The 65293-nt window shown below is 44.1% G+C and overlaps 11 protein-coding genes across 20 annotated transcripts; 5 read left to right on the plus strand and 6 right to left on the minus strand.

The window, feature by feature from the left end:
• The first annotated feature begins 10704 nt into the window (after positions 1-10704).
• LOC9662407 (polygalacturonase) lies at positions 10705-12778 on the plus strand. 3 transcript variants are annotated; one of them, XM_024664258.1, is made up of 4 exons: positions 10705-11660; positions 11734-12094; positions 12164-12249; positions 12375-12778. In XM_024664258.1, the coding sequence occupies exons 2-4, from the start codon at positions 11836-11838 to the stop codon at positions 12618-12620; spliced, it is 591 nt and encodes a 196-aa protein (XP_024520026.1). In that variant the 5' UTR covers positions 10705-11660; positions 11734-11835; the 3' UTR covers positions 12621-12778. The 3 variants fall into 3 exon arrangements, with proteins under 3 accessions (XP_024520026.1, XP_024520024.1, XP_024520027.1); XM_024664256.1 differs by having other exon boundaries at positions 10705-12094; XM_024664259.1 differs by having other exon boundaries at positions 10705-12094; positions 12384-12778.
• A 522-nt stretch (positions 12779-13300) lies between these two features.
• LOC9631517 (EPIDERMAL PATTERNING FACTOR-like protein 1) lies at positions 13301-14646 on the plus strand. The gene is made up of 3 exons (XM_024664377.1): positions 13301-13869; positions 13934-14025; positions 14108-14646. Exons 1-3 carry the CDS (start codon positions 13749-13751, stop codon positions 14372-14374), a joined length of 480 nt encoding a protein of 159 aa, XP_024520145.1. The 5' UTR covers positions 13301-13748; the 3' UTR covers positions 14375-14646.
• On the minus strand, positions 14555-17848 carry LOC9631518 (probable E3 ubiquitin-protein ligase ARI7). 4 transcript variants are annotated; one of them, XM_024664369.1, is made up of 16 exons: positions 17399-17848; positions 17213-17337; positions 17028-17136; positions 16848-16941; positions 16624-16796; positions 16412-16516; positions 16262-16350; positions 16102-16209; positions 15954-16044; positions 15810-15899; positions 15706-15753; positions 15563-15634; positions 15399-15498; positions 15169-15295; positions 14721-15053; positions 14555-14676 (listed from the first exon to the last, which is right to left on the minus strand). In XM_024664369.1, exons 1-15 carry the CDS (start codon positions 17579-17581, stop codon positions 14738-14740), a joined length of 1830 nt encoding a protein of 609 aa, XP_024520137.1. In that variant the 5' UTR covers positions 17582-17848; the 3' UTR covers positions 14555-14676; positions 14721-14737. The 4 variants fall into 4 exon arrangements, with proteins under 4 accessions (XP_024520137.1, XP_024520136.1, XP_024520138.1 ...); XM_024664368.1 differs by having other exon boundaries at positions 14555-14682; XM_024664370.1 differs by having other exon boundaries at positions 14555-15053; positions 15957-16044.
• Positions 17849-17943: 95 nt separating this feature from the next.
• On the minus strand, positions 17944-20853 carry LOC112342476 (protein VASCULAR ASSOCIATED DEATH 1, chloroplastic-like). Of its 2 annotated transcripts, none has more exons than XM_024664371.1 (18): positions 20589-20853; positions 20459-20536; positions 20347-20397; positions 20198-20263; positions 20047-20142; positions 19892-19987; positions 19772-19827; positions 19559-19719; positions 19443-19483; positions 19304-19391; positions 19169-19255; positions 19064-19118; positions 18951-19017; positions 18804-18903; positions 18687-18748; positions 18565-18634; positions 18325-18509; positions 17944-18262 (listed from the first exon to the last, which is right to left on the minus strand). In XM_024664371.1, the coding sequence occupies exons 1-18, from the start codon at positions 20706-20708 to the stop codon at positions 18008-18010; spliced, it is 1734 nt and encodes a 577-aa protein (XP_024520139.1). In that variant the 5' UTR covers positions 20709-20853; the 3' UTR covers positions 17944-18007. The 2 variants fall into 2 exon arrangements, with proteins under 2 accessions (XP_024520139.1, XP_024520140.1); XM_024664372.1 differs by having other exon boundaries at positions 18325-18506; positions 20589-20852.
• Positions 20854-21015: 162 nt separating this feature from the next.
• LOC9662408 (phosphatidylinositol/phosphatidylcholine transfer protein SFH2) lies at positions 21016-24360 on the minus strand. Of its 2 annotated transcripts, none has more exons than XM_024664375.1 (11): positions 23670-24360; positions 23022-23050; positions 22581-22664; positions 22472-22525; positions 22313-22390; positions 22182-22235; positions 22050-22109; positions 21864-21959; positions 21710-21811; positions 21575-21655; positions 21016-21501 (listed from the first exon to the last, which is right to left on the minus strand). In XM_024664375.1, exons 3-11 carry the CDS (start codon positions 22659-22661, stop codon positions 21118-21120), a joined length of 990 nt encoding a protein of 329 aa, XP_024520143.1. In that variant the 5' UTR covers positions 22662-22664; positions 23022-23050; positions 23670-24360; the 3' UTR covers positions 21016-21117. The 2 variants fall into 2 exon arrangements, with proteins under 2 accessions (XP_024520143.1, XP_002990533.1); XM_002990487.2 differs by having other exon boundaries at positions 23277-24360.
• Positions 24361-24488: 128 nt separating this feature from the next.
• On the plus strand, positions 24489-27057 carry LOC9662409 (myosin-4). Of its 2 annotated transcripts, XM_024664373.1 has the most exons (10): positions 24489-24786; positions 24835-24884; positions 24939-25055; positions 25135-25560; positions 25677-25760; positions 25832-25972; positions 26070-26294; positions 26366-26416; positions 26489-26701; positions 26762-27057. In XM_024664373.1, exons 2-10 carry the CDS (start codon positions 24837-24839, stop codon positions 27023-27025), a joined length of 1569 nt encoding a protein of 522 aa, XP_024520141.1. In that variant the 5' UTR covers positions 24489-24786; positions 24835-24836; the 3' UTR covers positions 27026-27057. The 2 variants fall into 2 exon arrangements, with proteins under 2 accessions (XP_024520141.1, XP_002990471.1); XM_002990425.2 differs by having other exon boundaries at positions 24489-24884.
• A 107-nt stretch (positions 27058-27164) lies between these two features.
• LOC112342477 (pre-mRNA cleavage factor Im 25 kDa subunit 2-like) lies at positions 27165-28323 on the plus strand. The gene is made up of 7 exons (XM_024664376.1): positions 27165-27336; positions 27410-27455; positions 27521-27614; positions 27664-27737; positions 27802-27888; positions 27955-28065; positions 28167-28323. Exons 1-7 carry the CDS (start codon positions 27218-27220, stop codon positions 28236-28238), a joined length of 603 nt encoding a protein of 200 aa, XP_024520144.1. The 5' UTR covers positions 27165-27217; the 3' UTR covers positions 28239-28323.
• Positions 28259-32311, minus strand: LOC9631519. The gene is made up of 18 exons (XM_002990488.2): positions 31431-32311; positions 31175-31375; positions 31032-31115; positions 30912-30971; positions 30817-30861; positions 30565-30764; positions 30048-30506; positions 29880-29988; positions 29643-29819; positions 29498-29587; positions 29379-29441; positions 29252-29326; positions 29155-29205; positions 29022-29099; positions 28834-28968; positions 28674-28781; positions 28563-28628; positions 28259-28488 (listed from the first exon to the last, which is right to left on the minus strand). The coding sequence occupies exons 1-18, from the start codon at positions 31773-31775 to the stop codon at positions 28429-28431; spliced, it is 2406 nt and encodes an 801-aa protein (XP_002990534.1). The 5' UTR covers positions 31776-32311; the 3' UTR covers positions 28259-28428.
• Positions 32312-32514: 203 nt separating this feature from the next.
• On the minus strand, positions 32515-35265 carry LOC9662410 (serine/threonine-protein kinase D6PKL2). The gene is made up of 3 exons (XM_002990489.2): positions 35063-35265; positions 34219-34967; positions 32515-33822 (listed from the first exon to the last, which is right to left on the minus strand). Exons 2-3 carry the CDS (start codon positions 34881-34883, stop codon positions 32910-32912), a joined length of 1578 nt encoding a protein of 525 aa, XP_002990535.2. The 5' UTR covers positions 34884-34967; positions 35063-35265; the 3' UTR covers positions 32515-32909.
• A 405-nt stretch (positions 35266-35670) lies between these two features.
• Positions 35671-38147, minus strand: LOC9662411 (pyruvate kinase isozyme G, chloroplastic). Its single transcript, XM_024664268.1, has 11 exons — positions 37839-38147; positions 37508-37765; positions 37281-37446; positions 36974-37219; positions 36818-36906; positions 36691-36753; positions 36450-36625; positions 36288-36390; positions 36080-36228; positions 35903-36011; positions 35671-35844 (listed from the first exon to the last, which is right to left on the minus strand). The coding sequence occupies exons 1-11, from the start codon at positions 38127-38129 to the stop codon at positions 35734-35736; spliced, it is 1761 nt and encodes a 586-aa protein (XP_024520036.1). The 5' UTR covers positions 38130-38147; the 3' UTR covers positions 35671-35733.
• A 243-nt stretch (positions 38148-38390) lies between these two features.
• On the plus strand, positions 38391-40101 carry LOC9662412. 2 transcript variants are annotated; one of them, XM_024664269.1, is made up of 3 exons: positions 38391-38546; positions 38617-39717; positions 39795-40101. In XM_024664269.1, exons 2-3 carry the CDS (start codon positions 38813-38815, stop codon positions 39922-39924), a joined length of 1035 nt encoding a protein of 344 aa, XP_024520037.1. In that variant the 5' UTR covers positions 38391-38546; positions 38617-38812; the 3' UTR covers positions 39925-40101. The 2 variants fall into 2 exon arrangements, with proteins under 2 accessions (XP_024520037.1, XP_024520038.1); XM_024664270.1 differs by having other exon boundaries at positions 38391-39717.
• The last annotated feature ends 25192 nt before the right edge of the window (positions 40102-65293 follow it).

Here is a 65293-nt window from a genome sequence, read left to right on the forward strand (position 1 = left end):
AAATTTGTAACTTTTAATTTCTATTTATAAAAGTATAAATTTGTAAGGAATTGTAATGGATTGTAAATAACCAAAGAGAATATATGCTTTAGAATTTACTGTAATTAATGTGGAGGAGGATGCTGCCACAAAAAATTCAATATCTATCAAGTCATATGAAGAAATGCATCCATATTAAAAATATTGGTGGAAGGAAGTGCTTTTCATTATAAAAAATGGCATGAAATTAATCATACATAACTCACAAATATGATAAAAACTTTTTGAGCTAGTTTTGAGTTGATTTTATGTAGATTTTGGAATGTTTTTGGTGAATGAGTCTCTAGAAATGGCCACAAAGAGGGACTGACACATGACAACTTTTGAGTCAATTTTAGTGAGATGAGAAATTTGAAGTATTTTTGAATAGATTTGATATTATTTTTAAGTTTATAAATTTTGATTTTATATATAGGAAATTTTTTATAAAACATCTTTGTAAGTTCAAAGCTTTGAAGAGTATTTTTGTGATTCCTTTAGCTTTTGGAGGTTAAAATATTCCCTATATTCATTTTAAAAATATCAATTAATAATTTTTAATATTTTTATAAATTGAATACTTTATCTATTTAATATTAATAATTTAGTTCTTAATTACATAGACTTCAATAAAACTTCCAAAATAAAACTTCTGAAACCAAAAATAGTTTTATGAAGTAAAAGCATAAAAGTACACTAATAATAGTAGTAGATCACATTGACAATCCCTTTAAAACTAAATCTGATCCATCCATTTTTGTATATAAACAAGGGTTAAAACCTTAATTAATATACCTATTCCTATATCCCAAACACTCACATTGATAGAGATAAGGGGCATTGCAATTTTTCCTTAAAGGGCAAAACTTTTTAATAATACTTTACTTAGTATTTAGGATTATGTTTTTGTTCTTATTCCATCATTATCTCTTAGATCTAGATTTATGTTAGTTTTTGCTAGATTACCTATCAAATTTATTTGTTTATTCAATCTTTATTACATTTTTTTTTCTACTATACTACACCATCATTGATTAAGGAGTATGTCATTTGAGATTGCCAATACTACTCTGTTAAATCGAGCTTTTGGTGTTATGGGGTGTGATCATATTGGTGTTACAATTATCCTTGGTGTCTTGTTGTCGTCAACTTCTATTGGACGTGATTACACAATATCTTTTATTCTTGGTATCTTGCCATCTCCCACTAATGTAGAGCATAATCATAACATCAATTAGGTTATGGATTATGATGTCTGGTTCATGGAGAATGTTATAGCGGACAATATATATAACCTCAAGTGGACTCTTGATATTGATGAAGAATTCAATTGCTTCGGAGATAGGTATAAGGACAAATTAGAGATTTTGCAAGGTGTCAATTTTTAAATTTGCCACATTATCCTTTTTCTTTACCTTTGGCTCCTTCTTGACATTTTTGTATATCCTGACTTAAGCTACCTCCTCATATTTCTTTTCTTTCTTCATCATTTACAACATTTTCTTCTCCTAGCATATCAATCATTTATGACTCGTGTAATTTTTTTGTTTTTGTTTCATTAGCAAAGTCTTTTATCAGTTGAGTTGAGTGACTTTTACTAGAGTTTTAGGTTGCATGTGTTTTCTAATTATGAATGCAACATAAAGTGTTTATTTACTATTACTATTTAGGTTTGTTCTTTCAAGAGTGTGAAATTTTCTTTTGATTTTCCCATCTCAAGTGTTGAATTTGATGTTGAGGAGGTTGAAGAATAAAATAAAATGATGGACATCTATGATAATGATATGTAATATTTAAAAATAGATGATTTTATTTTATTTTTGCTTTTGAATAATTTAGTGTTGATTGTATAGAAATAAGCTTTTTGAAATTTTCAAAATACTAATGAGCTATATAAGTGCTTAATTCTAAATTTTTAAAAATATGCAATTTAAAAATTTAAAATAAACCACTTTTTAAATTTATCTTAAGATCTGGATATTTTAAACATAATATTTATAAAAAAAAATTTTAAAATTCATTTAATATTTGAGATATATCTGAGATATGAAGAATTATTTTAATGGCTTTAGTGGATATGCCAGAAATTATTTTTATATTAAATTTTAAATAATATATATTTTAGTAGGTAAAATATATAAGTAAGTTAATATATTTTTAATATTATATATTTAATATATAGTTTTATTGATTGTGTTTTATTGTTGTCTGTAGATAATAAATAATGTAAACTTGAGAATTGTGGTAAACTTGGTAAATCAAGATCACCAAAACTCATTCTCATATCCATACATTAGACTATCCACATTATATTAATGTGCCACTTAGTTGTATTTGCATGTTGTGTATATGGTTTATATATATACCATATATAGGGACCTTACATTACTCCCCTATCAAGTATTATTGTTAGTAAAAGAGTTGAGCCTAAAAACTTTATGTCATATATTATGAATCCCATTGTTTATCCACTCGGATCAATTGATATACTTGTGAACCAAGTTGAGTTTCCATTTTGTATGGGAAAACTCATCAAGGTAATAGATGGGGTGCATGACCTTATCTTAAGATCTGGATATTGATCTCCAAGACAAGGAAGCATCACCAATACTAAATCACTTTGTTGATATTGTGGTGGGGAGCTATGTGTGCCACACATTATAAGAACATATTTTATACTCTTGTGCCCTTGCTAAAGATTATGAGAATTGTGCATATAATATATTGTATAAATTTTAATTAAAAATATTTTAGTATATTATGAAAAATATGGAGTGATCAACACATTAGAAGTTAAAATAGGCTTAATATGAAATCCAAAGAGGTAAAATAAGCTCTACTCAAATAATGTAATGGAGAAATGTAGTGGACTTGCATATAAGTAAATTACAAATACATTTACCATAAAATCCTAATTCAAATGCCTTCAATTAAGTCATTTTACCAAGCCATCCATCTTAGGATGATAATCTGATGCAAAATATTATGTAATATTAAGCCACTACATCAACACCATAATAACTTCAAAGGTTATGCCATGACTTTGATTTCAAGGTATACATTTCAGATAAACATATTATAAAATTAGCATCTGTATAATGCAATTGAGTTTGTTGTCACATTAAGAATGGCAATCCACCAATACTAAATTAGGTAATTAGATGCAACAATGATGTCTTGGTATCCATAATAAATTTTTGAAAATGCCTCATCAAATTGTATGTGATCAATTTGAACATATAGAAGACTTGAATTAGTTTTAACAATCTAATAAAGGGCACTATGAAAATGTTGAAACACTAACACTCTCCATAAGTTTTGATGTACTAAAATATATCTTAGCACAACCAAGGCTAAAACAATTGATTCCAAATTTTCTCCAAAACTTTATACTATCTTATGTGGCCTGAAGTGCAACCACTAATGGGTATAATATGTAATAACATTACTTTAATAAGAAAGAATGTTGCTTTTATTTATGAGGATTTAGAAGCTGGTGAGGAAAATGATCTGGGAGCTTATGCATACCACAAGTTCTATCATGAGTTAGCCCAAATATTGAATACTATGAAGGAGAAGGAGAAAATCACAACTATGCTTTTTTCATCTTGTATGTAAACAATGAAAAAGTATTATATACTAATGTATCCTTGCATAATATACATAAAAAATTTATAATCATCATGAGACTAATTTGCATCTAAAACATCCCACAATTATCAAATCTCTACTTATTATTCTGAGTAACCACCACTTACTCATAACTAGGCAAGATATTCTTTAGCAACCATCTATATGGGCAATTATCAATAAGTTTTACACTTAAGAATCAATGTCACAGTTGCATGATCCATCTTAAGTAATACATTTAATTTATGAAGATACATATGAAACTTTGAAAGTACTCAAATATAAACTAAACATTCTTTATCTTTAGTTCAGTAAATGGCTAATATAAGTGATAGAATTATGTAAACTCTTAAATTTAAACTTTCTAGAAGGTTATTTAGCCCAATACTATTCAAACCCAAGTATCCTAAAAATTTGAACCAATTAGAAAAAAAAGTGCACTTGTACCTTTCTCTTTATATTTGAACTCTAATAAATTATTTTTCAAGTTGTTCTCTTTGATTGCTTATAGACTACTACATAGAATAAAACTATAAGAAAAATTAAGATAACACAAAACCAATATGGAAGTCAAGAGTTTCTTAAGCTTATTTTTGAAACTAGAAAAATCTCATATCATGCTAAAGAAAGTTGAAGTAATCTGGGAAAACTTTACCACAAATCAAGCCAAATGAGTAGCCTTCCACAAGATTAATCTAGGTCTACAATATTTCAAGAAACAAGAAAGTCATCAATAGCATATACATACATCTTATCAAGATCTAATTGCACTCCATCACTTAAGATCACAAATCACAAGACTTATGCCCAAATTTACAATTAGAGCATTTGAGTATAAGAAAATATTTTTCAAGCCACTAAAGCATTTATTCAACATGTTGTAGATGATCTTGCCATATGCTATTAGTGTGTATCAGTAAATCATCTAGATAGATCCTTTCAAACTTTTTAAATTTCATCTATTATCTATTAAAATATTATAGGTACCTATATTGCTCAAAAAGGCATTATATAAACTTGTATAAACCCTTTAGAGTTCAAAAAACTAACTTTGCCATATTAATAGAATCCATAGGTATTTGTAAATACATTAATGCTGAAGTATTCATTGTTCATAAAAGCATCTATCAAGTTATCAAACAGGAGTTAACCACCATAATATCATTCAAAGAACTATAGTCAATTATAAAATGTATACTTAATCTCATTCAATTTAAAAAAAAGGTTGTAAGATATGTGGTTTTCATCCTTTATCCTATGGTGATTTACCATTAAATAACCACGGAGCAGAATGTAAGCCTTAGCCATGTGGGCTAAGGGCAGTGGAGTAGAACTTGAGTGTCAAATAAACTATTGACAAAGCCAAATTCCTAAGCATACAATTAAAAACTGAAGGAATTGAAGCACAAAACTACTTTTAAATGTATAGCTCAAGGAGTGAAGGGAAGGCATGATAATGAGGGTGTAATACCGATCTTTTATTATCATGATAGTAAAAGAATAATATTTGAAAAGCCTTGCCAACAGATGCAATCATGACCTAAGTCAAGCATCTCTATCATACACTTATTCATATGCTTCTTCTTTTAAGATTATCGACAAAGTCTTTCTTCACATCTAGAGTAGAAATACTATGTTGAGTATGCATTATAGACTTAGTCTGATTAATAGGACCAAATAGCTTTAAGAAATGAGTAAGAAACTTCTTTACATCTTGAGCCTGTTCTGTAGGAGAGGGAAGGAGGAAGATCTTCAATAATAGCCCTGGCAAACACAATGAGTAGCAACAAAGGAATGATGCCTTGGAATAGTGAGGAGGTTCTTCTCAAAGTCACAATAAACCTTAATAGTATGTAGCCAATTAACACCCAAGGTGTTTCTACTGATCATAACTCTTTAGCCCAATTGTTATCTATGGCATATATGCCCTTGTAACTTGGGGAGTATAAACACACTCTTCTATTACATGTGAGCCCAACCAAGTTTATGATATGATCTCACAAATCTAAGAACATGAGACCTCTTGTAATTTTAAACTAGAGACCATGGAATGTTGGACCAAAAGAGATTGCAGAGATGCAATCCCCCAAGACCGTCACCTTAGTATCATGAATAACTCTAGAGAAGACAAATATAAATCGAGAAATAACAAGACACCTCATGTCATCCACAGACGGTTAAGAATAACAAAACACCTCCTATTATCTGTTCATGTTAGAGAAGGATGAGATATGTATATAAACCCTCCAAGACTTTAGACACATCCATTAGTTTTCCAAATGATTTACAAGAAGTATTTTAGCATCACTATTGTTGTTTTGAGAGACAACATCTTGATGACCATTCTCACATTCCTGGCAATCATAACATTGTGTTGCAGTTTGCACTCCTCCCTATAAGAATGGCTCTACCACCCCTGATGATGCCATTTTGATTGCTCATAGTGTGCAAGAAACTTACGGCATTGTGCTTTTTTATTTTCCAATACTCTCTAGTGTACCTTCCTTGGCTGATTCTACAAATATTGATCCCACCTCAACTAGAATAGCTCGAGATTATAGTGGTTGTGGTGGTCATGGGGGTCCTGGATGTGGGCGTAAATGTGAGGCCAAGGTGGCTTGGATGTGGCCACATAATCAAAAGAGAAAAGAAAAATGGGAAAAAGAAGAATTAAACTTACTTGTTTTGCTGGTGTTTCAGCTTGGATGGATGACGTCTGCCAAGGAAGCTACTTTGAGTTACAAAAGAGTTACCGATCGATCGGCGTAACTACTGGGCCGCATTCACTGTGTTGGTTGCCCGCCCCCACGTTTGGGTGGTCACTGGTAAGGTTTTTTACCAGCGGGTACTTAATTATTGCGACCGACACTGCATTTGGACATGTGTATTAGGTCCATTATACGAAGAAAATCAAATCAAACCAGTGTTGGATAATGAGGCTTCATCCCAAATACCAAAACCAATTACTTATGAACATATTACGTATGTATTGCATCTCAGAAGCCATGAAAATTTACTATAGTGGTACTGACGGGGTACGCCATCCAAACAAAGCAGAATCTCAAGCTAGTTCTCCCAGCCGCCGGGCCATCTTCTGCTCCAAATGATCCAGTAACAATTTTCTCAAGAGCAAGTTCCTATACATCCCACTGTTAGTGGGGAAGTTTTGGAAACTCGTAGATTAAGCCCAAACATATGGCAGTCAGCTTCAAGACCTGGTGGTAAAAGCTATATGAGATGCTGATGCAGCTCGTTCTCAAAACCGCTCTGCCGCTGAATGAGACACTAACACAGCATCTTTAAAGAGATTTCTCTTGGCAAACCACACATCAATCTCACTTAAATATGCCAAAACAGGAAGTTTGTGCTATACCAGGGTTCCATTCAATATTTTTTATGGCTACTAGTACTTGACACACTGCCAACTCGACTCATGCCAAGATTTCCGGGTCAACCAAAATACGATCAATCTTCTCCTCAGTTTTCTCAGCGTGTTGGTGAAAGGTTTTAAGTGCGACGTGAGTGGCATTAAACGTAAGATCTCCCAAAACCGAGAGCGTGGGGGGCATTGCGATCGGTTGCAAGAAGAAGCAAATCTCTTTCTCGATCTGTGGATGGGTTCATGGAAAAAGGGCAGAAAAACCATAAACTCGTTTGCCCACTTGGACGGAACCGAGAGACTATCTATCCAAAGAGCCAGCCAGCTAGCAAAGGGTATATAAGCCATTAATAATTATTCAAAACACTTGGAGGACATCTCTTCATGTACTCTCTTCAGAGGAAGCAGAGAGAAGATCATCCCATCAGCATAGTATTCCTAAAGAAAAGAATAAACACTATAAAAGAAAAAGGGCGTACGTAAGAGACACATACGTAACTCCACCGACCAATGCATCAGTAGTGCAGCACAATCAGGTAGTTTCTGCAAGAGAGAATGGATGAATGGATAAAAATCAGAAAACCCAAAATAATAAGAGAAAAAGATAGAAAAAAGAATATGTGTATGTGTATGTATAAATAACGACAGAGAGCGGACAGAGCAGACAAGACCGATTGATTTGAAGGTGGTCGACTGAAGTGTGAAGTGTTTCTTGAGAGCTCTTTCCGTATGGCGTCGTTTTTTTCTTCCTTGTGGTCGCCATGCAAAGCCACTGCAGCATTCAAGTCGTTTTGACAAGGAAGGAATCGTTCGTTCGTCCATCCCTGCAGTGCGGGTTTATAAATTCTCGGCTGCGGCGACAGAGACAAACATGGCAGCTACTATACGAGCTTCTTCCAAACACTGCGTCTGGTGTTGGGCTGCGTCTTGGGTTGTTTTATCGCGCTGGAGAGAGATCTCGCAAGCTTTTGTAGTTGTCCTCCCCAGGAACACGGACGTCGAAGAAAAACCCTTTGCTGTTTTGGAGCCTTCCTCGAGCGATTCCGTGCGATATGTTGATAACTCAGTGGATCCTCCAATGGTTTTGGAATGCCCGCACTGAGGGAAGTTTAGACGGTGATTCGTGGTGCATCACGTAGCGACTTTGCTTAAGCACTGACGCAATTCTTTCTCAGTCGGAGCATCTGAGCGCCAAGCGGCCACGACACGAGACAAAACAAGCGTCCTGAGATTCTTGCAGATTCCTGCTCTTGCATGCATTATTCGTCTCCGAAGAAGCATTTATATTCGTTGCTTTTGTTGTTGGATTGAATGAGTTTCCTGAAGTTAGCTTGATGTTGCCACTGCTGAACATGAAACAGGCCAGAAGATCCCTTTTTTACTAATAATTATGCTAATCTGAAATAGTAACAAAGCCTTTTGTTCTTTTCATTTTCTTCTTTTTCCTTCTTCCTACACGCAAAAAACGCAGAGGACGAGCCACTCTCTTGATGATAGTTCACGTCTTTTCATAGTTATTATTTGGTACGGTCAGCGCAAAATCTCGTGCTTGAGACACTTCAGTACTATTCTAAGGTTAAGGAAATAGGTGGGGTGTCTCAGACTCTCAGACCCTCAGGTAAAAAAACGCGGTAATTATGACTTCTCAAGTTACACTAACTTCAGTTCAGTGTGTACTTTTGCGAGATTTTCCATTAAGACAGACAGGAGCTCAAGCAAAGAAGCCATGATTTTTTCACCTTTTACGGAGAACGTGTGGTGTGGTGGATTGTGTTAAATGGGGAGGTGGGGAATATTTTGACCTGGTGGTATCTACGTAGTAGCCGCGATCAGTACAAAATCTATTCTGTATGTGCCATGTTTCCATGCTAGATTTTTCCGTTCTCAGTCAAGCTGCTTAAGCGAAAGATAGATTCTTGCGTGTATGAATCCCCGGGAGACAATGTCCCCATCACCTTTGAGCTGTGAAACATTACTATTGGGTTACGTCTGGTCAGGATCAATCGTGGTTTGTTCGAGGCGTTTGGAAAAGTGAAAAGAACTGGATTTGTCTATATCAAGCGCTGTCTCAGTGTTTGTTCAATCGAGCGTGTTCTCCCACCCGAGAAATCATGTCTATGATCTATCTTGGGGGCATATTTTATGCGCCTCTTTCGGTCGAGTAGAGCAGCAGCACGCAATGTAGTGGCCACTTGGTGGAAGTGTATAAAATTTGTGAACATCAGGCCAGTGTGGAAAGATTTCCAGGTGGATTGACGGCGTGACGCAGATACCACTGTAGGGTAAATACAAGAACCCCTAAACAATTGCTCGGAGCCGTAAACAAATGTATACCTCTACTACAACCAACGCATGGTAAATAAACAACACGGCATACAAACACATGACCAGCAGATCACATCTGCGAGTTGTATATATATTATGATCAAAATCTGTAAACTACTGCTATCAGCCCATAGGAAAGGTGGTCATTGGTGGGCATTTGACTGCCTTTTACAAAAGCAGCAAAATCGATCACTTTGACAAACACGACATACATTCTTTTGGTTTAGGCTTTAAGAACTTTTTGATTAGAAAAAGATAAAACATTGCCAAAGCTTGCAAATTGACTGCTGCTGTCAAAGCAGAAAGGTGGCGGACTGTTACACGTCAGTAGCCACCGCCCTAATCAAATAAGTGAATGCATGGCCGAATATCCGTAGGAAATGCGGTTGTGTCGGCCGATCCCCAGACAAGCATTCGTCACCCCCACTAAACTAATCCTATCTCCTTAATAACTGCCTAAATTTCTACTCTTTTTTCTTGGGCCGCGGCAGCAGCGGCCGCATAAAAAACGATAGAAAAAAGAAGAAAAAAGTCTATAGAAACCTCGATTGAAATTCCCGTAAGAATTGCGCAAGAGGACGAGGTGGAAGACCAGATCAAACCTGCGTCGCTCAACAATGCAATAATTTCGATGGATCGACGCTCCATACCTTCGTTTGAAATCTTTAGAAATTAGCAGTTCAGGCACGAGTGTTTCTATTCTTTTTTCTTCCGGTATTTTTCTTTTGTCTCCCCTGAGTGATGGGCTGCAAGGAGTTCTCCTTCGATCGATCAATCCGGGGTGTGTTTGAATGGATCAAATCAATTGACGAGATTTTGGGGCCAATGTGGCAACCGCAGAGGCGACCGGGGAGTCCCATAGCTATGGTCGAAATAGTTATATAGCTGGGCGAGAGAGAAGGTCTCCAATTTGGCTCACTCTGTTTTTCCTTCTCTCTTTTTTCCACAATCTGGGTCTTCTCGAGCTTTCGCCTTCTGGGTCTTCGATTTCCACTCGACAGCGATCGCCCAGTTCTCGATCGATCATCAGCTTCCATCCAGTCAAAGCAATTACAAGCGAAAACGAGAGCTTTCTTATTCTTTTCTTCACTTAAAAAAGAGAGAAAGAAGAGAGAGTAGCAGCAGCAGCAGTAGCAGCGGCAGCGCGATTTGTGACAGTCCCATCCATCTCTCTCTGTCTGTCATCTCTTTTTCCCTGCCTTCTGATCCCTGAATCATCGACATTTTGTTTTTCCTTTCTTATGCGCCCGGCGCTTGATCGACAAACTTACTGTAATCTCCCCTGTTTTGTTTCGTTTCGTATCCCCCACCGCTCTCTCTCTCTCTCTCTCTCTCTCTCTCTCCCCCTCGCTGTAAGGTTTGCTCTAAAGAGGTGAGCAAAGGAGGAAACTTTCTCGTTTTTCCAGCAGCGCGTGTGTGGATAGTAGATTCGATTTGTAGAGTGACAGGCTCACAGAGAGAGCTCAGCGCGGCTCACACTTGTTATCAAGAGGAGCGTTTGAGAAGCTTTCAAGAGTGTCTGTCGTGTGTGTGGAGGCAGCAGGGAGGGAGCATTTGAGGATCATCTGAGTGAGCAAAGCCAAAGCAAAGCAAGGGTTTTGTTTGTGTGGGAGTTTGCAAGGTCGCATTCGTGGAGCAGAGGCGAGCAGTGTGGCGCAGGGCGTAGCAGCAGCGAGGAAAATTAATGAACGAGCAAAGTGCAGCCGCAGGGACTTGGAATAGATAGACAAGTGACAACTTTGAGGAGTAGACTCTTTCTCACACACACACACACACAGAGCTTTTCTTTTCTTTTTCTTCTACTTCTTTTCTCTCTCGCCAGCGACACGACGAATTCCATCTCTTCTTTGTGATTTGATCATCGCCACCATCGAGGCATCGCGAGAGCTCTTGTCAAAGCAGTCTGTGAGTGAGAGACGTTCTTCAACTTCCTGGAGTGAGAGAAAGAGAAAGAAAGCTTCTTCCCGGGGGAGTATCCCTTCCTTCTTACCGCTTCCTGATCTCGCGATCTGCGTTGCTTTGGGGCGGCAGTAACAAAAGTACTTCCCTTTGCTCGCCATCAAGTTTCTCGTTTGCGGTACGAGTAACTGCTCGAGAAGAGATCAGCTGGAGAGAGAGCTTTTCGACGACCAAAGGAATTGAATTGCATTGAATTCAAGCAGGGAGGAATTCAGGCAAAAGGCACAGCATAGCAGCCAGGCCAGCAGCATTCTAGCAGTATATAGCAGCAGCAGAATCAGTGCTCTCTCACCTCCTAGCACAGCAACAGGCCCAGAGTTATAAATGGTTTGCAGTTGGAAAGGCCAAGGTACAAGCTCCTCCTCCTCTTCTTCCTCCTCCTCTTCCACTCCCTCCTCCTGAGATCAGCAACCTGGTTGTAGGAATTCCCAGCATTTAAAGATCGTGGAGGAGTAGCGGAGAAGAGGGGGAGATCATCACTTGTGCAAGTGATCATCATCACCTCCTCTGAAGGAGGCTTTGACATGATCATCAGACAAGGCCGGCCTGCGCAGGCGGAAGTGGAGACGGATCGTCACTCATGCTGCTCATGTTGCTGCACAGCTGATGATCAAATGCAACAGCAGCAGCGGCAGGAGTCTCAGCCTAGTTTCGATCATCACAGGATGATCATGACCAGGAGCAGCAGCAGAAGAAGAAGATGGACATCAGTCTGTTGTCTCTTCTTGCTGCTTGCTCTTTCTTCCATGGGATCAGCAGCGGCTGACCCAACATTGTCAAGAGGTGAGAAGCTTTTCTCCTTTCTTTTCTTGGTGGAGTTTTGAGATTTGCTAACTAGCACTTGCAATACAGGCAGCAGGAAGTTGCAACCAATCCATGACAAGAGATTAGCACCATCATCATCAGTATCAGCAAGTGCGGAAGTCCAAGATCACAAGGTAAATTCCACCTCCACCGAGAGAGAGAGAGAGAGAGAGAGAGAGAGAGAGAGAGAGTTATATATTTTTTCAAAACCAACCAAATTACTCATGAATCATCTGTTTGTTTGTGTTGTTGTTTCCAGTCTCATCAGGAGAGGACCAAGCTGGATTTCCCAAGCCCAAACAGGAGGAGCCCATCTGCTGGTGACAAGTCCAGGAGGGATTTGAGTGGGCTGGGGTCATCCCCACCACAGTGCAATTCCAAGTGTGGCTTTTGCTCCCCATGCAGGGCTGTGCATGTTCCAATCCAGCCAGGCTTTGTGAGAACCACAGAGTACTACCCAGAGGCATGGAGGTGCAAATGTGGCAACAAGCTCTACATGCCATGATACTTACACACACATAACTCTTTAGAGGAGAAGAGCTTAGCACAGGTTTATATTAATGAAATACAACTAGTTTTGGAAAGCTCAGTAGTAGGAAAACAAGACAAGAAAATGGATTTGATGGAGAAGCTCTGAGAAATGAATGTTGCCTCTTCAAAGTCCACCACTTCACAAGTCAAACCTAGGCCAGTGATTGTTCAAGTGGATCACATGGTTGAGTGAGTGATGGGGTAAAAGTGACGGTGGAAAGCTTGATTTTTGACCTGGGACAATCTAGTAAACAGTGACCATCTCCATCTATGGATAGCAACTTACTTTTTTCTACCTTGTGATGGAGAGGGATTGACAAGATCGTCAAGAATTTTGACCCGCCTTGTCGTTTGAAGACGGGCGAGTTTAAGATTTGTTTGAGATTAATATTGTTTGTGATCTCTTAAAGTCAAGCACACCAATCTCTCACTGTTGTAAACAACTTGGGAGATTTGGCATATGTTTGTGTAGAGCTTTTGAGGGGCAAATCTTTGGCAGCATCTCTCACGTGAAAATGGCCCACTGCTTATATAACACCGCAAAGCCTGTTTAACCCCCCGCCCGCAAGACACGTCAGCAAAACCCCACCGACGTGTCGACCACGTGGCAGATGACGCGACAAGGGAATAAAAGGGGGAAAGGCTCTCCCTGCCGAGTTTTAGGGTTTATGCGAAACTTGGATTGATCGATCCATGTCCTGTCTTTCCTTCTCAATCGCGCTCACTCTCACTCGCGCTCTCACATCACAGATTTTCACACACAATCTTTCTGTTGCGTGCATTTAATGCAGATAGCCAGACAGGAACAAGGGCGCGCAGCGCAACAGACAAACGCAACAGGGATTCTCCGGCCGCCAGGGCATTCTTGCAGCTCTCGGCCGTGAATCGTGATCTCCCTCCTCTCCTCCCCTCCCAATCGATCGGATAAGTCAGCGCCGAAAAATTCGATCTTCCTGGGAATCCCCGCAATATCGAATTCATCGATCCCAATGGCGTCCGCCCTTCTTAAATCTGGGAGCCGCGCCGCGGTATCCAATCGACACCCCCAAGGCTAGCCAGGACGATCCAACTCCTCTCCCTAGATCGATCAAAGTCCTTTGCGATGATCGCCTCCTCCTCCTCTTCGCCGTCGTGCTCTTCTAGCTACTGCTACTTGCTCTTGATCCAGAGCGTCATCTCGATCTGCTGCTGCACGGCCGCGCGATCCCTGCTCGCTCCAGTCGGTAATCGCTCCCCCCGACGCTCCCACTCCCTCTAGCTGATCGCTCGTCTTGATTTTCTTGCCAGGAGGAGGAGGAGGAGGAGGAGGAGGAGGAGGAGCATTGGAATATCATGGACACCCATCCTCGAGTACCGATCTGGATGTCAGCCCCGCGCAGGTAAGATCCATCGCGCTCGTTTGGGCTTTTGGGCTATGGATTGGAGAGCTGGGATTCACGCACGCCATTCTCGTTTGCGCAGCCTGCGAGAGGCGAGCTGAGCTTCAAGATCGGATCCAGGCCTCCCAGCTGCTCCAACAAGTGTAATTCCTGCCTCCCCTGCCAAGCAGTCCAGGTCCCAGCACCACTGTCTCATCACAGCCCCTCTTCTTCCTCCACTCCTTCCTCTTCCTCTTCTTCCCCACAGGGGGAATCTTCCTCCCCACCAAGCCAAGTCTGCAGTGAATATTCCAACTACAAGCCTGAGGGGTGGAAGTGCAAGTGTGGCAACAAGCTCTACAATCCATGACAAGCCACTTATTATTTTTTTTTTTGAAGAGCTGAGATGTATCAGAGGAGTAGATTTTGTTTCTCCTTTTTTCTTGCTTTTAATTTTAGAACTCTTTTGTAAAACGCCACTTTTCTTGATATTCTATCTGGTCAGATCAGATCAGATTTTTTTTTTGTCTTCCTCTCCATTCCTTTCTTCTTTTTGATTCTAAGGCTTTGATCCTTTTGATTATCTAAAATGGCATGATATGTACACACATAATAAGTTAAACCAGCATATTTACAGCTTTCTTTCACTTTTTTTTGTCCTTCCTGTTGAACCTGTGCCTGTGTTGGTTGTAATCAGAAAAGTCGGAACTTCTCACCTCGAATTCTTGCGTCGCTAAAATGCGGCCGTGGGTCTCACGCGGTTGCAGACGGAACACGCTGTCGCCCCATTCGCGTTCACAAATGTACAGTTATCGCAAGACCAATGATCGTCACCACCGCGGCTGGAGCCACCATTTCCATTCCTGGAGCCGGCACCACCACCACCACCACCACCGCCACCGCCACCAAGAATCCTAATCTTCCCAGACTTGCCTTTGGAACTTCCAGAGGCTTTGGAGCTCGCCCCTTTCCCAGATCGCGAGTTCCCCACATCTGAGAGCCCGTTCTCCAAGGCTCTTACAAGGTTCTCGAAGTACGTCTTGGTTACACTGTATAGGGACAAGACACAAGCGGCGTGAGTGATGCCAGAGGGGAGAAAGAAAGCAGCTAAATGCAAGTGGACGCTTACTATATACTCTATACATACACAGGCTCCTCTCTTACCTTGTGAGGCCCGCAAGCCTGGTTCGAAACTCGTTGAACGCGGCGTTGGGTGAATCCCCCTCTAGAAATATCTGCAAGTCCTTTTCAGCGCACAGATGCAAGCGCTCCAATCCGGCCTCTGCTTCACCTGAAGACATGCCAACCGAGGTGTTAAAGCTTTGTCTTCTTCACGGAGAAAAAGCGTCTCTCTTTTGCATTTTTTTTTTTGCTTTTCTTGCTTACGGAAGTACCTTGCAAGTATTCGAAAAACTGAGCCTTGGCCTGCTCCATTTCAGGAAGATAGTAGCCGTATGCGTAGGTCCACTTGAGAACACGGCGGCATTCTACAATCTGCAAGCAGAATTAGCTCAGTAAAGAAAATCTATGCTCCTGGTTTCGGCATCGCGGCTCTCACCTGAATCCACGCTTCCGTAACGAACTTCAACTGGGATACTGGCTGGCATTGCTTGTCACTGAGTTTTTCGATCTGCGTTGCACAACAGCAACGTATGAGCCTGGAAGTGTGAGGAAAAGAACTTCAAAGACAGGGTTATTTACCTGAACCGTTTGCATCTGTTGTAGATCTGAAATCGCTTTCGTTTTGGACTGTACCATGAGCGAAGTTAGAAAGGCCTATCAGATACTCAAATTGGAAACTCAACTGATTCGTTCGTGGCCCATCGCTCGTAGTAATGTGTATATCTCTCTAACGAGTTCTTAGCCATTTCCCTCCTCCTCTCAGCTTCATCGTACTGTTACACAAACAGGATGAGTCCGTGAAGGGAAACGTAAATATCAATTGGTACCACTCCCTCCTGCTTAGCCGCTTCGTATCGATTGCAAGCGTAGAACCCTCCGGTTCGTTCGCCGTGTTCTGACCACGGACCGAGGCATAGCCTGTATAGATGGTAAACATGATGTAACTAGCCAAGAACGACAGAAATGTGAACTTACCAGCAAAAGTCAAACTTGCACGGTGGCGTACAGGTAATGTGCATGCACCCCAAGTTCTTTTCTATCGGTCTTTTGCATTTCGGGCATGGTTTGGAGTTCGCCAAGATCCTGACAACAAACGTACGTGACAATGACTTGATACAAAGGCTGGATATAGTACCAGTTCATGTTTTCCGACTCCGCGCTGTTCTTGAGGATCCACTTTGCAACAGTCTCACAATCTACCGGTCGGTGCGCTTCCTCTAAGCACTAAAGAAAACCAAGCGTCAGAAACCTCAAGCGACATCAAAAAGAAGAAAAAAACATTTACATTCCAGCAGAAATAATGCCCGCACTTGCAAACGATGTCGTAGGATCCACTGCCTGGTACAAACTCGACAGCAAATTCACAACCTGGAGCTGGACACCACTTCGCCTGCGCACGAGAAGAAAAAAAAAAAGAAAAAAAAAACAAAATTTCAGTATTCTTCCTATGAATAATCCACTCAGTGGAAACAAAAAGAAAAAAAAAAGAGGAAAGACCTTTCTATTATCTTCAACGTAAGATCTAAGGAGAAATCGCATGTACTTGTTACGGTCTTCTTCCGAGACCAACGACATTATCATGTCATCCCCAATGGCAGCGCCACAAGGTGGATCGGGGCAACGAAGGGTCAGGCAACCTGGCCCATCCGTGATTGCCGTATGCATGTATCCTACACAAACACCAAAGTTAGCAGCGCGAAAAGCAAAACGAGTGAACTCACCAGTCCAACATATGTCACAAAACGAATGGTTACAAAACGCGGGCGCCTTCATTCTATCAACAGAGCGCAACTCAAAACAGATACCGCATGTCGGCTGCAAAGCAAAACAAAATCTCCTCAGCACTTTTTCCAAACGCAAAAGAAGAAGAAACGACGAAGAAGAAGGGTTCGTAAAGTTACCTCTATAGCCATTGGAATGCTTTGGGACGTTGGCCTTTCGAGGAGACCCACAGACCGCCGTACCCGCTGCTCGTCCGCAAACCATTCCTCGTTTACTCTGCTAACACTCCTGCAACAACGCGTCACGAGAAAGAAACAATTTGGCGTCCCACAGAAGGCCAGGACGAGTCGACTAGCATACATACCACTTGAAATGTCTCAAAAGAATAACCGCGTCTATCCGTGGTACAGACAAAACGGTCGCAACACTTGTGATGGATTGCTCCTGCCTTTGCCGGATCTCAGCCTCACTAAGAATGACAAAGTTGATCTGCAGCGCAAAGAGGAAAAGCAAATGGAATCAAACCCTGGAAGCCAGTGCTAGAGCTCACCTGAGAGCATTTGGAGCTGGGCTGGAAGATATCAGCTGACTGATCGTCGAAGCCATAGTCCGACTCGTCGTCGCCGATCTCGTCACCGTCCTCATCGCTTGGAATCATATCACTGTCCTCGTCCTCATCCCTATCGTAGTCATCCGAGGTGCAGGCGTCGTGCATGTCATCTTCCGAATCCATGCCGCACCGCCCCCCTCCCGGTGGAATTCCTCCACACTCGCGAGCTAGAATCGCCGCACCATCCTGCCCTGCCCTTTCTGGCTGCACAGCTCCGCCGCCTGGAAATCTCACTCCGCGCCTGGAAATCTCACTCCATACCTCGAATTCCCCGAGGTAGCAGGCCGAGAGCGCTGGAAATCCCTAGCACAGACCACCGATGCGCGGCCCCGGGCGCCCGGCGTAGCGTGGCGGTGATGAAATGGCGTCTCAAGCGTTCTAGGGCTTGCGCACCAGGCTTGTGGATGAGAGAGCCAGGTTCGGGCATCTCCTCAGGCTCGGGGGCTCCGTTTGGCTCGGCAAATCTAGGTCTGGCACCGGGCGCAACGCTTCACATGCCTTTACTCTTTAAAACTATGTATATACCCAAAATATTCGCCATTAGCTCGATCAGATCTTCTGATGTTGTGTTCTCAATCTCTCGAATAAATTCATGTGGAGCTTTAGCAGCGAGAGGTCCTGTTGCAAGCTTTGTAGACGGGCTTCCGCCAATGCTACCTCGTCTTTCACGGTGCGAGCGCGTTGTTCTAGCCACGCTAGAGCATCACTCGATCCCCCATAACATCGTTTCATGCTTTCCGGGGTGTAAATCGTCTCGGGAGATTGATGGTGATGCTCGCTTGACACTGTGAGGAGCGTAAAGGCCTGCGAGAGCATCCATCATCACGAAGTTAGAGAACTTTCCCAGGAAAACTTCTGTTTCCTACCTGCGCTAGCACGATGACGATAGCGATGAGGAGGATCCCACAGGCTACAGGATTCTCCGATAGGAACCGCAGCACGAAGTTGCGAATGCCGCGGAGCAGTGCCGCGATTTTCTTCCGCGTCCGTACGTGCTCGCTTTCTCTGCTGTCAGCGATCAAGCTCAAGTCTTCGGATGGCTTGCTCCCTTCTGGCCACAAACGTTATTGTAAAAAAAGAGCGAGTTACGCATTCCAGGAGATCACCTGTGGGGTAATTTTCCAGTGAAGCTTCCACGCGTCCCGGGTCAGCTCTAGAATTGAGAACGTTGTGTGCCTAGAAGATTAATGTTTAGTCACAAAGTTTGATTGGGACAAAGCTAGCATACCTCTTGCACCCAAATCGAATACGTCTCCTTGCATTCGTCAAGTGTTGCTTGCTCGATCTTGCCTAAACCAGAATAAAAACATTGTTCTCACGCATTTACGCTGCGAATATAGCGTACCTCTCCATAAGGTCTTTTTGGAGAAGTCAACGTTCATAGAAACGCGAACATATGAATGAAATGAGACTGGTTTAGGAACTCTTTCAACATCCCATCGCACCTGATTCCAGAAGTTCAGCAGAAAATTGATATTGCGGTTCACAATACCTCTACGTGAAAATAATCAGCGTATGGAATCTCCGACATTTGTTGCGACGTCTCAATGACCAAATGGCTGCACAGAAACTGTAAGCTTATTAATAAAATTCCAGAGTTCTTACCTGTCACGGTACACTCGAAAACGTTGTGTTTCACTACATACAGCTGACTTAGGACCTGCCGGAGTTCCAAACATCAGTGAGAGTAAAGTAGCTTAAGACACTTACCAAAGTACAAGTTCACTGGGTGGCGAAAAGAGATGTCACGGACATGGCCAAAGCGTGGATGCGAGGACCACAGGGTGGACCTAAAATCTAAAATATAATTTTCAGTGTGATCCGAAACCAATGTGCGGTTCTCACCTTCATCGCCACATCTCTTACGAAAAACGTCAGCAAAATTGGTGGCATTATCAGAGAAGAAAAGCTCAAAGAAGTCTTGCACGTCAACCTATCAGCCAGGGGTGAGCTCGAAGTAAAAGCAACCAGGTAACAGAAATACCGGAAATTCTGATTCCATAATTGTCTTGAACTCCAAAGGCACTGCAAGAACACAAAATTTGTTTCTTAGCAAGCTAATGTTCCAGACCGAATGTTACCTCGAGAATAGACACGTACAAGGTGGAGGCGGGGTGTCTTCAATTTTCCAAATAACCGATTCATTGACACCGGGTTCAGTCGTTACTGCGCTGGAAACTGTGCTCTCTTCCAACTTTGGGAGAACTTGTTTTTCATCGCCTTCCTCCGTGCAGCCCACCTCTTGAATTTCGAGAATTTCGCTAGAAGTAAAAAGATGAAACCGATTGATCTCTCCAATGGGTAAGACTATACCTGCTTTTACAGATTGTCGGGCTCAGTGAAGGCTGCGAAGGAATCATTTGCTCTAGCTGTTGAATTAAAGAAAGCGTAAGGCAAGTTGCTGGAAAGTTACTTCAGAGCGAAGCGACATACCAACTCTGATGTTCTTGCATGACCACTGTGACGTGACCATCCTCTTACAATTAATCTGTACGCTTCGTCGCGTGAGAGAAACGATGCAAAGAAATACTGAAACAACGCAGCGATCAGCCTACAAGTGAAACGTCGAAACGATCTGCACAAGTTACCTTCTTCCCCCAAGCGCCAATCTCAATAGCATTTGGAAAAAGTCCAGCCGTCCATGACTTACGCACGAACGCTACGTCTTTCAATGGCAAAACTTTCTGAAAAAAAATTTAAAGAACTTGAAGAAAGTAGAAGAACTATGTGGATAGATACCTTCTTCTCGTAGCCAAAAATGTTAGAGTAGAAACATATGTATTGCTCAAAGAGGTACATGTGTCCCTGCCACCGTTTGTTTGCTTGTTACTTTATTACAATGCGGACAACACAAGAACTGGAAATGGTGAGTAAAAAGACAAGAGCACCTGCAAGAGTATCTTCTTCTGGAAGGCGCAGTTAAAATCCTGGACTAGAATCTGGAAAGAGAGAACAAAAATTCAGCGGGAGGAGACGTCGCGAAGAAAAATTCGATCACACCTCTTCAACGGGAAGATGGAAGAGCTTCCGATAATCCTCGCTCTTGCATGCTTGCTGCTGCTGCGGCGATTGCACAGCCTGCCGCCACAGGAAATCGCTGTAGCGATTCACCGACATTATCAAAATTTACCTGGATCGATTGCGCTTGCGGCGCCACAAGGCTCTTCGATTTTTCGCCCTGTGAATCTGGCGACGCCTCGCCCGGCGGCGGAGACGAAGGCGCGACGGGAGAATCCGGCTGCTTCTCCATATTCGGCCCTCCCAGCTCTCGCGCAACACAAAACCCTAACCTCACTCCATCGCTTTGGCGCTCCCGGCCGGATCAAACGCGGAAATACCAGCGCCTTGCCTCTTCTCCTTCCCTTCGCTTCTTGGCGGTCGGGGGTTCGATTCCCGGGACTATATACAGTCGCTATATAAAAATGCGAATCCAACCACTGCCTTCCATCTCTCTATTGACAATAGAACGCTCCAAACAAGAGGAAAGAAAAAAAACAAAAAAAAAACGTGGAGATAGATACATGGAGAGAACACTACACTAATAAAAAGGACGAACAAGACGCTGGAAAATTTTTGTGTTTGCTCTAAAGGCTTTCTTCACCATTGTTGGTGTCAAAAGCAAGAAAAAGAAATTGAGAAAGATGGGGAAAATTTTTTGCTCACTCTCGAGCTTTGCTGCTTGCTTCGTCGTCGGTACCATGGTGGCTGCTACCATGGTTACTGCCGCTGGTGCTACCATTACCACTAACGCTACCATCCTCGTCCAGATTTAAGTGCTCTAGCGTCGACTCGATGATCTGGACGACTTCCGAGCTCTCCTCCGAGGCTTTGTCTGGGACTTTGACGTGAAAAGAGAGAGTTGGAGCTGGCCCACACTTCCTGGATTGGGACTCGAGAGCTCGCTGCTTGATGTAGCTCCATAGCTCTATGTGAAAAGGATGTGACGATGAGAAGCAGCTAGTGCTGGGCTCTATCGGCGTGGTTTTCCCTCTCGATTCTTTGGATGGCCGGCAAAACTCTGGAATGACACTCGCATCCATGACCTGCAAAGTCGAGAGAAAAAAAATGGTAAATATCGTTTGGAGAACTCCTTAACTTAATGAAGAAAACCATCACCTTAAGGAGCTCTTCTCTACCCGAGCCTTGCAAAACTTTGATCTTTTTCTTCGTGCGTTCTTGCAGCAATGGTTTGACAGCCTACCAGACGATGAAGCGAACAACTTAACTTAGAAGAGAATTTAAGTTGTTTACCTTCCAGCACGCAGTGAAAACGTAAGGAGCATTGACAATGTAGTACGCGTCCGTTTTCTCGGGATAGTTTAGATCATCGATGGTTGAAATGACCGTCAAGATCTGGAGAAGGATTGTATATGATATCAGGCAAAAAAAGAATTAGAAAACCTACCTTGATCCGGTTCAAAGCTGATAGCTTGAGGCCAGTCATGTCAAGAATCTTCAAACACGAGCCTACGTATCGTCCCAATTGCCTTGACGCAGCTGGCTGGATTTGTTGACAAAAAGTGAGAAAAAAGCTTAGAACTACTTGAGAAGAAACAAAAGGAAAATACAAGAGGAGCATTGAAAAACTTACAAGAACAACACGGTCACGGTATTCGTTAATCTGAATGTGCGATTGTACATACTTGTCAAGCTGGACAAGAAATCCCGAGTTAAAAACTTTAGGAGAAATTTTCGACAGCTTTTTGGCTCAGAGAAAACTCACCGGTGCTCTATCGTAGCCACTATGTCCTACTCCGATAGCAAAGACAGGTCTACCCTGAAAAGAATCTCGGGATCTGGATTATCCACATGATCCGGGAAAAAAACTAAAGAACTTTCACGATTGAAAGTTACCTGCTTGTCGAATCCGGACATGCCAACAAGCTGTGATTCTCGGATTTCATCGTACAATTCTTTCGGCTCAATCGGTTTCTAGGAAAAGGAGAAAAAAGCTTAAACAACGACCTTACTTAACCGAGAAATGAATGGACGAATGGAAATCAGAATGCTTACAGAGAGAATGTCGTCGATGTCGTTGCTTACTCTCCAATTTAAGGAATCCACAAGCTGGGATTGTCACGAACAAGTTAGCATCAAAGTCACTGACAGCGATGACGTTTACCATCTTGTTGGCTTTGACGACATTGCCTTCCCGCGCTCGCAGAAAGCGCTCCAGATTATTTTCCTTGAATCCTTGATGCATATTCTGATACACGTAAAAGCATGAGTGAGAAGTCCACCCAGAAACTTTTTGGTTTTGTAAGAAGTCAGTCAAGAAACGAATCCCATCACTCGAAAAAAAATCGATTCCACCATAAGAGCTTCCAAACAGTCCCCACCACGCGTACACAAATTAGAAAGAGAGAAAAAAAAGGAAACAAACACAAATATACAGGAAAGGGAAGCAACACGTTTCTAGTTTCAAAGGAAGAAAGTCGCTGTGCTCCAAGGAAAGACACTTAACACGCGAATCCATCCACACAAGACGTCGAAGCTCAGGCAAGAAGAAGAATCAAAAAAGACAACTCTTGCATGGGCCAATCTCGCAAAAGTTTGAGCTCACCTGGAAAGATCGCTGGAGAGGCTCATCGGCTACAAACACCGCCCAGGAAACGTATCATGCGATCAAAGCAAAGTGTTAGTTAAGTTGACGAGAATCTAATAAACAAAACGTAGAGCAAGAAAAAAAATAGCCATTAGAACAACCACCAAGCACCGTCCTAAGAAACTTAGAATCTATCAAGAACAAAAAGGAAAGAAGAACTCTCGTGGAACCAGAAGAGAGAACTGTGCCTGCTAGAGACTGGAGAAACTTTACCTTGTTCTAAGAGAGCTTCCATTTGCTTGATGGATTCACAATCCATCGTTTCAAGGGGAGCTCTTTATAGAACTTGACTCTCGGGAAGAAGAAGAATTTGATCTGTAGCGGTCGGACTTGAATGATGCTCTGCGCGTTAAATTTTTGGGAGGCGTAAGGAAGTATTTTTGGACTGGCTGGTGAGAAGATCTGCGATGGCTGGCGAAGAATTTCTAGTTTCTGATGGGCCGACTCAACCGACGAGACTGTATGTATGGCTGATGAAGAAGGATGATGCAGTCGATCGAAGAAAAAAATTCTCGGCGGAGAAGTAGTAGTCGGAGCAGTAGCAGTAGTAGTAGTAGTAGTAGTGGTACGTGTAGATTCTCTAAACAAGAAGTCTCAGTGATTTACCTGGAATTGTGGCGATGATCCCTGGATCCTGGGAGATCTGAAGCTACCAATTCTTGAGCCGCGACGATCTGGCCTCCACGGTGACATAGAAGAGACGCGTTGGTCGATTATAACCATTAGCGCAAGAACAGCAATGGCGAGAAATTCCACCAAGAACCCCAATGGCGCGATTGGAAGGGGGAGAGGGAGAATTGCGCTGGCCGGCCACACGAAATCGACGCGCTAGAGGAGGCCGCCGTGGATCACGGACCCAGCTGCCGTGATATTGTGAGAAAGCGAGAGAGATTGAAAGAGAGGGGATCAATCAAGGAATAAAAAAGAGAGAGGAGAGCGGTGGTCAAACACCCCACTCTGTTTCCCGCATTGCCGATTCTCACCCCAATTCTTGCTATCGCAGCGCCGATCTAGCGCAAGAATACGAAGGAGAACAGGAAGAACAAGCGCGCGAGGAATTGCCGTAGGGCATCGCGAAACGAATCCAAGCCCTCATCCCCTCTATATATTACTCCGGCCGCGCGAGAGAGAGGAGAGGAGGAGGGAGAGAGAGGAGGAGGATGGAATTACTACTCGCGCCTTGGATTCCATTGCCGCGATTCAGAGTTCCCGAGGATACAATTTCCCCCTCCCCGCCCCCCTCTCTCTGCGATTCTCTCCTCTTCCTCGGGGGAGGGCATATTCGGTGACACGCTAACCTAGATTCTTTCAACTATGCCCCGACCGTAACTGTAACTTTCATTCTTTTTACGGCAGGCAGTGGCAGGATTCGATCGAGGGACCCCTTTGCTCGAGCGCGCGAAAGGGGGTCCGAATTTATTTTAGGGCTAGAACGGGAGAAAAAGAGTTTCGCGCTGTGGCCGGCGCGATCGATTGCTCGATCAATCACCGCGATGAATCAGGGCAGAGTTTTTCTCGATTCTCTCCTGGGCGCCGCCCATTGTGGATCCATGAGGTTGCGGCGCTCTTCCGGGCGCGCCCACTTTTGCCCTAACCGGTAAAATAGGTTTAGGGCACACGGCGTAAGTTCGGTTTTTTTCCCAGTGGGCGGATCATGTCGCCTATGTGTAATTCCTGCTCCTAGTTTTCTTTGCTCCCATCCACGAGGAGAGAAGGAAAAAATGTATTTTAGCGTGAGTGGTGCTGGATCCTGACGATTATTTTGATGCAGACATGGATGGAAATCGGGGTGTTGTTGGCGACAGATCATCTACACCAGATGTGAGTGCCACATTTTGGATTTTTATTTTTTTGGTGACACGATTGGATTTGCAGAAGAAAGTCCAGCCCAAGTTAACAGACGTCGAAAGCGTGTTGTCCCAGTCGCTGAGGAACGAGAACGATTTGTTGAGGTGCCAGCTTAACGATGTCATCGCCAGGGAGAAAAACCAGGTACTTTACAAGTTTGCTGTGAGCTTTTCTTCTTTCAAGTAGCTACTTTTAAGGAGTGATTCGTTTTCTCTCATTTCAGAGGATTGAGCTCCAGAGGCTGCGACAGCACCGTGACGCGGAGGTGTCATCACTCGTCCAGTCGCAAACTTCGCAGCTCAAGTGCGAGGTGGAGCAGCTCAAGTCACTGTTGCAAGGCACGTCGGCGCAGCTGCGGGAGGTGATCAACGAGAGGGATGAACTGCACATACAGAAGGAGGAGGCGCTGCGTGCGTTCGAGGAGGCCAGGCACAACGCCGGCTCTCAAGAGTCTCGAATGGCCGACCACATCCGGAGTTTGGAGGAGGCTCTGTGCAAGAGCACAGCGATTGTCAGCAGCCTCGCGGAATCCGTGGACAGCTTCCAACGACACGTTCTTCCTACTTTTAAGCCTTCCGGTTTTGAAGTCGGCAAGTTGCCGCAAAAAGTAGCACCAGATTCTGGAGAGGGCAGACTTATCATGCAACAGGTACGAGAATTTTGATTTTATTTTTTTTCTCTTGCGCAAGCAAAAGGAGAGATATAGATAAGATCACAGGTTGATGCTCACGTACTGTGTATGACTTGTTTTTTTTTCCTTTGCAGCTGACGAGATTGGAGAACAGCTTGACTTTATTAAGGGTGATTGTGGACGCAAAGAACGACACACTCGTTCTCATTCGCGGAAAGGTCTTTAGTTTATAGCTTTGTTTCCTGTGTGCTTGAGAGATTTTGACGTTGCCGTTAATGGGGGATCGCAGTTGAAACAAGAGAATGAGGAGTTGCGCAACGAGATGCAGCTGACGCGGGATAAGAAGCAGCCAACGGGCCAAGCTGTGCCTAGCGGTGACGAGGCTGGATTTGAGAAGCATTTACTTCGCCAAGAGTTACAGTCCTTGCAGGTGCGTACTGCCCGTTTTTGTTTCTATTTGCTATCTGTCTACCAGAAACATTCTTTGTTCTTATTCAACGAGAACGTGTCGTTGTTGTGCTCTACAGAAACTCTTCAATGCCGAAGTGCAGCAATTAAAATCTAAGCTAAAAATGTATGAAACCGAAGAGCAACAAGGTCAAGGACGGCTTATGGAAGTCCAGAAGGAGCTAACAGCTTTGCAAGACAAGCTCCATTCTGTCGAGGCATCCAGGGCCATGCTAGAAGCCAGCCTCAAGGAGGAATCCAGTGCGCGATCTCAGCTGGTTTCTCAAGTTTTCCAACTGCGGAAGGTTTGCTGTTTATTTCCAGAATTTGCTCTTTGGTTTTCATCGCGTTCTTATTTGCTTTTCTGGCACCACAGGATAACGAGAAAGCCCGAACAGAGCTCGAAACTTTGAAGCTCAACCAAAAGGTCCAAAGCTTTTTTCTCTCTCTCTTTTGATTGTCCATCTCTCTGAGCGAGCTTCGTCTTTTATCTATCCAGTTCTTGGTCCGGCAACCACGCAACGGCCGCATACCACCAGAAAAGATGGATTTGATGAACACGGTGAACCAGCTCTTGATGGAGATCAACAAGCTCAAGAGCGAAAAGGTCGGCTTGGAGGAGGAGCTCAAGACGTTGAGACGCACGCAAGTCCGGGACCGTGTCAAGCGGGGCGTGACGGCTCGAGACGTGGAAATGGCAGCTCTCAACAAGGTAAAGCTCTCATTTTTCTCGACTGCCTCCTCACTCCGTGCTCGAAAAACACAACCACAGGTAGGGGACGGTGAATTGGCATCGAAGCTTGCGAGATCGAGGCTTCAGCAGCTTGCTGTCCAAGACAACTCGAGGCCATTCTCGCCGGCATTAACAGACTGCTCATCGCACGGAAGCGTTGGAGCGTTTAGCATGAACGTCGACTATAGCTCCAGTAGCGTCCTCCAAGGTGGGCTTCAGGGAGCTAATTGTTGCTTGGAAATGCCTTCCAGGGACGAAGTCTACCACCACCATCCCAGCGGCCTCACTGTGAAAGCGGTCTAAATACAAATTTTCTCGCTCGTTGTTTTGTACAAGGGATATCGTGGCTGTTGGTGTCCGACGGCTGTGATTGAGAAAATCTCGACCGTTGGGAGATTGACGGCTGGGATTCCACGAGAGCCGACGGTGGCGATTTCGTGGGTTTGCTCGGGTTTTTGCCAGGAGCCCTAGAAAGAAGAGCGCGAGGCGCGAGCGATGGTTTCCGGCCCCGTCGTGAATGTCTACCCGCTGTCGAGCTATACGTTTGGCAGCAAGGAGGTGAAGATGGAGAAGGACACGTCGGTGTCGGATCGGCTCGCGCGGATGAAAACCAAGTAAGTTTCGAGTGGAACGGGAGATTGGAGCGAAAGAATTTTTCTTTGGCTAACGGAGATCTCCTCTGTGCAGCTATATGAAGGAGGGAATGCGAACGAGCGTGGAGGGAATTTTGCTGGTAATTTTTTGTCTTCCTCTCTCGTAGATTTTCATTGTTTTCCTTTCCTTTCTTTGTTTGCGAAGGTCCAAGAACACAACCATCCACACTTGCTGCTCCTGCAAATCGGGAATACGTTTTTCAAGCTTCCCGGAGGAAGACTCAAGACTGGAGAAAACGGTAAAGAAGCTTTCTTTCATGGTTCACGCTGCTAACTTCGATTGTGTAGAGGTGGAAGGATTGAAGAGGAAGCTCACGAGCAAGCTTGCTCCAACGGCGGCTTCGATCCAGCCCGACTGGCAGGTACGATGGAAATACACGAAGATAGAGGAAGAACTTTGATTTTGTTCGTTTCCATTTCTTCCAGATTGGAGAGTGCGCGGCGATTTGGTGGAGACCAAACTTTGAGACGCTGCTATATCCTTACTGCCCTCCTCACATCACCAAACCAAAGGTATCGATCTTTGCTCATCACTCTTTGGTGTGATCTTCTCTTTTCTGTTACTATTTCTTGTGTCAGGAGTGTAAGAAGCTCTTCGTGGTTCTCCTCCCCGAAAAACAATACTTCGCTGTTCCAAAGAATCTCAAGCTATTGGCAGTTCCATTGTTTGAGCTCTACGACAATGTACAGGTAAAAGAAGAAACTTTTAATGACTGACATCCCCTTTGTTGTTTGCTTGCTTGTTTTGAGAAAAAATTTCTCTTTTGCTGATGTGAGAATCGTTATTGCAGAGATATGGCCCAGTGATCTCCGCCATCCCCCAGCAGCTTTCAAGGTTCACCTTCAATGCCATTAACGGCTGAACTCCACCAAACTGGGTGAATTTTTTCTTCTTTTTTCTCCGTTTTGTAAAACTATTAACTTACTATATGAGTGGCTCTTTTTGTCTCAAAAGTTTCTCTTTTATATGTAGATACACCCCCTCAGCTGGATAAAAGTGTGAGGGAACCAAGAAAGAAAGAAAAAAATTACAAGCCTGCCAGTGTACACTTATCAGAAGCTCGATAGAACGGCGTCAGTATGTACCGAGAAGAGTTGAGTATCAGCGAAAAGCTGCGAAGTACCACCAGTAGAAAGAGCTTTTAGTTTTCTTGTCAAAAACTGTAGTAAGTACTATCTTGTGTTACCTTGATAAAAGGACGATCTCGGCTGGGGAAGGAATCAATAAAACTCTCCTTCAAAAGCAACGAGACCTGGATATGCGTCGTTAGATGATACAACAAGCCGGAGAGACTTACTCGGTCATTATTAGATTGAACGTTTGTGATCGTGTGAGCGCGCACGTCCGCGCATAGCGATTCTAAGTAGCTTCTAAGAGTCCTCAAAAAGCCATCCGCTGCCTGTGCCTGCAATGCCGAAACCATCTCTCGTTCAGTCGCACCAACCGGACCAAACTACCTGTGATTCCGTATACTCGTGGACTGGATGTCTCTTTGCTTTAAAGTCCACAGCCGCGAGCTCGGAGTGATACGTTTCCAGTGCCGCTACCAGCTCTCTCTGTCTCGGCAACTGAGGCAAGTAAGACACTGTCACCTGAACGAAAGGGAGCTTTCAGCCAAGAGAGCATCAAACGCAGTAGCCTATACCTGGTTCTTATATACATTCACACGCATCAAGTTGGAAATTTTGGAGCGCACTTCAGAGCTTTTGTGTTGGACGCCAACCTAGAGAAGTTATAGTCACTACCACCAATAGATGTAAACAGAGGTAATGACTTACTACAAAAGGCACCGGGGCGTCCAGAAAGTCCAGCATTTTATATGGAAGTACCTGTGCCAAAGCTCGGCATAACGGGCATGACGTAATTAAAACTTACCGGCAGCAGTAGACTCTGCCATTGAAATGGTCTCAGCATGGGGATTATGGAGAGGACAACTGCACATAAAATGCCCTGCGGCAGACAAAACCTGAGAAACTGTTGTAAATAAATCCATGCCACTTACAACGTTCGGACAAACAACCACCATTTGTCTCTCGAGTAAAGCTCCAGCAACCATAGAGAGTATCTGCCAAGAAAAACAGTTAGATAGCACTGCAAGCACTGGGTATCAAATAAACTCACGGTATCAAGGGAGAGTGATCTGCACACGGTAGACACAGTCCACAGCGACAGTAGAATGGCCTCTTCTTCCGCCGCTGCAGTTTCGTGGGCCTATATTGAACGCGTCCAAGTTTTAGAATCAGATCAAACTATAAAACACTGTTACCTCAGCTAGCTCCAGGCCGCTCTTCGATCCATCTGGATCGTCGGTTGCTTCCCGAGGTCTGACAAAGTTCAAAGGTTGTAGATGGTCGAGAGGCCGGAAAAACACCGGACTGCCTCTGGGAGGTACTGGAAGCTGGTAATACATACAGATTATACGCAACGCGTCACAGTTATTTTCCTGAAGGCGAAAAGAGAAGAACATGTAAAATATAAGATAAATGAAAACAACTGATAGCACCTCGGCCCATTTGAAAACAGAGTCGACACCGATGTCATCCTGACCCAAACCGCTTGTCTCGCAATTTTCTTCGTCAGAATCCAGGCTTTGAGTACAGCTTTCCACAACACTGGAACAGTAAAAGTACGAGTGAGACGTACATCATTAGAACGTGTTTGCACGGCGTACCTGTAAATGGAGTCGGAGCTTTCAGCTCGTTCATGGCCACGGTGTGACGGAGGCGTATCCACAGTACTGCTGGCAAGGACATCATCTGGCGAAGACGCTTGCAACTCTGACTCATTCTGTTCCACCATATGCCCGTTTGATTCTCTACTCTCGGCAGTCGCACAAATCTCAGCACTTTCTCCCGACTCAGTGTCTCTCTCGGAGAAGCTAGAGTGCTTCAGAGAAGAAAATGAGTTCATCTCGCTCTCGGAAATCAAGCCCGCAGCTGCTGCTGTTGCCCCTAGAACGTCTTCGACGGGAATAGCACTCTCCATCCAGCCGTCCTCATCGTCATCCCTTGGGGAATTGGCTTTCCCATTTGCCTTACTTCCTAGCTTAACAAGTGGAGGCACGTAGTCGGATATCTTCATTTCGCTAACACATTGGTTGATCCGATCAAGCCGCTCCTGTGCAATAATACTGCAAGAGAAGGAAAAACCATTAGCAATCGTAGAGCACTCGCTCTTTTATCACGTACCTCTGCAATACTTCAAAATGTAGGTGGAAAAAAGGAAGCTTCGTGAGAATGCAGTAGCATCGGGGTGCGGAGACCAGAAACCGGCTTCGCGTCAACCTGGACGACGATAAGGGCGTGTTTACTGAAAAAAATCCTGGCGCCCTTTGAACAATCTCGCGAACGAAAATGCAGATTCCATAAAGAGTTGCATTATCTGCTACCTGCAAACTCAATACGATGTAGCTTTTTATGATTGAGAGAGCTTATACACACCTTGAGAACAAAAACGAAAGACAGATCATCTCGCACCTGATGGTCCTGCAAATGATAAAAGTGAATAAAACTGAAAGAACAAAAAGTCTCAGTACCTGTCCATAAACGACCTCGTTCAAATCGCTCATGGAAGGTGTCCGCTCAACGACTTTGGCCTACAGGCAATCAAAGAGTTCGCTCAGTCACAGCTAGGCAAGCTTACTATACGCACGTACTTCGACACCACTCGGGAAGCAAAACGATGGGAGATCTTTGCTTCTTAAAGGTAGACGTTTCCCTGGAGGATACTTGAAGAGTACCTGCAATCTCAAAATCGATACGTAAGCAAACGAGATGCATGAAAACAATAATCACCTACTTGAGGCTCCAACGTAGGAGCCGGAGCACCGCGGTACTGCCGATCGGCCTCGCTCAGCCGCTCAGCTTTCTCCACATTCCTCTCCCAGGCCTTCTTCTTCGCAAACGCGGCCTCCACAACCTCCACATTAGTCTCGGGATGCAAGCCGACCACCACAAAATGCTCAAAGATGCTGGTTGGTTCCTTCTTCTGCTTCTTCTCCTGCAGCAATGAAGACTCGTCAAAAAGAGAGACAATCCAAGAGCGTTTGCTTTACCAACGCTTGAAGCTGCAGCTCGATCCACTGGCGCTTTTGTTTGGTCAGCAGCTCTGGATTGAAAGAGCTCTTCTTGCCACCTTCACGCGGGTACAAGCCCCACTTCCACACCTTTTGAAGCTGGCGCCTCCATTTGTTAAAGCTATTGTTGTTCTGGAACGCACTGCTGCTATCAATCGGATGCCTGGACGAAACCACAATGGATGGTCGAGGCCTGATCGCGGCAGCGGCCGCTACGGCGGCTCTGGCAACTTCTTCAGTGGTCTGCGCAAGAAACGAGCGTTGCTCCGGCGCCTCGCTGTTACCTGGAGTGGAAGATGCTTCGCTTGCTTCCATATCATCCATGTCGTGTGGACAAAACCTCCATAGACGTAGGAAGAGAGAAAGAAAAATTAAACCCGGCTCTTCTCAAGGCATTATAAAACGCGCCGCGAGCCGCCACTCCATCCCATGCAATATTTCCCAGAGATTTTCCTGCCTAGCCGCCGCTGGTGATTCTATCCCAATCCCACATCGCGCCACTGCCACAAGATTTCTCATCACCTGTTCTAGAACTCCCGCTCGGTGCTGGAAATCCCTGCTAGCTAAGAGCTGCGCTACCGAAATTTCCCAACCACAAGCCGCTGCCTAGCCGCTGCCAGGAATTCGCCAGGAATTCCCACAAATTCGTCCTAAAGCCCTAAGCGCAAGGCGCTATAGCGATCGCTCCCAGCCTAGACCGACGCAGCGCTCACCGGGCAATCGTTGCTAGCTCCGCGAGAAGCAACCCTACGCGCCATCGCCTGGAAGCTCCCCCATTGTTGGCAAATCGCGCCTTCCATCCATCTTCTCGTGTGCTTTGAGCGACGATAATCAAGAACAGTGTCCCTCCTCGTAGGTAACCGGAATATCCGTATAGCTATTCCGTCACCGCCTGTCGAATATTCCGCCCACACCACATGGTCTGCCATTCGCGCAGCTAGCAAACAATGCCGGGACAAGATCCTGCAAAGCACACAAAGGGACCAGCAAACATCTCGATCTCTCCCACCGTATACTTCTACCGACACCACGAGTAAAAAAATCTGATTTTCACCAAGGTACAAACCACCAAGCTTTTGACAAAGATTGATTATTTTTCTTTTTCCTTGTTCTTCCCAAGTTCCCGGAAGAGCGACTTGGTATAAATGGAAGTACTGCCGCCTTTGGAGAGATCACTATATAATATACACCTGAATAGAGAGCGTAGAGATCAAGAGAAAGCAAGAACAAAGGAGACAACGAGCAAGTCACTTCCGTGTCACGCCTTGGATTTTTTTTCTTTCGTTTTTTTCACCTACAAGCAACACCAGCTTCGTCAATCGTCTCCTTGTTCTTCGATCGATCCAAACTTATAGAACTATAAATAAAAACCGTTGCTGCTGCTGCTGCTGCTGCCACCGCCGATGCTGCTAGAGAGAAAAAAAAGTGGTTTTTTCTACCTTTTCCAGCATGATGCCGCTAGAAAAAATCGAAGTCGAGATAAGCGCTCGATCCATTCGAGTCGCCTTTGGCTGCTCCTCCAGTCCCTGCCCCTGCCCCTGTCCCTGTTCCTCCAGATTTCTCCCCTGATACAGCTTGAGCAGTGGAAGTCGATCGCACAACTTCCGGCTCAAACGGCCTGGGAACTTCCGGAGGAGCGGTCGATCGGATCAAGGCCCAGTTGACGCCTTCAAAGAAAGGATGCTGCTTGATCTCCGTAGCACCGCGCTTGGATCCCAGCCTGTGCTGCGGGTCCTTGACGAGCAGCCCCCGGATCAAATCTCTCGCCGGGAATCCCACCTCGGACGCCTCTGGAAACTTGAGCGGTTGGCCAACAACGTTGAACAGCGTCGCGCGGTTGCCTGTGCCTTTGAACGGCGTCTTCCCGTGCAGAAGCTCGTAGAGAAAAATCCCAAAAGTCCACCAGTCCACCGCACTGCCGTGCCCCTCGCCTTTGATGATCTCCGGAGCCAGATACTCGTGAGTGCCGACGAAGGACATGGACCTCGCTCCAGTCGGCTCGGCTACGAGCTCGGGCAGCGGGCTCACTTGGTTCCCGACGTCGTTCTTCGACTTCCGGCCTTTCTTGGAGATCTGCGGGAGGAGCCTGGGGAGAAAACACGATGGCTGCGCGCACACTGGCTGGATGCACGCCGGCTGGACGCAGGATGGCTGGACGCAGTAGAGTGGCAGCCGCCGGAGAGGATCGCCGTCCAAGGCAGCCGACTTGACGAGTGTCGGGCTCACCACGCAGCGGAGTGACAAGTCGAAGTCGGACAGCATTATGTGGCCGTCTTCTCTCACCAGGACGTTCTCCGGCTTTAAGTCCCTGTACACAATCCCGAGCATATGGAGGTACTCCAGTGCCAGGAGAACTTCCGAGGCATAGAACCTGTGTGATCAAACGAACTAGTTGTCAGTCACCCGAAACGAAGTAAAACTGGCAGGCAAGCACCAAAGTTCCAAACGAGCAATGCTCTTCCACTCTTTCCAAAAGAGCTGGAAGCTTCAAGGTTCCAGTTTTAGCACCTCCGAAAGAAAAATCCAAACTTGCAAGCATGCACAAAACTTCCAAACGAGCAATGCTCTTCCAGTCTTTCCGAAAGAGCTGGAAGCTTCAAAGTTCCACTTTCAAAACTAGCATCTCCGAAAGACAAATCCAACTGGCAAGCACAAAACTTCCATGCTCTTCCACTCTTTCCAAAAGAGCTGGAAGCTTCGAAGTTCCAGTTTCTCAGCCACAACAGCAATCAAAATCGAAACTTTCGCAAGAAAAAAAGTACTTTACCTCGCAGCTTGTTCCGTAAAGTGCTTGTTTGGTTGCCGCTGGCGCAAGGTGTGCAAGTCCCCGCCAGTGCAAAACTCCATCACTAGGCACGAGAACTTGTCCGTCTCAAAGTGTGTGTAGAGCGTGGGAAGAAATGGATGATCCAGCAAGGAGAGTATCTCCTTCTCGGTCTGGGCTCTCAGCACCTTCTTCCTACTAGCCAGCGATCCCTTGTCCATGACCTTCATCGCAAAGTAGCAGCTGGTAGATCGCAGCTCCGCGAGATAGACGCTGCCAATGTCGCCACACCCGAGCCTCTTGAGCAGCCGGAAGTGGCTGAGACCCAGCAATCCCTCGCGAGTTCTCGCAACCTGGATCGCCTCCCAGCGCTTGTCATTCGCCTTGTGAGGCTTATTGCTGTTGCCACTGAAGGAGCTACAGCTGCTATCGTTGCTGTCGCTCACGGCGCTGCTGTTAGAACCCCGGCTCTCGCTGCTCTTGGCGCTCTCGCCCCCAATCCCACCGCCGCCCCCCCGGGCGCTGGATTTCGCAGCGCCGCTCGCCTTGGAGCCGCTCGACTTGGAATCGCTCGCCGAGGCCGTGCCATCGCTCACCTTGCCGTGATCGCCAGCGCTGATGCTACAATTTCTCATGCCGCCATCGATGCCACCGCATGAGCTCTCCATCCCTTTCGCCAGAGATCCCTCCTCCTCCTCCGCTAGCTATCTGTTGGGAGAGATTTTCCTCGCGCGCGCCATTGATCGCGAGACCTGGCATGCAAACAAGAAAGCAATTGAGGTAAAGCCACGCAAGAAAGAGGGGAAATTTTTCGAGAAGACTTTCTGGGAAGAATGTAGGAACTCACCGACACATCTGGAGCTCACCGACGCATCTGGAGCTCACAATCTACCATGCCAGGCCACCACCGGGCAAGGCGCGCTAAACCCTAGGAAACCCTAGAAAAAAATTCGTCCTGGAGAGCAGTGGCAGCAAGATCGGAGGTATAGCGCGCGGCAGCTGCCGCAAGAAATTTGAGAGGCAGACACACTATATGAGAAAAGAAATTTCTTCCTGGCTATGGCGTCGCGATTAATCCAAAGCCAGCTTTCATTACCTCTAAACATGCTGCTTAACCCGCCCACAAGCAGCCGTCGATTCTGCCGATCCTGCGGTTAGAACCCGCCAACGCATGCGCGGGCTTTAACGGCGGCGTACATCGACACGTGTCACGCGCTCATTAAATGCGCACAAAATGGCCAGGGCGGATCAACACCTTTGACGAGGAGATTAACTTAACGGTAACAAGATTTTGGAATCTGTTGGGATCTCCCGCAGACAATCGAATCAAAGTCAATTAAAAGTCAGCAACCATAGCATCAAAGTTTAATAGCAGGGATGGGCAAAGTTTTAGAGAAAGAATAGATCAAATTAATGTAGAGAAAAGCGATCACTTTCAAAAACGTAAAAACGATATTGCTTTCAAAAACAAAAAGAAATTATTTCCTCGATTTGGTGACAAAATTTTTGTAGTATTTCTCAAGCGACCTTGCGAACTTGAATGTGATGTGTTGACTCCGATCGCCAAATTGGCTGCTTCCCACTTTGGACCAAAGCAACCTGTTCTCCACCTTTGATCAAGCCTCGATTCTGGAAAAGAGATGATCAATCCATGCTATGACTAGAATGAAGAGATTTGGAAACTTACTTGGAGAGTGCCCAAGGCTCCAGAGAATGTTTCTTCGGCATCATCCGAGAATTCCATAAAGATTGGCCTTACACCATGGTACAAAGCCAGACGTCTTTGAAGTTTCTTACTGAGAAAGAGAAATAGAGAAGAGCTGTGAGTTAGCAACGTAGAAAAGAGCCAGAGGGATGAGCTTACTCGTTTGTGAAGGCAAAGACAGTCCCCACGGGACGGTAATGACTCAAGAGGGCAGCCATGAAACCGCTCCTCGTGAAGACCAGGATCGATGTTCCTAGCGTGTTTGCCATCATCGTTGCGTGATAAGCAAACATTTCGCTCATGTGATTCTGACAACAAAGAAAAAGGAAATGTTACGAAACGGACATGGCAAACAGAAGAAAGAAACCTTAAAAGCACGTCCAAGAGTGCAAGGTGAATCCTCCTCGGAAAGTGTAGCCTCAGTTCGCAAGGCCACAGTGTGCATCACTCTCACTGCTTTGAGGGGATACCTGTAAAATAGAATAGTTTAAAGCAGACAAGCGAGAAGGCAGCAGGAACGAGATATTACTTTCCGTGAGCCGTTTCTCCCGAGAGCATTATCCCATCGGCACCTTCCCGCACAGCGATAGCAATGTCCGAGACCTCGGCCCGCGTGGGTGTCGGATGGTTTATCATGCTCTCTAACATGTTGGTCGCCACAATAACTGGCTTACCTTTCTCTCGGCACTTGGTAATAATCTCATCCTGCTCGAACCAAGCGGAAAACGGAAGCTTGAATCACATTAAGTTTCTAGAGAGCGAGAACGAACCTGAAGGAGGGGCACGTCTTCAATAGGAAGCTCGGCACCAAGATCTCCTCTAGCAACCATAGCCTGGATACGCAAAAGAATGCGATATAATTCTCAAGAAACGGCGTAAAGTAAACCTTAGTCTTACCCCGTCACTAGCATCGATAATGGATTGAAGATTTGGTATCGAATCAGCACTTTCGATCTTCACAATAATATGAATATCCGCCGAGGACTCTGTCAGACAATTAATTTCAGTCCAAGAAATATGGAAAACAAAAGAACAATGGTTATGCTTGCTTACTTTGTAAATACGACTTCAGTTCATGCACTACCTGCGCGTCCTTAACGAAAGAAAGAGCATAGTAGTCTACCTCATTCTCCACACCAAACTTGATGTCCTCCCAATCCTTCTCCGTTATTGAAGGAAGGGTAGCACTCTTCCCTCTGACATTAAGGTGACGTCGAGAGTTGAGCTCGCCACCATCGAGAACCTCACAGCCCACGGTATCACTTGTTTTCCATTTCACAAGGAAGGCCATCATTCCTCCTAGTGAAGAAATAAACAGGATGATAAGCACTTGCAAGAAAAACCTTCGCATAAAACCCACCGTCAACAAGAAGAGTGTCATTAACCTCGACATCGTTCACAAAATCATCGTAATTGACACTGACGGACTTCTCAGTGCCAACACCACGCTTGATCGTGAACGAGAACTCATCTCCTTTTTCTAGCTTGATTGGTTGAGGAAGATCTCCGCTCCTTACTTCCGGTCCCTGAAAAGAAGCAAAAAAGAGAAACCATGAACACCAGAAAATAAAAACATGATCTTCCCACCTTGGTATCCAGCATGATAGCGATCACATTATCAGCGGATTTCGCGTTATACTCCTTGACGAGATCGATCACCTTCTTGTGAGAAGCATGGTCTCCATGCGACATGTTGAGCCGTGCTACGTTCATGCCAGTCTCCGCGAGCTTCCAGATCATCTCACGGGTGTTGGTCGATGGCCCGATAGTGCAAACAATCTTCGTCTTGCGCTGGAAGCTCGGTTTCGTCCACATCCCTCCGGGTTTGTCGATCGCAGGCACGACCTATGATGCGACAGAGCGAAATTCCACGCAAAGATCACACCGCATTCGACATGCAAGGCGGAAGAACACTCACCGGCATCGTGTCCGTGACGAAATCCTTGCCTCCATCCTGCGGCGACATCGGGATGATCTGCTGCTGCTGCTGGAGGAGCGTCGCCCTGGCCGCGGCCAATCTTTTCCTCTGCGCCGCGGCAAGCCTTGCGCTCCGGGGTGCAACACCACAGCGGATCCTCGTCCCCGTGAACTGGCTGCACAGGCGGTGGCACGGATCATCCAGCGCTCCAAAATCCAGCAGGGAGGAAGAAGAACACACGGATCCAGGTGCCGCCATCGCCATCACAGGAGAGGAGCGAGCAAAAACCATGGAACGGGGGTTCCAGAATTCGCAATTTGATGGCCATTCCGCCCCGGGAGGTGGACGGTCGAGATCAGAAGGGCCGGCCGACGATATTTCTGAGGGGGAATGCGAGGGCTGGATATCCGACGGCCCAGAATCTGCCGCGAGGTCAATGACTGTACGGCCTCACACGTGCATCCATGGCCCAGAACTAGCTGAATATGCTCGATATGCTTTAAACTGGCGGCATATGCGACGGAATCTTTTCATACGCCCTAGAATGCCAAAGCGGGATTCACTCCTTGTGATAAGTCAATTTGCGCCAGAGGGAGAGGCGAGGGCGCCGCTCGGCCGCCACAAATCCCCGCGGGATTGCTCCTCGATCAATCGGCGCGCTGCTGCTCCACTCGCGATCTATGGCCCGGCCGTGGCGATCGATCTGCTGTAAGTTTTCTTTCCTTCAAGATTTTTCCGGGGTCAGCAGCATTTATTGCTCCGCATTTACGCACGACAGCATTCTAGCCGCGGGCGCGAGGAGAGGAGCTGCGATCTCTCCCCAGCATTCTCGAGAAATTGGGGGAAAAATTATTTCCTTCTTCCAGAGATCGAACAAGATTATCCAGGGGTGGGGCGGCTAAACAGGAAAATTTACACAGCAGGATTTGTCCCGTCCGCGACGGCATCGAACGGCTGTCAATTTTGTGGTAGCCATGGTTTTATCTCCTACAAAGGATCCAAAGAGGAATCGCAAGCCATGGATGGATAGGCAGCAGCATCAGCGCGAGCAGCAGGAAAGCTGGCTCTCTCCGGAGCTCTTTCTGGAGAACCTGGGCAACACGGAGAATGGTTTCGCGAGCAGCAAGCTGGAATCGGTGCTGCAAAACTCAGATTTGCAGAACAGGCAGAGATCCGAGACGGTGGCGAGCAACAAGGGGGCAATTCACGATGAGTCTCGGTGTCACGACAGGGAGCAAGAGCTAGACGGTGTAGAAGACAAAGGAAAAGAATTGGAACAGCCAACAACAAATGCGGTGGTGGACTTAGACAACAAAGGAGGAAGGGAGCTAGGAGAAGAAGAGCATGAGAATGGCGACGCTCCAAAACTGAGAAACCAGGACGATGATCTCCCAGATTCGTCAGAGCTGGAAGAAAGAGAGGTGGTTTCAAGCTCCACAACTCCCAGCTTCAGGGAAGAATCCGCGGGATCACGTCAAGGATTCGAGGAGACGACTCTTGGACAGGGAAAGGATCAAACACCGGAGGAAAGAACTGCGGTAGCGGTCCAAGGCTCATTAATGGAGGAGGACGCGACGACTACTTCTACCACTTTGTCACCACCACCATTGGCAGGAGGCGAGCTGGAGCTCGACCACAACTACAAGGAGGATCTCATCGGTACTCTCAGCCCTCGACGTAAAGACCGGATCTTGAGGCCAGCGCGAGGCTCTTCTCGAGCGTCGCAAGATTTTGACGAGGGCGAGGACGCGGACGTAGCGCCGCTGCCATTCTCTGGGCCGATATCTCTGTCTGGGTACTCGGGTCCCATTTCCGGGGGGAGCATTTCAAGGCGCTCAGACGGCAGCAGTACGAGTACGCGGTCCTTCGCATTCCCAATGTAAGTTGCGGTTTTTCTTTTACGTGTTCGTTCTTACGTAGCTAACGCAATGGTTTCTTCTCTGTTTTTCTTACCAGTTTGCCATTCGAATGGAACGCCAGCCCCGCTCGAATGCCGCCGCCGGTCAGTCGAGGAAGCTACTGGCGAAACAAACGAGAGTGGTGCTTGCGTTGTCTTTGCTGCTCCCGTCCTTCCACGCATCCTTGAGGTTTGTGTTTGTGTGTAGCTCTTTTGGTTGCTGCTAGGTGTAGGAAGTCTTTCTCTCCTTTCCTTAATTCGCTGGTTTTTGTTTCCTTTCTTTTCCATTTTTGTTCGGAATTACTTGTATATACAGTTTCTAGCGTTTATTTAATCGCCCATAACCGTGGGTTTGTTGACAATAAATTTAGACCACAATGTCGCCCAAAAGGAATCTGCGTAGAATCTTGAAGGGTATTTGGTGATTATTCTAAATCAAGAGGAAAGAGAAAGGGGAATCCTAGCATGGAGAGGGAGGCGGAGAAGGACATACAAAGCATCTAGATAGTACTGACTCACCATGCTCGCTTGTGTGTGGAGGCTACAACATTTTTGGCTGGGAACCTAGAAAAAAAAAGAGAACGCCAAAATGTAACAGATGGTGACAAAATCTGTGTAAAGGAAGATCAATGTGCTGATATCTAAAAACGAGGGCCAAAGATCCAAGCATCAAGTTGGAGTTCTCCACAATGTTCAAGCCCATTGAGGAGCCACTCTATCAGGAGAGAAAGGTGCTCCAGAATGGAGAATGAAATACAGGGAGCCATGTCAAAGGAGCCAAAGGAGCCATTACCATTAACAAGAATATTTTAAGAATATTTTGGCACACTAAAGAATATTTGTTAAATTTTTAGCTGAAATATTTTTATTAAATAGGTATTTTAAACCAAATTAATAATTTTATTAAACTACCAGTATCTAATGTTAGTAGCAATAATGACTATTTAATAGAGGTTTTGCCTTCTCAACTCGTTTACAAAAGAAATTATTATTTAATATTTAATAATAAGTAATTATACTAATTATTTAAGTAAGCATCATCTAATTTATAATGTTGTGAGTGCTTGGAATATGGAAAAAGAATATAGAAATGTGCATATCAATTAGCCCAAAAACCCTAGTTTATATACAGGAGCGAGTGGTCCAGATTAAAACCAATCTAACGACTACCAAAATCCCATTATATTAATATTAGTATACAGCATTGTAACCATATACTTGGCCTTCATATCATCCCCTCCTCTTGGAATAATGGAAGTCCATCAGGGTTCTCTTGTAGATAGGCTAGGATCTGAAGGAATGTCAGGAGGAGGCATCGGTGGATCTGTAGGTGGTATTAACTGCTCCTGATCCCTTTGTATGCAGTGTTTCAACCGCTGCACATACACAATCTCTGAAGGGTCAGCCTGTTGGACATCATGCCAAACCTCATAAACTTGTGGTCCAACTTGCCACAACACTTGATATGGTCTTTTCCACTGCACAAGGAGCCCTATACCGTAAGATGGGGAAAATAGACTAATACTAAATCATCCACTTTATACTCCGTAGATGGACAATAATGGGAGTTGTAACGCTATTGTTGTCCCACTTGTACGCGGCTTAAGTGTTTAGCAGACTTTGCTCGAACAAGTGGAAGAATTATCATCAAATATTGATCCCACGATCTAGCATCGGGAGCTCATGGCAATCGCAAAGGTAAACTCAGCTCCGTTGGTAATATTAGATCATGACCATATAAGAGTTTATATGGTGAAGCACTAACAGAACTCTGCACCCCTGACCTGATATGAAGGCATGGAACGCATCCATATCCCCCATGTCCGTGACAAGTATCCTCTTTGCCATGAACCCATTCACATATTCCTGGATGGTTCTAGTCTGCTTCAGCCTACTCAGCTCATCTCTCAGATGCTGAGTGGCATTCGGAGGAACGTATGTTGCGCGGATCCTCGCCTTCATCATGTCCTGACATAGGCATACCAAAGAAATGGCAAATAACCATCCCAATCCGAATGCTAAAAGTTCACATACTTCACAATCATCCCTTTGAATGTCCAAACAAGCCATTCCACCAGACCGTCTGATTGTGGATGATAAGCACTTATGAAAGTGTGGCGTATCCCCAACTGAGACGTTAAAACATGAAATGCCTCAACCATAAATGCGGGACCATTATCTAAAAGAATCCGCTCTAGACAAGAATGCTGGAACACCACTCGATTAAAAAAGAAGTATCCAATAACAGTTGCAGAGGTGCTAGCAAGAGCACCAACTTCCACCCAACGAGTCAAGTAGTCAGAAGCAATAATAACATACTCATTGCCAGTAGTCGACTATGGAAAAAGTCCCATAAGATCAAATGCAACCAACTCAAACGGACGGGAAATTGTAATTGACTCCAACCGTCCTTCTGCAGCACGAGGGGGAGTATTACGAGCTTGGCACCAAACGCAACTATACACATACCAGATAATATCACGTCACATCTCCAGCCAATAGAAAGACCTGCGTAGCTTCTCGGTCACACGATGATGTCCTATATACCCACCTAGAATAGAAAAATCATGGTAGGCATGGAGAAACCACTGAATAAAGATAGAAGGCACCACCAGCCGTAAATGATCATCTGAATCTGTCTCCACAAAATAAAGAAGGCCATCTTCAAGGTGATATTGAGAATGTAAATGTCGGAAAGGCAAGTCATCAGCAAGTGATGAAGGATTCTTAAACCCATCTTGAAGCCTTCAAATCCATAACTCAATCTTTTGAGCCTTGCAAACCTCATCAAGAGAAGGTAGATCTTGCTCTGTGACTTGTGGACAATGAACGTCAAATACAACAACTGCTGATGGCACAGAATCCTTGTCTAGAAAATCCACAAATACTGGAACAACAGACTCATCAAAAATATGAAAAAAGAGTGGAGAAGGAATAGGAGCTTGAGAAAGAGCATCAACATCAGCCATAGAACTCTTTGGGCGATGAACAACATCAAAATCATATATTTAAAACTTCAAAGCCCAAGTTTTTCTGCTTCAATAATGAAGTAATAACAGCATCTTCACCTTCAAGTAACGTTCAAGAACTATGTAGATATGCATAAAGTTTCTTAAAACCCCAAACTGCCACTAAATATTCCTTCTCTGTCGTGGAGTAGTTCACCTCTGCTAGTTGTAACATATGGCTTGTATATGCAATGGGATGACGCTAACAAGGCACACTCAAGCTTTCTTGCATCAACACCTCCAAGACCAATATCAGAAGCATCTACGAGCAAAATAAAAGGTCAAGTGTAGTCAGGATATGCCAAAACCAGAGGAGTCGTTAACAGCTCTTTGAGATCCAAAAACGCCCACTCACAATCTGAAGACCAGATGAAAGATGATGTTGATGACTTCAACAACACTCGCAACGGTGTAATGCGATCAAAAAGATGATCCACAAAATGACCGAGATACTGCACCTTGCTCAAGAAGCGTTACACATCATTCACACACTTCGGAGTAGGGAACTTTAGAACAGCCACAAGTTTGTCAAGATCAACTTGCAAACCCTCACGAAAAATACAGTACCCAAGTTGCATCTTTAGACATAAACACACACTTTGACCACTTCAACTTTAAACCAATGTCCCGTAGCCAATTCAGCACTTTACACACATCATGAATGTGCTCCTCCCCTCTAAGTGAATCAAGACATCATCAATGAAGTCAGCAGTCACCTTTGGCATATCACAAAGAACCTCGTCCATCATCCACTGGAAAGTTGCTGGAGTATTATTCAAACTAAACAGCATCACCAAGAACTTGTACAAACCAAATGATGTACGAAAAGCAGTTTTAAGAATATCTTCTTCAGCCATTGGTACTTGTTAGTACCCAGAAGCAAGATCTAACTTGGTGAACTAACGACTTCGCACCAGACAATCCAAGAGATCAGTAGTGTGAGGAAGAGGGTACACATTCAGGATCGTCACTTCATTTAACGGACGATAGTTAATGCAAAAACGAATACTCCCATCAGGCTTCGTCACAAGATGAGGTTCACATGCCCAAGGACTCTGTGACTTCCGAATAACACCCTTCTCCAACATCTCCTTGAGTTTGCACATAAAATCTTGATCTCCTTAGGTGACCGACGATGAACAAGAACCTTGATTGGACGAGCATCCCCAGTTGGAATCAGATGACGTATGGCAATCTTGGCCCCAAATGATAAGTCAAATTCAAAGAGATCAGAATACTCCTTCATGAGCCGGTTAACCGCTGCAACGTAAAGATTGTCAGAGGGATCGGAAAAGGGAAGAGCAGAACAAAACAGAAACATAGAAGGAAATAATGGGGGAACAAAAGTAATGGAAGTAGAGGTAGAAGTAGAGGGACGAAAAGGTACAGAAGTAAGAAGAATGGATGAAACATAAGGAAGTATGAGACAAAGGGGAAAAGCCTCAAAGTCACACTTGACATGATCTCACTGCAACCAATCCATACCAAAAATGAGGTCAAAAGCTTGACTCAACACCACCCGCAATGACTACAACTCAAGCTCAAGATTGCCCACACACACAACCAAGTCCACCTCATCCCATGCACATGCATGTGTACAACTGTTGCCACAAAGAATGAAAACTGGTTTTGCTACATGATGCAAGTGTAGACGGCAACGTGTGGCAATAGGTCGAGTAATAAAAGATAAACTCAAACCTGTATCAACCAACACGGAGAGAATAATAAGAGACCTCTTGTTATAAAAACGAGTTTGGAAAGTAAATACTGGATGAACTGGTGCCGAGTGAACCCCTTGATGATACTCCCGAAAGAAAGATGGAGGGGTCATTGATTTATTCGTGCAAGGTCCTTCCATTACTTGCGCGACTCCTCATTTCTCGAATGCATCTCGGTGTCCAAACCTTCCACTGCAGCAGCACCAACGGGACGTTGCTGACGCCAAGGTCTCCACCCAGGAAATGGAGGTCGCCAATCTAGAAAATGCCGATAACGCCAACAAGTATGACCAACTTCATCACATGCCCAGCAGCGAACATAGGAATTGGAGCTAAAGGACGTGTAGCGAGAAGTGGAAGAAGCGACGTTTCATAACATTATACTAAGTGAAGAGCATTATCAAGGGTGGCGGGAGCAAGTGCATGCACAAGTCCAACAAGATCTTGATGAAGTGTTAGCCACAACGTTCCTAGCTTGATCCGCTCCGACATATTTGGCTCCATACAAAGTAAAACCGGTTCAGAAACTAATGCCAAATTGCATCATCGACTCAAATGGCCCTTGGCAAAGACAATGCAATTGTTAGAAGGCATCATCACAATCGTCAGCATGTCCAAAAGCACGTTTGAAAATGTCCGAAAGAACACTCCAATCCCCCCGAGTGGCTGCTCTCAAACCATTGTACCACTACATCGCCATCCCTTGGAGACACGTAGGGAATTCACGCAAACGTCGAACATCATCCCAAGAATGATATGTGGCAATCACTGTGAAGTGATCGAACAAATAGTACACATCATCCCTAGGATTCCCATGAAAGAACTCCGGTCAAACACGAGGATTGCCACCAAGAGCAGGAGGAGGAGTTGTACCACGTGCCATGAACGTTGCCATCAACTGAGTTTGGTTGTTCAATTGCAAATGCATAGCATCAAACAATTGTACCAACTGTTGCTCCAGAGTCAAAGGAGGAGATTGCTGATCTGCCATGAAGATGAACGAAAAAGAAAGAGCAAAAGAAGATAAATGACAAAAATCTAGAAGGAAATAGTAGATCTAAACAATGCAAAAAGCTAAATCTAAACCAAAATCCTGAAAAACAAAAGAATAAAAGAAAGGAAATGGAAAAAACTAGATCTAAACAATGCAAAAGCTAGATTTAAACTAAAATCCCAAATCCAAGCACTCTTCAGGGACAATCAAAGGTGCCCCTCACCTCCATCAATATGAGTGCTTGGAATATGAAAAAGGAATATAGAAATGTATATATCAATTAGCCCAAAAACCTAGTTTATATATAGGAGCGAATGGTCCGGATTGAAACTAATCCAACAGCTACCAAAATCCCACTACGCTAATATTAGTATACGGCATCGTAGCCATACACTTGGCCCTCACAATGTGTATTTATGTTAAATTTTTCATTATTACATAAAATCCCTATTATATGAAATGTTATATATTATTTTAGATATGTGAGTCTATACAATACCATATACTAATATGAGTATATAGCTATAATTCTGTATACTAATAGTAGCATAGTGGGATTTTAATAGCTATTGGATTAATTTCAATTCGGATTACTCACTCCTATATATAAACTAGGGTTTTTAGGCTAATTAATATGCACATTTCTATATTCCATTTTCATATTCCATACACTTACATTAGTGGAATTAAGCAGTTTTGATTGTCCCTGAAGAGTGCTTGGATTTAGGATTTTACTTTAAATTTAGCTTTTGCATTGTCTAGATTTCCCTTCCTTCATAAGTTTTTCAATTTCTTTTCTTTTGCTTTTTCCTTTTCATTTATTTTCATGATGAAGCAACAACTTCCTCCTCCTTTGACTCTAGAGTAGTAATTGGTGCAATTACTTGATATTATATGGTTGCAGTGGAATAATTAGACTCAGTTGATAGTAATATTTATGACATGTAATACAACTCCTACTCTTACTACTAATCCTCATGTCAAGCTAAACTTCTACTGTGAGAATCCTGAGAAGTGTGCTTGGTCAACGCCATCCTATTGCATATATTAGCTGTACATTACAACTAGTAAAGGTGAATTACTCCATGAAAAAAAAAGAGTTTTTAGTAGCAGTTTGGGGTTTCAAAAAACTTCATACATATCTACATGGTTTTTAGACATTACTAAAAAGTGATCATGCTATCATTACTTCATTATTAAAGCGGAAGGACTTAGTTGGTCGTACAGCTCAGTGGAATTTGAAACTTTAGATATATAATTTTGATATTGTTCATTGTCTGGGGAGTTTTATGGTTGATGTTAATGCCCTTTTTTGAGCTCCTTTTTCTTCTTTGCTCTCTTCTCATATTTTTGAGATATTGTAGACACTAAATGTCAAGTACAGCAACTGCTGACGACATAAAATCCTCATTTAGAAAATCCACAGATGATGGAACAATAGGCTCATCAAAAATATAAGAAAAGAGCAAAGAAAAAAGGGGAGCTCGAGAAAGGGCATCAACATTAGATATAGAACTCCCCAAGAGATGAACATCAAAATTATATATCTAAAGCTTCAAAGCCCACTGAACAGTATGACCAACTAGGTTCTTATATTTTAATAACAAAATAATGGCAATATGATCACCTTCTAGTAACATCTAAAAACCATGTAGATATGCATAAAGTTTCTCGAAACCCCAAACTATTACTAAACATTCCTTCTTTGTCATAGAGTAGTTCGCCTTTGCTAGTTGTAATGTACAACTTATATATGCAATAGAATAGCACTGATCAGGCACATTCGGGCTCTTTTGCATCAACACACCTCCAAGACCAATATCAAAAGCATCCACACACAAAATGAAAAGTCAAGTGTAATCAAAATATACCAAAATCAGAGAAGTTATCAAGAGCTCTTTGAAATCTATGAACACCCACTCACAATCTATAGACCAGATGAAGGATGGTATTGATGATTTCAGCAATGCTCGCAAGAATGTAGCGTGATCAAAAAAATGATCCACAAAACAATCAAAATATTGCACTTTGCTCAGAAAGCATTGCACATCATTTAAACACTTTAGAATAGGGAACTTTAGAACAACCACAAGTTTGTTAAGATCAACTTGTAAACTCTTATGAGAAATATGGTACCTAAGATAAATCATGTCTTGAAGTCAACAATCACTGTAAGCAACTAAATTTTCCATTCTACTTTAGTCACTTAACCACACCTCCGACCACTTGGAGGAGTCTCATTCACAACCTCCATCAGTCCAATCCAGGACTTGGGGACTTGCTAGCCCCGAAACTGGCATCCATGCCACTCAACATTTGCACTTGGTCCAAGTGCTCCACGTGTCCGATCCCACGACCGACACTCAAAGGTACCACCGACATAGCAGGCTGTTATGCTAAGGCCATGCCCAATCACCTTTGCCACACTGGTAGTCCAATACCACTTGCATCACAGTCTTGGCTCTCCAAGACTAGGTAAACCATCCGTGAGTGGTCATCTCAGATCCACTCTTTAGCATCCTTAGGATGCCCACCGACAAGGGGAATAGCCTTCCCTAGTATCCCTCTGTCAGTCCCCACTAAGTCCCTTTCTGCTCCTGGCCGTGTTTGCCGACACTGCCACTGGATCGAGGCCCACAGGCCCGACCATTAAGTCCCACGATCCTCTGGGACTTCCTCACCACACGACTGTGTCCTTGGTCACTACCCCAGAGGACTACTCCTCTTCCTTTCCACAGTTTGGGCCTTTGGGACAACATTTCGAAACACCGTGGCCTTACGCGAGCCACCTGGGTACTCTCCCCACCTATCGCCTTTAAGTGCTTTAGCCATGGGCTTAGAGCGAGGTTCCGTTGAGCCACGCCTGGTATCCAAGTAGGTAGTGCCACCCACACTTGGACTGGGAGCATCGGCCAGTCGATCTCCCGGGGGAACTAGAGCCGGCTCTTGAACACTTCACCAAGCTACCCCGCTTGTCGGTCCGTGTTCACTCTAGTCTTGGACTTCCCAGTGGGCAGCTCATCACCCAACACTGGGTCCGGCCTTCCTGGGCCAAACTAGCCTTTCCTGGCCAAACTGGCTCCACTGCAGTCCTCCCCCCTACTATACTTTTGGAGCTCACCAAACCCCCCAGGGTCTGGGAGACGAACGCTTTGGGCTTTCACCCTCTCAGGCTCCGGACTCGGACTCGGACTCGGACTCGGATTCGGACTCGGACTCGGGCTCGGACTCGGGCTCGGGCTCGGTCTCGGTCTCGGTCCCGATCTCGGTCTCGGTCTCAGTCTCGGTCCCGGTCTCGGTCTCGACTTTGGACTCCATCTCGGACTCCATCTCGGGTCCATCTCGGGTCCATCTCGGACTCCATCTCGGACTCCATATCGGGTCCATCTCGGACTCCATCTCGGACTCCATTTCGGGTCCATCTCGGACTCCATCTCGGACTCCATCTCGGGTCCATCTCAGACTCCACTTCGGACTCCAACTCGGGTCCATCTCGGGTCCACCTCGAACTCCACTTCGGACTCCATCTCGGGTCCATCTCGGACTCCACTTCGGACTCCAACTCGGGTCCATCTCGGACTCCACTTCGGACTCCAACTCGAGTCCATCTCAGACACTCCCACATGTCATGTGTTGGTCCTTTTGGGTCCCTTTTTGGAGCCTCGCCTTTTGCTCGCTTCGTGCTCGTTCCTCGAGCACTTTGTTGGGAGTTCCACTCCCGCTCTTGACTTTTCAAGTCGGAGCTTTTGGTCCAAACGTGTTACGCTCGTTTGGCTCTCGCTTTGGCCACTACCAGGTGGCGCCCTTCCGGCTCCACTTTGGGGCCTAGGGATTTTGTGTCTCATAACTCCACCACCCATAGACGAAGTTCGATGTCCTCATTGAACGGTGAACCATTTTATAAAGTAACACCCGCATGTGTTACCATTTCCATCCTTGGCGCGTAGCCAATATTTGTCAATGGTGTGACATTGAAGGCTCACCATGCCTTCTCCATATTCGTCAATGGTTGGACATTGAAGGCTCACCATGCCTTTTGCATATCCTCTAAGGAGGGTAGTCTCTCCAACTTAGAGACTGATTGGACCACATATAGTGGTTCTCTCCTTTTATTGGTTTAGTTCTCGCTAAACCTCTTAGAGACCCTTCTCTAAGTCAATCCCACTACTCCTTCTCGAGTAGTCTCAATTTCCATTTATTGAACGTTTGCACCTTGGAACTTTCACTCTTTTGACTTTTGGAAGTCAATTTCCTAGGTGTCTCCAACACCTTGCATTGCACAGATTGTGCAACTCCACTTCCCATCCTAGGAAGTTCATTACTTGAGGGCACCATCATCCTCTCTTCTATTTCGTGCCAAAGTTCCAGTTATCATACTTTGTGCTAGGGCTGTTCATGGCCCTATCATTTGGCTACCTTACCACTCCCTCCCTTGGAGCTTCCACGTTCGCCAAATCGGAGCATTTCGGAATCCCTCCTTGGAAACACACTTCCTTTCCCGCAACTTGTTAGCGTCCAACACATTAGTGTTCCTCGCCTAACTTTGTCACTTGGATTCCTTCCAAGGGATTCCACGGCCCTATCTTGGCCACTCATCTTTTGCTCATATCCGTTGATTGTTGCACCAAGCAACATCGAACCTCTACCTCCCTCCTTGAGGTATCATTTCGGTTCCATAGCAAAGACTTTTTTTTGCCAAGTCCGGAGGATGTTCACCCCTAGTACATCTCTTTAGCATCTTCTGCTATGGGCTCTACCCACGGCCCAACTTCGTGACCTTCCCATGGGTCTTTTATAGAGACTACTTTCCTCGGACTCACTATGCCATCGCACGGACATAGTTTATTTCCCTTAGGTGCTCTTCCCACTTGGTCATCACGACCAAGCCACACCACCTTAAACAGTTCAATTTCAACATTTTGAACCAGGAACTTCATTCCTTAGCCAACCAAGGACCTTGTCCTTATCTGGCCATAAGATCACCTAGTGATCTCACCTTGGCACCTTAACAGAGTTGCCAATAGGTACTTGGTCTTCTAGACCTCCAAGTTGTTGACTATAACCCCGGGGGCATCCCCCACACTTGGCGGTGCACCCAAGCTAGCCCTTACGGCCAAGGGTTCATAGCAACTGAGATTAAGTGTCCCCATCTCACTCACCACGACCTTGGTGCCACTTGCACCAAAGCGTTCAAGTTAGATATGCCGAGCTTTCACACTAAGCAATCTAACCGTGCATCACGACTCCGAGGCATCCCTCGCTTGGCGGTGTGCCCAAACCAGTCTCCCCACTGAGAGTCCATGACCACCGAAATATGAGTGTCCTCATATTCCAAACCATCACCACGCCCTAGTGATTTGGGACTCGAACCCAAGCACTAGAGGGTCGGGACTCGAACCCAACCTCCGTATATGCATCTACGGACGGCATCACACCGGATGCCTGGCGTGACTCCCCACGCCGGTGCACCAACTTATTTTTAAAGCGCGCTACAGATCACAGCTTAGGAACTTAGTTCCTCCACACTGCCAAGTCCTCTCACTTGACATGTCTGTGATCATGCATGGACTCCTCCATGCTCGGCCCCATGGCCCACCCTTTTTGAAGTTATCACCTTCAACTAGGGTATTTGTTCCCCCGACGTGCCAATCTCGCTTGGCAAGTCCTCCGACCACTGTAACATGGTTCCTGCATAAGTGTGAAAGTCCTTGACCATCGACTTTCGTTCAAAGCCCTCTCTTTGAACACTCGGGAACTACTTCCCTAACCTTGATAGCCTTGCCTCATGGCAAGCTTCAAGACCACACTTCTGCTGCGCCACTCTGATTTCGCGCATTCCATGAACCATTTACACTTGGCCTTTCTAGGTACTAAACTACCTAGAATCGTCTTTGGGAACCTTGAAGGAACTCTGTCCCTCAGCTTGCTAAAGCCTCCCTTTTTGCAAGCCTTCCAAATGCCACATAGTCTAACATGGACAATTCCATATTTTAGACTCTCCATGGCATCACGGTTGCTAGCGGCAACACCCTCGAGCCCCCACTTGATTCTCCACTCCCAACTGACATAACAAACCTTGGTTATGCCCTTCGATTCCTATGGTTCGGTTCTATCCCCTTACTTCTTGCTTTTGGCTTCACACCTTTCCTTCGGTCATTCTCCTCCAGACCAGGAGGATAGCTTTGCACTTTCTATCATGCCTTAGCAAGTATTCCTAGGGATGAACCAACCCAATAGCCCAGGGAGTGGTTCCTCAATCCGGGTATGCTCATCTTGTAACCCCACACACTGGGATTACATTGTTGCTTATGGGCCTTTACATGCCCATCACTAGCCTTGCCAAAGTTCTATTTTTGGCTTTGTCCAACTCGGGTAGACAGTCTTCTCCTGTCTCCGCAACCTTGGACATTTGGATAGCACCTTCTATCCATCATTCGCTAGGGACTTAGTCCCTTGGGCCTTATCCATTGCCCTCGCGACATCAAACACCACTTTCTGGTGTTCTAGAGTGTTCGGGTGTCCCAATGATGGCTTTCTTGACAATGAGTATTTCCTTTTATGACATTGACTTACTATATCGCAACACAAGCAACTTATCCCCCGTAAGGGTATATCCAACTTCCCTATGCTATTAAGAAGTCTTGGGTAGCTACCTTCTACCCGTTTAACCAGTTATTCTGCACCTCTTGCTTAGTTGCCTCATAGTTGTCAAGTCCTACAACTCATTGTTTGGTGCTTCCACACCTCCATCATTATTTGGGTCACCACACTCCAACTGCATGCTCTGCAGCTTTGGCTATGCCATTCCCATTTCCATTGGGATTCCTTTGGCAAGGGGTTCTCATGAGCCCACGAACATAGCCTCAAGGTATCACACCTTGGCACATTTGGTGTCTCCACACCATCGGCTCCACGAGCCTACCTCTATGACACTTCCCCTTTGCGTCTAAGTCTTTGCCAAGACCAACACCGCTCTTTCTCATGCCAACCATTCGTTAGCACTACACCATAGAGGTCACACACAACTTTGTGTCAAAGTTGTTTTCTTCTGGGAACACCTTTCCCATAACTTTAGCATGGCACATTTTGCCATCGATGAGATACCCTTTGTTCTCATCCTTGGATCCTATGATCCCCCCCCCCCTATTCTTCATGGGGTACAACACACCTCAGTCCACATGCTTCCATCAGTCCTTTTAGGACCATCCCTTGACTCTACTTGAGTCATCAGCAGTTTTGGACTTGGTTAATCCACAGACCCTTAAGGTCCTACTTGTGAGGCACTAGCTCACTGGAATACACTTCTTGCATTCCTGTCCTACTCAAAAGGACTATTTTCACAAGTGTTACTCCGACACTTGATTTTGTTCTCTGGGGGCAACTTTTGCCCCTTAGGACTACTTGTCCATGCGATGAGAATACCACTCATCCACTTAATACACCCCCAATTCCTTGGGTTGTTCCAGCATTTATTAGAGGTAACCCTGGCTACCTTTTCAAGGACTTGAGTCCTCTTCCGTATTTGACCTCCCACGGTCATTACTTCTGGTCTCACATTCATGAGCACCAACCTCAACTATATGAGGAAAATCTTGTGACTCCTTTATTGCTTTGGAGTCTTTATCTTTCCCGTGATCCCAACTGTAGTTGTTTACCACAACTACATTAGCCAGTTTGCTAAGTCAAACGCTCATCTGGATCACATCCTCAACTCTTTGAGGAAAACCATATACTGTTCCCAAGATCCCAAAGTCGTTCCATTATTGGCCCTTTTCTATCCACCACCTCGTCTACAAGTTCACACATGAACTGTAATGGAGAGCCATGTCTTCCCGACTTGCTACTCCTCAAGGATAGGCCCACTCCTCGGACCTTCCGATGCCAACACTAGTGGTAATATACTTCAGCACCAATAAAAGTCGGACTAAGGAACAGCTCCGATACCAAATTGTAAGCGACTAAATTTTCCATTCTACTTTAGTCACTTAACCACACCTCCGACCACTTGGAGGAGTCTCATTCACAACCTCCATCAGTCCAATCCAGGACTTGGGGACTTGCTAGCCCCGAAACTGGCATCCATGCCACTCAACATTTGCACTTGGTCCAAGTGCTCCATGTGTCCGATCCCACGACCGACACTCAAAGGTACCACCGACATAGCAGCCTGTTATGCTAAGGCCATGCCCAATCACCTTTGCCACACTGGTAGTCCAATACCACTTGCATCACAGTCTTGGCTCTCCAAGACTAGGTAAACCATCCGTGAGTGGTCATCTCAGATCCACTCTTTAGCATCCTTAGGATGCCCACCGACAAGGGGAATAGCCTTCCCTAGTATCCCTCTGTCAGTCCCCACTAAGTCCCTTTCTGCTCCTGGCCGTGTTTGCCGACACTGCCACTGGATCAAGGCCCACAGGCCCGACCACTAAGTCCCACGATCCTCTGGGACTTCCTCACCACACGACTGTGTCCTTGGTCACTACCCCAGAGGACTGCTCCTCTTCCTTTCCACAGTTTGGGCCTTTGGGACAACATTTCGAAACACTGTGGCCTTACGCGAGCCACCTGGGTACTCTCCCCACCTATCGCCTTTAAGTGCTTTAGCCATGGGCTTAGAGCGAGGTTCCGTTGAGCCACGCCTGGTATCCAAGTAGGTAGTGCCACCCACACTTGGACTGGGAGCATCGGCCAGTCGATCTCCCGGGGGAACTAGAGCCGGCTCTTGAACACTTCACCAAGCTACCCCGCTTGTCGGTCCGTGTTCACTCTAGTCTTGGACTTCCCAGTGGGCAGCTCATCACCCAACACTGGGTCCGGCCTTCCTGGGCCAAACTAGCCTTTCCTGGCCAAACTGGCTCCACTGCAGTCCTCCCCCCTACTATACTTTTGGAGCTCACCAAACCCCCCAGGGTCTGGGAGACGAACGCTTTGGGCTTTCACCCTCTCAGGCTCCGGACTCGGACTCGGACTCGGACTCGGACTCGGACTCGGACTCGGACTCGGACTCGGACTCGGACTCGGATTCGGACTCGGACTCAGCCTCGGCCTCGGGCTCGGCCTCGGTCTCGGTCTCGGTCCCGATCTCGGTCTCGGTCTCGGTCCCGATCTCGGTCTCGGTCTCGGTCTCGGTCCCGGTCTCGGTCTCGACTTCGGACTCCATCTCGGACTCCATCTCGGACTCCATCTCGGACTCCATCTCGGGTCCATCTCGGGTCCATCTCGGACTCCATCTCAGACTCCATATCGGGTCCATCTCGGACTCCATCTCGGACTCCATCTCGGGTCCATCTCGGACTCCACTTCGGACTCTAACTCGGGTCCATCTCAGGTCCACCTCGAACTCCACTTCGGACTCCATCTCGGGTCCATCTCGGACTCCACTTCGGACTCCAACTCGGGTCCATCTCGGACTCCACTTCGGACTCCAACTCGGGTCCATCTCGGACTCCACTTCGGACTCCAACTCGAGTCCATCTCGGACACTCCCACGTGTCATGTGTTGGTCCTTTTGGGTCCCTTTTTGGAGCCTCGCCTTTTGCTCGCTTCGTGCTCGTTCCTCGAGCACTTCGTTGGGAGTTCCACTCCCGCTCTTGACTTTTCAAGTCGGAGCTTTTGGTCCAAACGTGTTACGCTCGTTTGGCTCTCGCTTTGGCCACTACCATGTGGCGCCCTTCCGGCTCCACTTTGGGGCCTAGGGATTTTGTGTCTCACAATCACGTCCAGCATATCGTAAAGAACTTTGTCTATCATCCACTGGAAAGTCACTAAAGCATTACTCAAACTAAATAGCATTACCAAGAATTTGTACAAACCAAAAGATGTATGAAAAACAATTTTAGAAATATCTTCTTTGGCCATTAGTACTTACTATTACCTAAAAGTAAGATCTAACTTGGTAAACTAATGACTTCTCTCCAAATAATCCAAGAGATCAATAGTATGAAGAAGAGGGTAAACATCTAAGATCATAAAGTCATTTAACAGATGATAGTATTAAACCTAAATTAATACTCCCATTAGGTTTCATCATAAGATGACTAAGGACTCCGCAACTTTCAAATAACACCCTTTTCTAATATCTCCTTGACGTTTGCACTTAAAATTTTGATTTCTTTAGGTGACCAACAATAAACAGAAACCTTGATTGGACGAGCATCCCCAATTGGAATCAAATGACATGTGGCAATCTTAGCCCCAAACAATAAGTCAAATTCAAAGAGATCAACTTACTCCTTCATGATCCGGTCAACTGCTGCAACACAAAGATTGTTAGAAGGATTGGAAAAGGGAAGAGCAGAACAAGACAAAAACATAGGAGGAAGTAATTGGGGACAAAAGTAATAAAAGCAGAGGTAAAAATAAAGGAACAAAAAGGTATAGAAATAAAAGGAATGGATGAAATATAAAGAAGTATGAAACAAGGGGGAAACACCTTAAAGTCACACTTGAGATGATTGCATTGCAATCAATCCATATCAAGGATAAGGTCAAAAACTTAACTTGGCACCACCTGCAATGATTACAACCCAAGCTCAAGATTGCCCACACACACAACTAAATCCACCTTATCCCGTGCACATGCATATGTATGACTGTTGCCATAAAGAATGAAAACTAATTCCTTTGTATAATGCAAGTGTAGACAACAACATGTGGCAACAGGTTGAGCAATAAAAGATAAACTTGAACATGTATCAACTAACACAGAGAGAATAATAAAAAACCCCTTGTTATAAAAATGAGTTTGGAAAGTTGGATGAATTAGTGCCGAGTGAATCCCTTAATGATACTCCCAAAAGAAAGACGAAGGGGTTACTGATTTATTCACGCAAAATCCCTTTATTACTTGTGTGACTTCTCGTTTCCCAAATGCATTTCAATGTCTAAACTTTCCACTGCAGCAACACCAATAGGACATTGTTGACACCAAGGTTTCCACCTAGGAAATGGAGGCTACTAATCCAAAAAATGCCAACAACACCGATAAGTGTGACCAACTTCATCACACACCCAATAGCAAACATCACAGCCACAACCACATCCTCACCCATATCTTTGAACTCAAGGAGTAATAGTATCAGCTTCCATTGGAATAGAACCATTTCCCACAAGAAGTGGAGATAAAAAACATGCAACGAGAAGTGGAAGAAGCGATGTTTCATAATATTGTGCCAAAAGAAAGGCATTGTCAAGAGTGGCTGAAGCAAATGCATGTACAAGTCTTATAAGATCTTGATAAAGCACTAACTACAACATTCCTAACTTGATTCACTTCGACATATTTAGCTCCACACGAAGAAAGAGGCTTTGGAATGCCAAATTGCCAAATTGCATCACCAACTTAGATAATCCTTAATGAAGACGATGCAATTGTTGGAAGGCATCATCAAAATTGTCAACATGTTAGTTTGCGTGTTTAAAGACGTTCGGAAGAATACTCTAATCCCCACAAGTGGCTGTGCTCAAACTATTGTACCACTACAGTGCCATCCCTTGGAGACACATGGGAAACTCATATAAATATTGAGCATCATCCCAAAAATGATATATGGCAATCACCAATGGTACACGTTATCCCATGATTCCCACAAAAAAACTTTAGCCGAATGTGAAGATTGGCACTAAGAGAAAGAGGAGTTGTACCACGTGTCATGAATGCTGCCATTAACTAAGTTTAGTTGTTCAACTGCAATTGCATGGCATTGAGCAATTGCACCAACTACTACTCTAGAGTTAAAGGAGGAGGAGGAGACTGCTACTTTGCCATGAGGATGAATGAAAAGGAAAGAGCAAAAAAAAAAATGAAATGAAAAAGAAAAGAAGGAAAAAGAGATCTAGATAATGCAAAAGCTAAATTTAAACCAAAATCTCGAAAGAAAAGAACAAAAGAAAGAAAATAGAAAAAAAATTATATTTAAACCAAAATCCCAAATCTAAACACTCCTCTCATCTTCACCAATGTGAATGCATGGAATATGGAAAGGGAATATAGAAAATATGCATAACTCAAAAACCCTAGATTATATACAGGAGTCATATGCAAATCTTCTAAGCATCATAGTACAAAACTAAAATGTTAAGAGAGCTACATTGGAAATTAATGGCAACAAAAGAGTGAATGGTCTGGATGGAAACCAATCTGACAGCTACCAAAATCCTATTACACTAATATTAATATACGGCATTGTAGCCATACACTTGGACCTCACAAAATATTAAATTATTACATAGCATATTGAAAAACAACAATAAAAATTGATATGTTCTTTAAGCAGTAATGCATATTATAAAAATGTCTATTAGTCAATTGTCTTGGCTCCCCTGACTCCCCATTGACTGCCCCTCCCCTCTGCCCCCCATAATGTCAAGGGGCTAGAGTATTGAAACCAGGACAAGATTGATGCGTTTCATTTATTTTAGATTGATTTTTGATTAATTAACACTCCCTTTCGCTTGATCAAACATGAGAGTGTTGTCAAAACAATCTTTCTCCCTCTCCATCCTCATCCTATCCAAACCAAAAACACAGGGATCTAGGATCACTCTCTCAATTTTTATGAGCCCCACTCACTAAAATCTCTTCTTTCTTCTTACCTCACATCAACAAACTGTGATTCCCACCTATGGCAAAAGAGCAAGAGAACAGGCATACCTCAGAAGAAATCTAGAGGTCAAGCCATGACGCACCTTGTCTGCCCTAAAATGACAAATGCAGGGTCAAATCGCAGTGCCTCTTGACAACGCTCCATCACTGACCTCCGACTCCCACAACGCCCTCTCAATACCTCAGCCTAGCCCAGCAAGCAGCATCTATCCTAGCACCTGGATAGGTGATGAGGTTTGAAGTATGAACTATTTTATAATCTAAATTAATTAATACTAAACATTTGATTCACTAGGGATATTCATATTCAATGAAAGAATATTATAAACCATATGATTATGATTTATAGTTGATGTTGTCCACATAGTGACTATGTTTGTCCACATAGTCCCTCAGCGAATGGATCTTCTGCAAATCATCATCAGGCAAATCAAAATGCACCTTATACTGGCAAATGTTTGGACTTGGTTTTGCACTTTCGACCTTACGTGTTTTCTTCCAATCGCTTCCCGGTACGATGAAGTAAAGTCCCCTGACATCAATCCCTATTAGAGCCGCCAAAGATTTGAGCGCATGCCATGATACAACCTGATCCATGTTGCAAACGTTCGCCTGGAGAAGGTACGCACGCTTGGTGCTGAAGTTCACGTACAAACTGTCGATGGCAGCCTCCGATTTCGTCCTGGACCAGAAGTAGGCTGCTGCATGGCCATGGCTGACGCACATCTCAAGCTTCTCCTGCAGCTCCGCAATGTTGCAATAAAGGATTACATGCAGCCCGTCCATTTTGCCCGCCTCCAGCAGCTCACTCGCACTGCCTTCGTCCGACACATGCTTATCACAGTAAGATATGCGTTCGAAGCCGACGAAATGCTTCGGAAAGGTCAAGTGCATGAGTAGCTCCACCAAAGTAGCCCGGAAATCTGTTAATATCCGCTTACCCCGCTGGTTCACCACCTCTGTCCAGTGTTGTTTCTCAAGCCGCAGCAGCAGCTGCTCCTTGGCGAACTTCGAAGCGATCTTTCTGGAGCATTTCCAGGACACGTCGCCGTTCCTGTCCAAGTGAACAAGCATCGGGAGCCCCTGTTTGCTGTCCAAATCGTGCCAGGGTATCCTCGAAAGCAGCAATAGCATATCTTGACTGTGCCTCAGCTTGCTCCTCACATCACGCTCGACGGTCTTGAAAATCTCTGGCGCCCGGAACACGAGCCTTGGAATAGGACCAACGATGTCGATGTGTTGCATAACTACGCCCCATGCCAATTCAGCGTCTGCGTGTGCATGCTTCCAGCACTCCTTCAACTCCTCTGTAGACCATAGCCGACCGCAGAAAACCTCACAGCCTCCCGAGACCTTCATGTACTCCTTGTAGTTTTTCTTATCGGGATTTGCTATCAGCAGGGCACGAGCACCAATACTGCTGGTAGCCGGAATCTTACCCCCATCATGGATGTAGATAGTGTTCTTGTCGCCAAGGTACTTGGACGCCGCAATCCAGTCACCGAGAACCGACTGAAACTTGGCATCCCGGAAGAGGAAATACTTCCCTGGAGCCACCTTCTCATAGTAATAGACGGTCGTGTAGCGTCTTGTCACCGCAAAGAGGAAGAGAAGCAGGAGACCTGTGAGCGATTTGCTGATGCCTGGATTCCCAATGTAAAGCTTCCGTATGTTCTTATTTTTGTCAATTTCGTCGAGGAACTTCTGGTAAAGCTCCATACACTCGTTGCGAACGTAGATGAGGCCACTGCCGGGCACGTCCCCAGTGATCCTCCGGCCAAATCGGATCATGAAGAAGGAGCCCACGAGGTCTTGTTTCGAGGGATCCAACGGCATGGGACAATCATTGGCATCAAATAACACGAATCGCGAGAGGTGGAAGAGAAAGTATCTAGAAAATCAGACTCAGACTCAAGCTAGAAATTGCAGACATGCTTCTTACCCATGCTCGAAACTCCCAAAACCATAGCCACGCTGTCAATTTCAAAAAGTAATTGCAGAAAGTCCCTGCATAACCGTGGGTTTGTTGACAACAAAGTCGCGAGCCTGCCAAGTTCCAAGAAGTTCTATAACTGTCCTCAATTGACTGTTTCTTTCAAGCAAACAGTGTAAAGAGTCATTTTAACTGTAACAACATTTCAAACTGGAATATGATCTCTAGGGTCTAACAGCTAGCATATTCTAAGAATATTTAATTTTGACGTTTACCAAATCCCATTTTGGTTTGCCATGATCTCCACGGATTCAGTTCCTATGGGACTATTTGTCCACGAAATAAATTTGAGGTTATTGAGTTCTCCTTTAGGGATTCTACAATAGGGTTACAGGCCCATATTCTAGTCTGAGAGAAGAAATTCCTTGCAACTGATTACAAAGTTTTAAAAAACTCTAATGAGAAACATCCACCAGAGTAGAGGCGATCTTTCTAAAGCTTCCTATTTCAAGCGTTATTGGTAAGGAGAGTGTGCAAGCAGTTAAGCTTGCCAAGTTTCAAGAAGCTTTATTGCGACAGTGGCGTAATTTCGTGCTACGCAAGCATCACGGACTCTAGCATGACGGTTATGCATTTGACATGTACTCCTACACCTTTAGAGATAACCTAGTGATCTCCAAGCACAACCATCAATACTACATTGGAAATCCCTTTCTAGGTAACTGGGAAGCAATCCCCAAAATCCAGAAAGAACGAGCTGGTACTGGAGCTTCGTCATAGGATCATTTGCATCAGAGGTGAGGGGCGGTTTTACAAAATTGTGAACTTCTAATAACCGCGTCTTGACATTCTCCCGTGGGCAATTTTGCTGGGTGGAAGAAAAAGGATTGTCTGAGGGATTTGCGTTAACCCCAGTGGTTTTTGAGGATAAGGTGGTATCGATTCACGTCTGGGGCGAGTTCTCATTTAGGGATTTATCTGTGATGATACAATATAATTTCTTCTAGTCTGGGAGAAGAAATTATTTGTAGTGGTGCGAGGATGAGGATGCTTGATCTTTGAAGGCGGGAAATTACAGGAGATGGAATACGTTTGGAGAGTGAAACGGTAGCCCCCAAACATGTCTCATATATTGGACACCATTTTGATTTTCAGTCCAAGAAAAGCTATGTAAGGTTTGAGGCTTCTGAAAGCAATATCTTCCTTCGTAAAATACCTGAGATTTTGTGTGATTCCATAGAAATAAAATTATTTAAGATAAAATGTAATTTGTTGCTATGCATATTATGAATCTTATTTTTAAATATATTTAAAGAGATATGGGAAATCAAGGTTAAAGAGAAAACGTTCATAGAAGATTTTGGGGTGTCTTTTTTTTAAATATTAATGAGATATGCATAATTAATGATAGTGTTAGGATTTGAAAGGAATTACATTTGCATTTTTATTGTTATACCATCTCTAATCTCTCTTGAATAGCTTAGTGTGATAGATCATTGGAAATCACAGCCTTATATATACATGCACAAAATTTATCCTTTAGGTTGGTGGCTTAAAATTTATCCTTTTTTCAGGGCATGAGGAAACCTTTGAACAATCAGTAGAAAGGAAGTCTTCTTTGCCCTATGGTTTGATGGTGAAGTTGGGAAAATAAATGTGCAACTAGTTTCAATATCCACACTTGTTGAGAGCCTGTGGTCACAAAGAGCTCATGAGTTTTTCAATTAAGTTCGGCTATTAAAATTTTACTATGATAATAATAATATAAAATTTTAATTTACTAGATAATTATTGTTTATATAACATTTTAGCCATCACATCAACCAAGGATAAAAGGTTCTTTACTTGATGGAGGAATATAAACAAAAAGCACCAATAAATCTATAAGTTGTAATATGTGGATTCTCAATCCTTTTGTATAAAACACTTTAGCCATTGTATATATATAAATTTTGGAGGATTAGCTTGATAAATATTGTGTAAAACCTCATAAAATACTCAGGTTTTCATATAGGTTTAGGATGGTAAATTAATATCATAAAAGCATATGGGTTTGGGGAAGGTAAAACATATGTATGGGGTTTATATAAATAGGTTTATGTATGTGAGTGTAATAAAGTCTTTAAGAATTAGTTAGTTTAAATTTTTTTATTATTCATATCTAATTATAAAAATATTTTTTAATTTAATTTAATAATATGAAAAATCTAATCGCAACAGAAGAGAATGGAACTCATAAGATTTTTTGAGAAGTCAAAAACTTCTTGATTATGAATTGCCATGCCAAAACCTCTTAAACAATGACATCCAAATAAGTCCTCTACATTCGGTCTAGACAGTTGCAAGAAAACCAAAGACAACCTCTTAAACAATGGCTTATTGAAGAGTGTACCTTCTTGATCATTAATGAATCCAACCACTTGAACTAGCAAGAATAATGCTTAACCAATTTCCTTCCTTTCCAGATTGTGAGATAAAAAAATCCAAAAGAAAGTGTTGTTAGCAAGAAAAAATAAAATAAAATAATAAAAAGGTGAAAGGAGAACTTATTGTTGTGTCCTTTGATCACCACTTGTAGTGCTAGTTGTGCAGTGGCGGCAATAGGCTACCACCATGGCCATAAACAACCATGCCATCCACACAGCTGTATAGCCCATTCTCCACTTACACTCCTTGATGTATAGCCTAAGCCCCTATGGTTGCACACCAAGCCATGGCTGCCAAAAAAGCTATATAGTTATGATTGCCATGGCCATGGCTGCAATCCCTATAAACACAAGCCACACAACCATAACTATAAGCCTTGTCAAGCTGCATGCTAGGAACTAAACCCTAGTTGGCAATGCTATCATAGCAGGTGTCATGGCCATGGTTGCAGCTCAGCTAAACAATTTTGATCAAATGTATTTGTTTAAGGTCAAATTTATATTTTAAAGAATAATTTACTAACTTTTAAAATCAAACTTATTAAACTTATAACAGTCAGATTTGAGGGGATAGAAGAAAAGACATATGTTAGACCTTCATATTTCAATTAGTTTATGTTTGGATGTTAGAGATGAGGGAGATTAATATGTCAATATTATATTAAATAGACAGACAATATATATATACATATATATGTATATACATATACATACATACATACATACATATATATATATATATATATATATATATATATATATATATATATATATATATATATATATATATATATACATATATATATATATATATATATATATATATATATATATATGTATATACATGTATTACCTTAGCTAGGTACTACACTAATTATAATACTATAACATATAGACTGTGCATTTGGGATTGAATCTGGTCCATCCATTCTTGTATATAAACAAGGATGTAAACTTTAATTAATATACCTATTTCTAAATCCCGAGCATTCATATTGGTGGAGGTGAGGGCCACTGCAATTTGTCCCTGAAGGGCAAAGTTTTTTGGCAATGATTTGCTTTAGTATTTGGGATTGTGCTTTTTTATTTTTATTTCTTAATTTTCTTTTAGATTTAGATTTGTATTAACTTTTTGCATGATTACATAGTTTGTCCTGTTCTTGGCATTTTGCCATCTCTTGTTGATGTCGAGTGTGATCATGATATTCATTGGCAAGCTATGGATAATGCAATCCAATTCTTGGAGAATGTTTGAGGATCAAGTTTATGGGAAGATGATGTGTACAAGCTCAAGTGGATTCTAGAGTGTGATAATGAGCTTGATTATTATAGAGATAGTTTTGGAGATGAAGTGGAGATTTCACAGGGTAGGTATCAATACTTCAATTTGCCATCTGATCCTTTTTCTTTCCCTTCTGCTCTTTTCTAACCTTTTTTTATTTCTCGGCTTAAGCCACCTTCTCATGTTCTTAGTATTTTTTCCTCATCTGTAGTGTTTTCTTCTCTTAACACGTCGATCATTTGTGACTCTCATGATTCTCATTCTTAGTCCAGTGTTGAGTTAAGTGTTTTTTGTCTTCCTCATACTAATCTAGATATTGAGTGTGTCCATAAAGTTTAAAATCTTGTTTTTGTTTCATTGGTAGAGTCTTTGATCAGTTTTAGTGTTGAGTATTCCCCTATTCCAAGGGTTGAGTGACTTTGGGTAAAATTTCAAGTTTAATGCATATCCCCACTTGTGAGTGCCTTTGAGAGCTTTTGTTTTATTATTGCTGCTAAGGAATTTATATATTCCCTTGAGAGTGTAGATGTTATTGCAAATTCCTTTTCTAATACTTCTTTATCCACTTTTTCTTCTTTCACAATTGTTTTTCCTCAATTTTTCTTATTTTCTTTTTTTTGCCCCGACACTTCAAACTTTTTTTTCTTCAAAGGAGGGGGTAGAGGGGATGGATAGGAGTTTGCCCCCAACAATGGAGTAAAGATGAGTGCATATGGTAGTGGAGCAAGGATAAATGACATGGATTGTGGAGCGAAAATGAGTATAGTGAGTCCAAATGAAATATTTCCCCCCGACATATGAGGCCGAACGAATGCTATAGTGGAGTGAGTCTGGACATAGATGGGGGAATAAAGACAAGCTTAGCAATTCCAAATGAAGCTAATGCTTCAAAACATTTTTTCCTTCAAAGAGGGAATAAGGAAAATGTGGAGGATGAACAAAGTGAGTTTGACCTCCCCAATTCAAAATTATAGTTATGTGGTTGGTTTGAGCATTTGGGAATTATATATAGAGTTGCAACTAGTTCATCAAGGTTCCATAGTCAACTAATACTTATGCTATGGCTTTGGATTTTATTTTAGTCATGGTTATTAGTAACTTTGTTGGTGGTTTTATGGGAGTTTCAAATTTTTGTGGTAGTGTATAATCGTCTAACAAGAGCTCCAGATGTTTCACTTGACTTATTATCATCACTTTTCATCTTCCGGAGGGGAGGATAGTATAAAATTTATAATTACATGTATTATCTTAGCTAGAGAATACACTAATTATAGTACTTGGACCATCCATTTGAGATTGAATCTGGTCCATCCATTCTTATATATAAGCAAGGATCTAAACCCCAATTAATATATCTATTCTTAAATCCCAAGCACTCACAATATAGAATATATATGAGTTTTCATACTTAATATTCCATTTATTAAAGTTGTCGGGAAAGGCATTTTGGCTTATTAACTTCAATGTTGAAATTAGTTTCTATATCTAGCTTTAAGCAGCTAAAGAAAAAAACTTGAGAAACAATTTATTAAATTTAAATATAGAAGGAAAAAGAATACACCCTCTTTTCCAATCGGTTAAAAGTTTTGG

The sequence above is a fragment of the Selaginella moellendorffii genome, unplaced genomic scaffold (genome assembly GCF_000143415.4).
Source record: "Selaginella moellendorffii unplaced genomic scaffold, v1.0 SELMOscaffold_109, whole genome shotgun sequence".
NCBI lineage: Eukaryota > Viridiplantae > Streptophyta > Lycopodiopsida > Selaginellales > Selaginellaceae > Selaginella > Selaginella moellendorffii.

Bases quoted from the DNA above. Each gene is read 5' to 3' on its own strand.
- LOC9662407 (XM_024664256.1), top strand. From the start codon at position 11,836: ATGATCATCAGACAAGGCCGGCCTGCGCAGGCGGAAGTGGAGACGGAT. The intron at 12,095-12,163 runs GTGAGAAGCTTT...CTTGCAATACAG, and splicing joins TGACCCAACATTGTCAAGAG to GCAGCAGGAAGTTGCAACCA. The intron at 12,250-12,374 runs GTAAATTCCACC...TGTTGTTTCCAG, and splicing joins CGGAAGTCCAAGATCACAAG to TCTCATCAGGAGAGGACCAA.
- LOC9631517 (XM_024664377.1), top strand. From the start codon at position 13,749: ATGATCGCCTCCTCCTCCTCTTCGCCGTCGTGCTCTTCTAGCTACTGC. The intron at 13,870-13,933 runs GTAATCGCTCCC...TTTTCTTGCCAG, and splicing joins ATCCCTGCTCGCTCCAGTCG to GAGGAGGAGGAGGAGGAGGA. The intron at 14,026-14,107 runs GTAAGATCCATC...TCGTTTGCGCAG, and splicing joins TGGATGTCAGCCCCGCGCAG to CCTGCGAGAGGCGAGCTGAG.
- LOC9631518 (XM_024664369.1), bottom strand. From the start codon at position 17,581: ATGGATTCGGAAGATGACATGCACGACGCCTGCACCTCGGATGACTAC. The intron at 16,797-16,847 runs GTGAGTTCACTC...GTGTTTGTGTAG, and splicing joins TTGTGACATATGTTGGACTG to GATACATGCATACGGCAATC. The intron at 16,045-16,101 runs GTAAGTTCACAT...CCATCTATACAG, and splicing joins TGCAAGTTTGACTTTTGCTG to GCTATGCCTCGGTCCGTGGT.
- LOC112342476 (XM_024664371.1), bottom strand. From the start codon at position 20,708: ATGGAGAAGCAGCCGGATTCTCCCGTCGCGCCTTCGTCTCCGCCGCCG. The intron at 19,828-19,891 runs GTATGTCGCTTC...TTAATTCAACAG, and splicing joins ATGCAAGAACATCAGAGTTG to CTAGAGCAAATGATTCCTTC. The intron at 18,635-18,686 runs GTATGCTAGCTT...TTAATCTTCTAG, and splicing joins ATTCGATTTGGGTGCAAGAG to GCACACAACGTTCTCAATTC.
- LOC9662408 (XM_002990487.2), bottom strand. From the start codon at position 23,322: ATGGATTGTGAATCCATCAAGCAAATGGAAGCTCTCTTAGAACAAG. The intron at 21,960-22,049 runs GTAAGTTTTTCA...CAACAAATCCAG, and splicing joins ACCGTGACCGTGTTGTTCTT to CCAGCTGCGTCAAGGCAATT. The intron at 21,656-21,709 runs GTAAACAACTTA...ATCGTCTGGTAG, and splicing joins TTTTCACTGCGTGCTGGAAG to GCTGTCAAACCATTGCTGCA.
- LOC9662409 (XM_002990425.2), top strand. From the start codon at position 24,837: ATGGATGGAAATCGGGGTGTTGTTGGCGACAGATCATCTACACCAGAT. The intron at 24,885-24,938 runs GTGAGTGCCACA...TTGGATTTGCAG, and splicing joins ACAGATCATCTACACCAGAT to AAGAAAGTCCAGCCCAAGTT. The intron at 26,295-26,365 runs GTTTGCTGTTTA...CTGGCACCACAG, and splicing joins AAGTTTTCCAACTGCGGAAG to GATAACGAGAAAGCCCGAAC.
- LOC112342477 (XM_024664376.1), top strand. From the start codon at position 27,218: ATGGTTTCCGGCCCCGTCGTGAATGTCTACCCGCTGTCGAGCTATACG. The intron at 27,456-27,520 runs GTAATTTTTTGT...TTGTTTGCGAAG, and splicing joins GCGTGGAGGGAATTTTGCTG to GTCCAAGAACACAACCATCC. The intron at 27,738-27,801 runs GTACGATGGAAA...CATTTCTTCCAG, and splicing joins CGATCCAGCCCGACTGGCAG to ATTGGAGAGTGCGCGGCGAT.
- LOC9631519 (XM_002990488.2), bottom strand. From the start codon at position 31,775: ATGGATGATATGGAAGCAAGCGAAGCATCTTCCACTCCAGGTAACAGC. The intron at 30,507-30,564 runs GTACGTGATAAA...CTTCTCTTGCAG, and splicing joins CATTTTGAAGTATTGCAGAG to TATTATTGCACAGGAGCGGC. The intron at 29,989-30,047 runs GTACGCCGTGCA...TTACTGTTCCAG, and splicing joins AGCTCCGACTCCATTTACAG to TGTTGTGGAAAGCTGTACTC.
- LOC9662410 (XM_002990489.2), bottom strand. From the start codon at position 34,883: ATGGAGAGCTCATGCGGTGGCATCGATGGCGGCATGAGAAATTGTAGC. The intron at 33,823-34,218 runs GTAAAGTACTTT...TTGATCACACAG, and splicing joins TTTACGGAACAAGCTGCGAG to GTTCTATGCCTCGGAAGTTC.
- LOC9662411 (XM_024664268.1), bottom strand. From the start codon at position 38,129: ATGGTTTTTGCTCGCTCCTCTCCTGTGATGGCGATGGCGGCACCTGGA. The intron at 37,447-37,507 runs GTGGGAAGATCA...GCTTCTTTTCAG, and splicing joins CTATCATGCTGGATACCAAG to GGACCGGAAGTAAGGAGCGG. The intron at 36,907-36,973 runs GTAAGCAAGCAT...ATTGTCTGACAG, and splicing joins ACTGAAGTCGTATTTACAAA to AGTCCTCGGCGGATATTCAT.
- LOC9662412 (XM_024664270.1), top strand. From the start codon at position 38,813: ATGGTTTTATCTCCTACAAAGGATCCAAAGAGGAATCGCAAGCCATGG. The intron at 39,718-39,794 runs GTAAGTTGCGGT...TTTTCTTACCAG, and splicing joins CGGTCCTTCGCATTCCCAAT to TTTGCCATTCGAATGGAACG.